Here is a 72,089-nt window from a genome sequence, read left to right as displayed (position 1 = left end):
GACAGCAGGGTGAGGAGGCTAGGTAGGTGAAGACAGTAAGTAGGAGACAGCAGGGTGAGGAGGCTAGGTAGGTGAAGGCAGTGAGTAGGAGACAGCAGGGTGAGGAGGCTAGGTAGGTGAAGACAGTGAGTAGGAGACAGCAGGGTGAGGAGGCTAGGTAGGTGAAGGCAGTGAGTAGGAGACAGCAGGGTGAGGAGGCTAGGTAGGTGAAGACAGTGAGTAGGAGACAGCAGGGTGAGGAGGCTAGGTAGGTGAAGGCAGTGAGTAGGAGACAGCAGGGTGAGGAGGCTAGGTAGGTGAAGACAGTGAGTAGGAGACAGCAGGGTGAGGAGGCTAGGTAGGTAAAGACAGTGAGTAGGAGACAGCAGGGTGAGGAGGCTAGGTAGGTAAAGACAGTAAGTAGGAGACAGCAGGGTGAGGAGGCTAGGTAGGTGAAGACAGTGAGTAGGAGACAGCAGGGTGAGGAGGCTAGGTAGGTCAAGGCAGTGAGTAGGAGACAGCAGGGTGAGGAGGCTAGGTAGGTGAAGACAGTAAGTAGGAGACAGCAGGAGTGAGGAGGCTAGGTAGGTGAAGGCAGTGAGTAGGAGACAGCAGGGTGAGGAGGCTAGGTAGGTCAAGACAGTGAGTAGGAGACAGCAGGGTGAGGAGGCTAGGTAGGTAAAGACAGTGAGTAGGAGACAGCAGGGTGAGGAGGCTAGGTAGGTAAAGACAGTAAGTAGGAGACAGCAGGGTGAGGAGGCTAGGTAGGTGAAGACAGTGAGTAGGAGACAGCAGGGTGAGGAGGCTAGGTAGGTGAAGACAGTGTGTAGGAGACAGCAGGGTGAGGAGGCTAGGTAGGTCAAGGCAGTGAGTAGGAGACAGCAGGGTGAGGAGGCTAGGTAGGTGAAGGCAGTGAGTAGGAGACAGCAGGGTGAGGAGGCTAGGTAGGTAAAGGCAGTAAGTAGGAGACAGCAGGGTGAGGAGGCTAGGTAGGTGAAGACAGTAAGTAGGAGACAGCAGGGTGAGGAGGCTAGGTAGGTGAAGACAGTAAGTAGGAGACAGCAGGGTGAGGAGGCTAGGTAGGTGAAGGCAGTAAGTAGGAGACAGCAGGGTGAGGAGGGTAGGTAGGTGAAGACAGTAAGTAGGAGACAGCAGGGTGAGGAGGCTAGGTAGGTGAAGGCAGTAGTAGGAGACAGCAGGGTGAGGAGGCTAGATAGGTGAAGGACAGTAAGTAGGAGACAGCAGGGTGAGGAGGCTAGGTAGGTGAAGGCAGTAAGTAGGAGACAGCAGGGTGAGGAGGACAGGTAGGTGAAGGCAGTAAGTAGGAGTCAGCAGGGTGAAGAGGACAGGTAGGTGAAGGCAGTGGGTAGGAGACAGCAGGGTGAGGAGGACAGGTAGGTGAAGGCAGTAAGTAGGAGTCAGCAGGGTGAGGAGGACAGGTAGGTGAAGGCAGTAAGTAGGAGTCAGCAGGGTGAGGAGGACAGGTAGGTGAAGGCAGTAAGTAGGAGTCAGCAGGGTGAGGAGGACAGGTAGGTGAAGGCAGTAAGTAGGAGTCAGCAGGGTGAGGAGGACAGGTAGGTGAAGGCAGTAAGTAGGAGACAGCAGGGTGAGGAGGACAGGTAGGTGAAGACAGTGAGTAGGAGACAGCAGGGTGAGGAGGCTAGGTAGGTGAAGGCAGTAAGTAGGAGTCAGCAGGGTGAGGAGGACAGGTAGGTGAAGGCAGTAAGTAGGAGACAGCAGGGTGAGGAGGACAGGTAGGTGAAGGCAGTAAGTAGGAGTCAGCAGGGTGAGGAGGACAGGTAGGTGAAGGCAGTAAGTAGGAGTCAGCAGGGTGAGGAGGACAGGTAGGTGAAGGCAGTAAGTAGGAGACAGCAGGGTGAGGAGGGTAGGTAGGTGAAGGCAGTAAGTAGGAGACAGCAGGGTGAGGAGGGTAGGTAGGTGAAGGCAGTAAGTAGGAGACAGCAGGGTGAGGAGGGTAGGTAGGTGAAGAAGTGTAGTAGGAGACAGCAGGGTGAGGAGGCTAGGTAGGTGAAGGCAGTGAGTAGGAGACAGCAGGGTGAGGAGGCTAGGTAGGTGAAGGCAGTGAGTAGGAGACAGCAGGGTGAGGAGGCTAGGTAGGTGAAGGCAGTAAGTAGGAGACAGCAGGGTGAGGAGGCTAGGTAGGTGAAGGCAGTGAGTAGGAGACAGCAGGGTGAGGAGGCTAGGTAGGTGAAGGCAGTGAGTAGGAGACAGCAGGGTGAGGAGGCTAGGTAGGTGAAGACAGTAAGTAGGAGACAGCAGGGTGAGGAGGCTAGGTAGGTGAAGGCAGTGAGTAGGAGACAGCAGGGTGAGGAGGCTAGGTAGGTGAAGGCAGTGAGTAGGAGACAGCAGGGTGAGGAGGCTAGGTAGGTGAAGGCAGTGAGTAGGAGACAGCAGGGTGAGGAGGCTAGGTAGGTGAAGGCAGTGAGTAGGAGACAGCAGGGTGAGGAGGCTAGGTAGGTGAAGGCAGTGAGTAGGAGACAGCAGGGTGAGGAGGCTAGGTAGGTGAAGGCAGTGAGTAGGAGACAGCAGGGTGAGGAGGCTAGGTAGGTGAAGGCAGTGAGTAGGAGACAGCAGGGTGAGGAGGCTAGGTAGGTGAAGGCAGTGAGTAGGAGACAGCAGGGTGAGGAGGCTAGGTAGGTGAAGGCAGTGAGTAGGAGACAGCAGGGTGAGGAGGCTAGGTAGGTGAAGGCAGTGAGGTAGGAGACAGCAGGGTGAGGAGGCTTAGGTAGGTGAAGGCAGTGAGTAGGAGACAGCAGGGTGAGGAGGCTAGGTAGGTGAAGGCAGTGAGTAGGAGACAGCAGGGTGAGGAGGCTAGGTAGGTGAAGGCAGTGAGTAGGAGACAGCAGGGTGAGGAGGCTAGGTAGGTGGAGGCAGTGAGTAGGAGACAGCAGGGTGAGGAGGCTAGGTAGGTGAAGGCAGTGAGTAGGAGACAGCAGGGTGTGAGGAGGCTAGGTAGGTGAAGGCAGTGAGTAGGAGACAGCAGGGTGAGGAGGCTAGACAGGTGAAGACAGTAAGTAGGAGACAGCAGGGTGAGGAGGCTAGGTAGGTGAAGGCAGTAAGTAGGAGACAGCAGGGTGAGGAGGCTAGGTAGGTGAAGGCAGTAAGTAGGAGACAGCAGGGTGAGGAGGCTAGGTAGGTGAAGGCAGTGAGTAGGAGACAAGCAGGGTGAGGAGGCTAGGTAGGTGAAGGCAGTGAGTAGGAGACAGCAGGGTGAGGAGGCTAGGTAGGTGAAGGCAGTAAGTAGGAGACAGCAGGGTGAGGAGGCTAGGTAGGTGAAGGCAGTGAGTAGGAGACACAGCAGGGTGAGGAGGCTAGGTAGGTGAAGGCAGTGAGTAGGAGACAGCAGGGTGAGGAGGCTAGGTAGGTGAAGGCAGTGAGTAGGAGACAGCAGGGTGAGGAGGCTAGGTAGGTGAAGGCAGTGAGTAGGAGACAGCAGGGTGAGGAGGCTAGGTAGGTGTGAAGGCAGTGAGTAGGAGACAGCAGGGTTGAGGAGGCTAGGTAGGTGAAGGCAGTGAGTAGGAGACAGCAGGGTGAGGAGGTAGGTAGGTGAAGGCAGTGAGTAGGAGAGACAGCAGGGTGAGGAGGCTAGGTAGGTGAAGGCAGTGAGTAGGAGACAGCAGGGTGAGGAGGCTAGGTAGGTGAAGGCAGTGAGTAGGAGACAGCAGGGTGAGGAGGCTAGGTAGGTGAAGGCAGTGAGTAGGAGACAGCAGGGTGAGGAGGCTAGGTAGGTGGAGGCAGTGAGTAGGAGACAGCAAGGCGAGAAGGCTAGGTAGGTGAAGGCAGTAAGTAGGAGACAGCAGGGTGAGGAGGCTAGGTAGGTGAAGGCAGTAAGTAGGAGACAGCAGGGTGAGAAGGCTAGGTAGGTGGAGGCAGTGAGTAAGAGACAGCAAGGGTGAGAAGGCTAGGTAGGTGGAGGCAGTGAGTAAGAGACAGCAGGGTGAGGAGGCTAGGTAGGTGGAGGCAGTGTATAGGAGACAGCAGGGTGAGGAGGCTAGGTAGGTGGAGGCAGTAAGTAGGAGACAGCAGGGTGAGGAGGCTAGGTAGGTGAAGGCAGTGAGTAGGAGACAGCAGGGTGAGGAGGCTAGGTAGGTGAAGGCAGTGAGTAAGAGACAGCAAGGTGAGAAGGCTAGGTAGGTGGAGGCAGTGAGTAAGAGACAGCAGGGTGAGGAGGCTAGGTAGGTGGAGGCAGTGAGTAGGAGACAGCAAGGCGAGAGGCTAGGTAGGTGGAGGCAGTGAGTAAGAGACAGCAGGTGAGGAGGCAGGTAGTGAAGGCAGTGAGACAGACAGCAAGGTGAGAAGGCTAGGTAGGTGGAGGCAGTGAGTAAGGAGACAGCAAGGTGAGAAGGCCAGGTAGGTGGAGGCAGTGAGTAAGAGACAGCAGGGTGAGAAGGCCAGGTAGGTGGAGGCAGTGAGTAAGAGAGACAGCAAGGCGAGAAGGCCAGGTAGGTGGAGGCAGTGAGTAAGAGACAGCAAGGTGAGAAGGCCAGGTAGGTGGAGGCAGTGAGTAAGAGACAGCAAGGTGAGAAGGCCAGGTAGGTGGAGGCAGTGAGTAAGAGACAGCAAGGTGAGAAGGCCAGGTAGGTGGAGGCAGTGAGTAGGAGACAGCAAGGCGAGAGGAAGGCTAGGTAGGTGGAGGCAGTGAGTAAGAGACAGCAAGGCGAGAAGGCAGGTAGGTGGAGGCAGTGAGTAGGAGACAGCAAGGTGAGAAGGCCAGGTAGGTGGAGGCAGTGAGTAAGAGACAGCAAGGTGAGAAGGCCAGGTAGGTGGAGGCAGTGAGTAAGAGACAGCAAGGTGAGAGGCAGGTAGGTGGGCAGTGAGTAAGAGACAGCAAGGGAGAAGGCTAGGTAGGTGAAGGCAGTGAGTAGGAGACAGCAGGGTGAGGAGGCTAGGTAGGTCAAGGCAGTGAGTAGGAGACAACAGGGTAAGGAGGCTAGGTAGGTGGAGGCAGTGAGTAAGAGACAGCAAGGTGAGAAGGCCAGGTAGGTGGAGGCAGTGAGTAAGAGACAGCAAGGTGAGAAGGCAGGTAGATGGAGGCAGTGAGTAAGAGACAGCAAGGCGAGAAGGCCAGGTAGATGGAGGCAGTGAGTAAGAGACAGCAAGGTGAGAAGGCTAGGTAGGTGGAAGGCAGTGAGTAGGAGACAGCAAGGCGAGAAGGCCAGGTAGGTGGAGGCAGTGAGTAAGAGACAGCAAGGGTGAGGAGGCTAGGTAGGTGGAGGCAGTGAGTAGGAGACAGCAAGGTGAGAAGGCCAGGTAGGTGGAGGCAGTGAGTAGGAGACAGCAAGGCGAGAAGGCCAGGTAGGTGGAGGCAGTGAGTAAGAGACAGCAAGGCGAGAGGCTAGGTAGGTGGAGGCAGTGAGGAAGAGACAGCAAGGTGAGAAGGCCAGGTAGGTGGAGGCAGTGAGTAAGAGACAGCAAGGTGAGAAGGCCAGGTAGGTGGAGGCAGTGAGTAAGAGACAGCAAGGCGAGAAGGCTAGGTAGGTGGAGGCAGTGAGTAAGAGACAGCAAGGCGAGAAGGCTAGGTAGATGGAGGCAGTGAGGAAGAGACAGCAAGGTGAGAAGGCCAGGTAGATGGAGGCAGTGAGTAAGAGACAGCAAGGCGAGAAGGCCAGGTAGGTGGAGGCAGTGAGTAAGAGACAGCAAGGCGAGGAGGCTAGGTAGGTGGAGGCAGTGAGGAAGAGACAGCAAGGTGAGAAGGCAGGTAGATGGAGCAGTGAGAAGAGACAGCAAGGTGAGAAGGCAGGTAGAGGAGGCAGTGAGTAGAGACAGCAAGGCGAGAAGGCCAGGTAGGTGGAGGCAGTGAGTAAGAACAGCAGGAGGAGGCTAGTAAGTGAGGAGTGAGAGAGACAGCAAGGCGAGAAGGCCAGGTAGGTGGAGGCAGTGAGTAAGAGACAGCAGGGTGAGGAGGCAGGTAGGTGGAGGCAGTAGTAGGAGACAGCAAGGCGAGAAGGCCAGGTAGGTGGAGGCAGTGAGTAAGAGACAGCAAGGTGAGAAGGCCAGGTAGATGGAGGCAGTAAGTAGGAGACAGCAAGGTGAGAAGGCCAGGTAGGTGGAGGCAGTGAGTAAGAGACAGCAAGGCGAGAAGGCCAGGTAGATGGAGGCAGTGAGGAAGAGACAGCAAGGCGAGAAGGCCAGGTAGGTGGAGGCAGTGAGTAAGAGACAGCAAGGCGAGAAGGCTAGGTAGGTGGAGGCAGTGAGTAAGAGACAGCAAGGCGAGAAGGCCAGGTAGGTGGAGGCAGTGAGTAAGAGACAGCAAGGTGAGGAGGCTAGGTAGGTGGAGGCAGTGAGGAGAGACAGCAAGGCGAGAAGGCCAGGTAGGTGGAGGCAGTGAGTAAGAGACAGCAGGGTGAGGAGGCAGGTAGGTGGAGGCAGTAAGTAGGAGACAGCAAGGCGAGAAGGCCAGGTAGGTGGAGGCAGTGAGTAAGAGACAGCAGGGTGAGGAGGCTAGGTAGGTGGAGGCAGTAAGTAGGAGACAGCAAGGCGAGAAGGCCAGGTAGGTGGAGGCAGTGAGTAAGAGACAGCAGGGTGAGGAGGCTAGGTAGGTGGAGGCAGTAAGTAGGAGACAGCAAGGCGAGAAGGCCAGGTAGGTGGAGGTAGTGAGTAGAGACGCAGGGTGAGAGGGGTAAGTAGGAGACAGCAAGGTGAGAAGGCCAGGTAGGTGGAGGCAGTGAGTAGGAGACAGCAAGGTGAGAAGGCCAGGTAGGTGGAGGCAGTGAGTAAGAGACAGCAAGGTGAGAAGGCCAGGTAGGTGGAGGCAGTGAGTAAGAGACAGCAAGGCGAGAAGGCTAGGTAGATGGAGGCAGTGAGGAAGAGACAGCAAGGCGAGAAGGCCAGGTAGATGGAGGCAGTGAGGAAGAGACAGCAAGGTGAGAAGGCCAGGTAGATGGAGGCAGTAAGTAGGAGACAGCAAGGTGAGAAGGCCAGGTAGATGGAGGCAGTGAGTAAGAGACAGCAAGGTGAGAAGGCCAGGTAGATGGAGGCAGTGAGTAAGAGACAGCAAGGCGAGAAGGCCAGGTAGATGGAGGCAGTGAGTAAGAGACAGCAAGGCGAGAAGGCTAGGTAGATGGAGGCAGTGAGGAAGAGACAGCAAGGCGAGAAGGCCAGGTAGATGGAGGCAGTGAGTAAGAGACAGCAAGGCGAGAAGGCTAGGTAGATGGAGGCAGTGAGGAAGAGACAGCAAGGCGAGAAGGCCAGGTAGATGGAGGCAGTGAGGAAGAGACAGCAAGGTGAGAAGGCCAGGTAGATGGAGGCAGTGAGTAAGAGACAGCAAGGTGAGAAGGCCAGGTAGATGGAGGCAGTGAGGAAGAGACAGCAAGGTGAGAAGGCCAGGTAGATGGAGGCAGTGAGTAAGAGACAGCAAGGCGAGAAGGCCAGGTAGATGGAGGCAGTGAGGAAGAGACAGCAAGGCGAGAAGGCTAGGTAGATGGAGGCAGTGAGGAAGAGACAGCAAGGCGAGAAGGCCAGGTAGGTGGAGGCAGTGAGTAAGAAACAGCAAGGCAAGGAGGCTAGGTAGGTGAAGGCAGTGAGGATGAGACAGCAAGGCGAGAAGGCCAGGTAGGTGGAGGCAGTGAGTAAGAGACAGCAGGGTGAGGAGGCTAGGTAGGTGGAGGCAGTAAGTAGGAGACAGCAAGGCGAGAAGGCCAGGTAGGTGGAGGCAGTGAGTAAGAGACAGCAGGGTGAGGAGGCAGTAAGTAGGAGACAGCAAGGTGAGAAGGCCAGGTAGGTGGAGGCAGTGAGTAAGAGACAGCAAGGTGAGAAGGCCAGGTAGGTGGAGGCAGTAAGTAGGAGACAGCAAGGTGAGAAGGCCAGGTAGGTGGAGGCAGTGAGTAAGAGACAGCAAGGCGAGAAGGCTAGGTAGATGGAGGCAGTGAGGAAGAGACAGCAAGGCGAGAAGGCTAGGTAGATGGAGGCAGTGAGGAAGAGACAGCAAGGTGAGAAGGCCAGGTAGATGGAGGCAGTGAGGAAGAGACAGCAAGGTGAGAAGGCCAGGTAGATGGAGGCAGTGAGTAAGAGACAGCAAGGCGAGAAGGCCAGGTAGGTGGAGGCAGTGAGTAAGAAACAGCAAGGCAAGGAGGCTAGGTAGGTGGAGGCAATGAGTAGTAGACAGCAAAGTGAGAATTTTGTTTAACAAAGATATTACATGTGCTAGAAATTATCATTGGACAATTTGACGGGCTTCACTAACAAGGAATTTCGGTCAATGTCATTCATATCAACAAACTTGGTAGCCCTTTATCTCTACATGCTACGGATCCAAATTCATGTCTGTATTGCTTCCAGAATTTGGCAAGGGTTAAAAGATTTTTTTAATTTTTATTTTTGGCCTGAGACATTGAATGTAGGTCAGAGTTAAGCATATTAACAAAATTGATAGCATTTTGTAGACCAGTCGTTGACCCTCTGGTAACGCAATACCTGGCCGTGCACGCGAGACCATTATACATGTACTTACATGGCCCTATGACGGTGACGATCTATTCTAGGCGTTATTTAGGATGAGATTGGAGTTGCCGTGTAAAGACGGTCCATCCAGGCGGTATTTAGGATGACATTGGAGTTGCCGGGCAGTGACGACGCATTCTAGGCGGTTTTTAGGATGACATTGGAGTTGCCGTGTAAAGACGGTCATCCAGGCGGTATTTAGGATGGCATTGGAGTTGCTGGGCAGTGACGATCCACTAGGCGGTATTTAGCATGATATTGGAGTTGCCGGGCAGTGACGACGCATCTAGGCGGTTTTTAGGATGGCATTGGAGTTGCTGGGCAGTGACGATCCATATAGGCGGTATTTAGGATGACATGCAAAATTCCGGGCAGTGACGATCCCTTCCAGGCGGCGTTTAGTAACCGGAACAGGAAATAAATAACCGGTGTACAGTAGATTTGTAAAATTCAGCAAAATGAAGTGCATGCTTTAATTAATTACCTATACAAAAGTATATATTTTTAATCTACACAACATTTGCAATTGTTTTGCAGTGTTCAATTTTGGACATGTATGATTTTTTTGGGGTTTTTTTTCAAGCCTGTAAAAACCACTGTAACCAACTTTGCAACCCCGTCCCCACTAAGTTTTCCGCAGGCCGAAAACTGTACAATATTATGTGGCAGAGATTATAAGACTCTTTCATAAGTAAATATGAATGCCGAGGGTTTTGCAACATTTTGTGATCCCGAAGGTAGAATATGCTATCCGTCATATCCACTTATGAAAGAGTATTTTTCTTTCATACATCGACGTTTTATCGCAACTTTAAAATTACAATATCCCGCCATTTTGAAATAAATTCGAAGAAAACGACGACTGCAAGTCAATTTTCCATACATGAAAAATTACGTGATATTTTCAACACAAGTTCCGTTGTTTGCATCTTTTACAGTGAGGATTAGACTCCTCCCTCAAATGTTGTAACATTCTGTTACGACAGCCAATGAAAAGACTCTATGTGGTGTAGCGCAAACAATGTTGACTTCAAAGGGATCTACTGATTTGACTTGGTCCACGTAACATACACTGTTGTAGCTGTATATATAAGGCCAGAAATATTTATGTTTAGATATATGGCTCCTATTTATAAAGAAAATTATTAAACATTAGTGTCTCTTTATTTATCAATGAATAATTGGAGATTTGACGAAGAAAAACGATATAAACAGCTCAGATTGGCCTAGAGTAAAGCTATTAATAGGAGTATCCTTTTAGGTACAGAAAAAAATAGGGTCGGGTAACCCTAACCAGACGTTATTTTTTTTATTTTTTTTTTTTTATTTGCCTAATTTAGATGTTACATCCGGAAGCAGACATCCCACATCTAATTGTTAGTTGTATGAATTGTAATAGTAATTTTTAAAAGTATGCTTGAAAATATGTAGATTTCTATTCAAACCTATGATAAGTTGTGCTAAAAACACTCTATTGTAGTTCAAGAAAGCATAATTTGACGTTTGGAATATACATGTACATGTATAAAGTAACGACTCTCTAGCTCATGTGATTTCAAATAAAATAGTATTGTAAAGTTGAGATATCAAATTCCAAATTTCCACTCATTTTAACCTGTGACTATAGCTGTGTACCTGTAGGTCATGACTGTATACATGCATGTAATGCTGTTACTCCGCCCTCAGTTAGATTATCGCTGTTACTAAACTCCGCTCACGGTTTGATTCCCGAGCCGATAAACGCGCACACGACTGGTTGAAACTATTCACGTGATTTGGGGTTTGAACGATCCGAAAGTCAAATCCGGACGCTTGAACGCGTTTTACCAGAAGTTTGTGGGGGGGGGGGAGTTGAAATTTTACCGAGAAAATAGTAATTTTGATGACGCAGTGACGTCACTTGGCTTTATTGCACGAGTAGCCATGCAAAACAGCCTCAGGCGACATGAGTGTATTGCCCTAGACCAGCCGGTATTGCAACCGTTGGTATGAAAGAATATAAGACTCTTTCATAAGTGGGTATGAAGGATAGGGATATTCTACCAGAGGGTCACAAAATGTAGTAAAACCCGAGGCTTGCCGAGGGTTTTGCAATATTTTGTGATCCCGAGGGTAGAATATCCCTATCCTTCATATCCACTTATGAAAGAGTATTTTTCTTTCATACCTCGACGTTTTATATCAATTTTACAACTATAATATCCCGCCATTTTGAAATAAATTCGAAGAAATCTACGACTGCATAAAGTCAATTTCCATACATGAAAAATTACATGTACATGATATTTTTCAACACAAATTCCGTTGCATGCATCTTTTAGAGTAAAACCAGTCAATTTTGTGGGAAATAAAGTTAAAATTTTACCGAGAAAATAGAGATTTTGTTGACGCCGTGACGTTACGAGGCTTAAGCCATGCAATACAGCCTCAGGCGACATGAGTATATTGCCCTAGACCAGCCAGTATTACACGTAAAAGAAAACTGAATTGAGGCCCGTCAGATTCAGATTCAGATTCTTTTAATTCCTTGTTTTTTACAACATCGGAGAGTTGACATAAACATATACAATATAACAATGCAGACCGTGCTGGACAAACATATAACTACATTTTGCATGGCAAAACATGTACATTGTATGATTGGTTATGTATATATACTATTTCATAAAACATAAGATCAATGATTTATAATGCACATTTCAAAAAATTGAAATATTAATTAACTTAAATTAGAAATTAAATTATCTCGTAGCTTTAAAGCCAAATCTATATATTTTCCTAACCTGTTTAATTCCCCTATATTCTGGGTTGATAATAAAAGTACCAACTTAAACACACTAGGACGTTTATTATAATATGATTTAATATATTTTTTTCTTAATTCAGAGTAACAATTACATATAAGTATAAAGTGATATTCATCTTCAATGTCATTAGCATTACATACCTCACACAATCTTTGAATTCTCTGACGATTCCTATACCTCCCTTGTTCAATATTTAAATCATGTGAACTAAGTCTTATACGTGCAATATTCTTCTTATGTGAATTATTAATTGATTTTGTTAAGTAAAATTGAAGAGTGAATTTATCTACAATATGTCTATAAAGAAACCCCTTTGATATCGTTTGTACATTTGAAATTAGTTCTTGTCTATAAACATCGTAAAATCTATTCTCAATAATTTTATAAATAACTTTATCATCTACTGTCGTATTATTCCAGAGATATGTTAATCCTAATTTATTTAATTCCCCTCGTATATTTAAAATCCAACTGTCATCAGAGCGTATTCTGTCTTCGTAGCAAGCTCTTAATACACAGTTATTTGAGTTACGAATTTTAAGCCAGTATTTAATTATACGTAATTTTCTTAATGTTGACAATGGCAATCTTCCGAGTTCACAATATACTAAATTATTACAAGTGCTCTTTTTTACCCCTAGTATTTTTTTACAAAAATTTAAATGAACCTTTTCTATTTCTAAGGCTTTATGAAAACCCAAAACTTCCGCACTATAACTCAATATACTATTTACATATGTGTCAAATACAGAACATTGTGTACTTACATTAAATTGATGATTTTTGAACTTATTATTGATTGCATAATAAGCCTTATTGCCGTCAAGGGTCTGTTCTCTCTCCCACATTTTGCATAGCATTTCTTTGTGTACTTAAATAAAGTACACTTATTTTTAATATAAGTCAGATTTGTTTGCCTTTGTCTACGAGCTCAGGTAACTCCATCTATGTGAATTCATCCATTGGAAATCCAATATAGACAATGGCAGTTGCCTGTACTTTAGGCGTTTGTTAGAAAGGGTCCTGCTAAAACGACCGTATATAGCAGGGATTCCCAGGCCAGTTCAAAACAGCCAGTGCCTTCCAGAACTTTCAGTGAAATTGGAGGTTTTTAAAATGTCGACCTCTCTAGAGACCACAGTAACCATCTTGGATATATCGGGAAAATACTAAATCATTATGCATATATATATATCTTCAATAGCATCAGCGGTTACATGTCGATTTCATGAGCAATAAAAAACCGAAACACACATTTTATATTCATCAACAAAGAAATACGTGCATTATTTCTTCCCAATCAGTTTTTGAGGCAAAAAATTAATTGATTTTGCATATTTATCTGGTTACAACAATATAGGCTTTATTTTACAGTTCACGATTTATGTAAAATCAAATTCTCGGATATATTAGAAAGGAAAACTTACGGAGATATTTTTAAAATAAACATGTGCAATTATAAATATTATCAAACTTAGTAGGCATTTATGTCACCGTGCTACATGCCTAATATTTGGTTGCAAGGCCTTCTAGAACTTCACAAAAAAACATGTGAAGCGTTCACTTTTTGGCCCCTCTCATCTTGAATATAGGTCAAGGTCAATCATATTAACAAATTAAGTAAGCATTTATGTCAGCATTCCTTCTAGAAGTCATTTGAAAATTTTAGGATTTTGGCCCATATAACCTTGAATGATTTTATTAGAAGTTTTCCCGTGTTAACAGGTTCGCATTTTATTATAAGTTTTCTCGTGTTAAACAATTTTTAGGTTATCAGACCAACGTGAGCCGTCCGCCGTCGGTAAACTTTTCACATGTTAAAATGTTAAAATGATATGTTCCTGGCCAAGTGTTATTATTTTTCGGGTTGTTCCCAAATCGAAGATGGCCACCATGACACCATATGTAATTAATTTTCTATACCACTGTTACCAGGGTTATCAGATGACCTTGAAGGCCCTTGGGCCTCTTGTATTAAAATTTAAGCCCCATGTTGACTTCAGCCATCACTCTACCAGTACGTTCCACGTACTCTTAGGGTGTGATTTGGATCCCTCAGCATGTTTTATCGTTATAATGTAAACAAGATAATAAGGAGTACACATGTACTTGTACTGTGAGCTGCATTAATAAGCTGTTACATGTAATCTACGCGCACTTTAACAAAGTCACTTTTGCTTCCATGAGTTTAAACGTAATTCCTAGTACTAAAAAACCCAGTGATGATAGGTTTAAAGGCCAACTACCTTCCCGAAACGGCTTTTAATTTTTAAAACGTGAGTATTTTTGAAAAATATAAGCTTGTAGTTAATACTTAGCTATAATCATCATCAGAACAGTTTAACAAAACAAATTAAATGATAATTTCCATAACGCAATTCCGTACACGCACATATCCCCGACCTTCGAAAACTTCGGAGCTCTCTAGACGTATGGTTTCTGCTATCCAGTTCGCCGCCTTGTGTGATTTGTGACAATAATGCGCAACAACTCGAAAACCCTTCAGACTTCTTTGGGTTTATTTAATGATATTTTGTTTGAAATAACTAGATCCCCATTAGTACCCCTTACACACATGACATCATCAACAACCGGTAACCAATCAACACACGTAAATCATTTGACCAACCAATCAAAGCGAACAGATTATTTATAACCAGGACCAAGTTGTTCCAATGGTGATTAGGCTAATCACACTTCAATGTCAATTTTCAAATCAAGATAAAATATTTCTAGTTATCCAAATTTTACAAAATTTTAAAAGAATCTTAAGATCTCTATTCTTTACTTACTAGTTTAGTTTAGTGACGATATACAGTAATCACAAATTTCGCTGTAAATGAGAAATGAAAATTTCACTAATTATGTAATTACGTTTATTATGCTTTGAACAACCGGACCCAGATGGAATCCCAACAACATGACAGGCAAGGCCATCTATTATATTGGAAACAATGAAAACATATCAAAAAGGAATATCTGAAGTGAGAGTTGTCAATGGTTTGCATTTCCAGACACTTTCCAAGTTGTCTCCCTTTCAGTATACCCCTAATCTTCATGAAGATTATGGAGTGGCTCCCGTATAAAAACCGCCGACCTACGGCCTGTGGAATGTCGCTCTCCTCGCTACCTATCTATCGAAAGAACAAACAAACCAGTGATATATATCTGTATAAAGATGGTAATATCTGTGAATTCATGTAGAAATCAAAAGGACGGGAAAATTAGAAATTAGATTAAAATTTGATTAAAACTCCTTACGCTGCACGTGTTACCTATCTAAGAGGTCTTGGCCTTATATGCACGATCTGGCATATCAGGCTCTCCTATCTGTTTATATGGAATACAAAATGCACATTTAAGATAAAAGTTACCCGTCTTTCTCGCCAAAACGTGTCAGTAAAATCAAAATCAATTTTCGACCTTCATTAATCTAATCTAAGTTTTGTGATATTGATATAAATTATACACTACATTTCCGTTAGACAAATGTCAAATATTGCTTATCCGTGCGTTAATTTTAAAGTACAACACAACATCTTGTATACCCGAATAACATATAGTCGAAATAGGTACAGTAAATTAGAGTAAACTAAATTCAGCCGTAACCCTTGTGTTAAAGGCGTTCACCAAGGTTCTGCGATGATGGTCCCTCGTTTTAAGCGTTCACTGCATATCATGATTTTGATGCAATGCGCGCATCGGATGACCAATCTATTGTTTTTCACTACATCGAATGAAAATAGTCATTGTAGAAGTTGGTCCTCATCAATGTGCTCTATAAAATGGATTTTAGCTTAAGTCAGGAACAGTCAATTCCTATAAAGTTGGTCCTATTCCGCTATCACAAACGATATAATACGTTATCCCTACTTATGAAGCATGTATTGAGACGTTGTCACAACGATGCCAAGTCGTTAAAGCAATTTCTGTTTAATTATTTTATTTTTAACTGAACGATAAGTTATTTCAATAAAGATACGCATGTTTACCAACGTCGATAATGTCAACGTCAGATATTAAGTTGAACTTAGTCTGAGGTGATTACATGCGTTCACAGGGACTTGAGAAATGGATATATCAATGAAAATGATATATATCAATAACAATGATATACATCTGTGAAATGATATATGAAAATTGGAATAGATCAAATTATATGCTAATATAACTAATTATTAGACACTTGTGTAGATATGTAGCATTTATGTGTAAATATGTTAAATATAACTAATTCTCATATCCATGTGTAGATATGTAAAATATGTCTAATTCCCATTTCCCTGTGTAGATATGTCAAATATAACTAACTCCCATATCCATGTGTAAATATGTAAAATATAACTAATTCTCATATCCATGTGTAGATATATAAAATAGAAATAATTACCATATACCTGTGTAAATATGTAAAATATAACTAATTCCCATAACTAATTCCCATATCCATGTGTAGATATGTAAAATATAACTAATTCCCATATACCTGTGAAGATATGTAAAATACATATAACAATATTCACGTCCCTGTGGTATCCCATCTCGATCATTCAACTGTTAGTTCCCTGTAGACCTATTAGCCCAAATGAGATGTTTTGGCTACCCTCTGTCTCCGTATAAGATATAAGGACTCTCACAGGAAGGACAGACTTTTATCTCCTTCTTATCAAACCCGATCTCACACTCCTAACTTTCCTAGTTCGTATTAAAGCATTAAAGCCTCACGTCCTTCCCAAAACGGCTTTTAATTTATAAAATGGAACGTAAAACGAGATTGGTAATTTTGTAAAGTCGCCTTAGTTAAAACTCACCGTGAATACTACGCTTATCATCACTTTCTCTAAACAATTTAATTACTACAAATTAAATTTTAATTTTCATAACGTGGGTCGTTTTATGTTTCCCGCCGCCGTCCTAATTACTGCGGGTTAGTTGACTGTCACTGTACCAGATGGCAGAAGCGAAATGAATCTCTACTGCAACATAGATTGAACAGAGAATATCGCATTTATTTGATGGTCTATTCTCATCTCAGGCCATCGATATCAATCTTCCTTTGATGTTATTGTTTTTAAGGAGCTATTATTTTTTTGTCTCGGGTCGATAGTATGTCTTTGAATACGGTATGACTTTGTCCGCTGGGAAAGTTTTGACGATAAAAAGATATTTATGAAAACAATAACTTTATAAACAAGTCGCAGTCTGTAAACATTATTGTGTTTGGTAGAATATGTGGTCAAAAAAGTCCACAGATCGCGCGATAAGCTCGTGGTGGTGGAACGTTAGGCTGGTCTCGTGCAGGATTGTTAGCTATCTGCACATGATGTCGCATCCTCGATATTCCAGGGGTTCGATCACTTACGATCTCTGAACATTGTTATGTTTGGAGAATATGTGGTCAAAAGAAAGTCCACAGATCGCGCGATAAGCTCGTGGTCTCGTGCAGGATTGTTAGCTATCTACACATGATTGTCGTAATTTATGGTCAAATAAAAAAGATTTTCCTGCTGAACAAAAACACGCGGACACGCTATTTAATACACACTATTAACAAAACTATAATAAATCATTGTTTTAAATCTGAAACGAAGAGCTTACCTTTAGAGAAATAGCTTTTTATTTTCAAAATTTAGCTGTTAAACAGATTGATGATTTTATAGATTCCAAAAAGATCTAAGCTTAACGTAAACAATATGCTTATCATAGTTTTTTTTATTGCATACAACTATATAACAAGCATATATATAGGGAGCAGTATAATAAATATCACCAATATGACGTGTACAAGCATAAAATGACAGAGGACAAAATTTCAGTATTTCAATACTTCTAACAATTTTAAATATAATTATTTTTACAAGTGTTAGCTTCCCAAAAAGCTTAGTGGGCTACACCGAAGCTTAACCATTTGGTTGAATAGAATATGAAAATAAAACGATGATATGATAATACAGCTTAGCAATTTCAAATGTTGGAAATGAAACCACGATCCGCAGGGGACCAATAATGTTACAAGACACGCGTTCTTTGTAGTAAAACATAGTTAAATAAGTCATATTCTTGTCGTTGGTCGAAATATTGAAAACTTTGTATTATGTACCAGTGATCACGTGATTGTGTGTTTACTTACAAATATAGTGATTTCTCATTCTTCATGTATATATAATTTGGCCTTTTGACGGACATCTTATTTTCTTTGTGTCATGTTTATCTATTCTGAAACCAAAATAAGGTAAATAAAAATTTATATTTCTACAAATTTAGCCGGGAGCAGCCGATCTTCGCTGATCCTAGATTAGACGGTTAAACCGATTGAGTTAGTCAATTCGCACTATACTATTTATAGATAAAACATGGAAATGACAGCTTTATAACTCATTTCAGACCATTATTTAATATCAAAACAGTACATATGTGCAAGGCAAAAGATATGCATGCAATATAAATAACATTTTGGAGTCTAAATATATTTTCTAATAAAGCATTTTTTCCGAAGAAATGGCAAGCAAACTATCACTATATTTGGAAGTAAACACACAATCACGTGATCACTAGTTACCCATGATACATTTCTATATTTCGGCCAATGGCATGAATGAGGTAAGAGCACGTGATTTGTCTTACTACGTTTTTACTACAACAACAGATGCATGGAATTCAATGTGGTTCCCGTCTTTGGAGGTAAAACCCCATCTCGGGAGGATTTTTAGCCTAAAAGTTGAACCAATATTTTATTTTGTACATGGCCATTAAGTCCGAAATAAAAATCCGTTATGCCTTTATATAAGTGTAGCGGGGGATGTAAATATTTTTGTATATATATGGACAGGGCAAGCTAACAAGTTAAACTGGTTTCCCGATGTGTATTGTGTACCTGTCCTGTGACCTTTTTTATACTTTGGTAGTGTTTCCGTCGTGCAATTATTCCTCGTGAGTTTTAGTCCTAGATGTGTGTCTGTGTTTCCTATGTCGTGATTTATTAGGTAAATATAGATAGGTTGAATAATTTAGGAACGGGTAGGGATGGGACAGTTTTTATGCAATTATATATGACAATGGGGGCTGGTCATACATATAGTATTTGTACGGTAGTATTGTCGACTAGGCCTATGCTGTTGTCTGTGTTCTTTGAGTCGTAGATATTTCATGTTGCAATTGTAATATTTGTTCTTCCTCTCAGCAGACAGACAAGCCAAACTATACTACCCACCAAACCTGGGTTGCTTTATACACAGGGGCGAGTCGTGAGTAGTCATATGTCATTTCAAACTGGGCCCAACGCTTCGGTGACAAATAGACGCAAACATATATTTCTGAAATTCAATCTGTTTCCCAACTTTGGAAATGAAACCACGATCTGCGCAGGATTTTTCCCATAATGGTACAAGACACGCTTGTTTTGTAGTAAAAATGTAGTAAAACAAGTCACGTGCTAATACCTCATTCATGCCATTGGCCGCAAAATATGGAATTGTATTATGGGTGACTAGTGATCACGTGATCACGTAAGCATTTTAGATTCATGTATATGGAAATGACGTCACACTCAACAACGTTTCGAAGAATACAGGATTGATTTCTCGTGTTCCTTTACCGTTTTAAGTTCCGATAACTATCCGGGCCAAGTCGACGGCCGTTTTACCACTATAACGTATTAGGAGAAGGAAGACGAAGACGTTTAGGAGGGGGGGGGGGGGGAGGAGGAGGAAGGGGAGGGGTCCGTTCCTGGATTCTTATTTCATCGTTTTACGACGCATCAAGTATAATCTTAACGCCCTGACTGCAAGGCACATTGATTCGGCATTAAATTGCGGCCCGTTTGTATCTGTAATGTGATTTTCCCCAAAAATTAAATAAATAGAACAAATTTTAAATGCGCCATATACGATCAATCGCCTCTGATGATCATGTACTAGATCTGCAGGTAAAAATCCAAACGTCATACTACTGTCAGTACTCAGTGTTGTTTACATAAACTGTTAATATGATGATAGCGATTGCTGGGACGGGTTCCGAAGCAACGTACATTTGAAAGTATATCGTATTTCCTGACCAATCAGAATTCTGTTAATCAATATTACACGTGTTTCTTCTTCATGTAAATCGTGTCGAACAATATCAATAACAGGTACTTGATGGGTAATAAGGGCGGAGATACCCGGATGGTATGACGGAAAGACCCGGATGATAAGGCTCCCAGCTGTAAGAAACACGCTCGTACAACAGTAATGCCACCTGTCTACTACACAGTGTAGCGAGCCAATACACTATATATAAACTCACTATCTAACCAAACACCGGAGCTACTGGAATGGAGACACAGTTACACACCGTTTTCATATTTACAGAATGTGCATTTGTTTTCATGTGACATAATTATATCAAAATGTGCTGTTTTCTTTCCCGTATAACGGAGAGGTAAATGGCGATAGATTGATATACCTATTAACAAACATTACCTGGGGGTTCAATATCCGGATTCAATATGAAAGGGAACACGGTGAATATCCTTGTACTAGGAAAAGAGGGCGTTGGAAAAACTGGTAAGTGGATTTTTATCTTATATCAACGTTAGTTTGATACACTGGTATTGATATAATACTTATTACAAACCTAAAAAAAATGACTGTAAAACTGGAATAGAATGGAATGCAAAAATAAAATGTTAGCGCATTAAACTCCCTAAAGGAAAGTGCGACATGCACTTTTAACCAAATACATACACAATGTGTGTTTGATACACAATGTGTGCTTGTTTGATATGGTGTTTACTTCACACTTGGAAATTATGTTCCAAAGGAAAGATAAAATCCAAATAGGTTTAACGAAATCGTCTGATACAAGCTGTGAAACTCTAAAAGGGTGACTCGATCGACCGAATTCCGGATTATCGATACTGACTACGATTACGGATTACAGAAATATGTGTTGAAATCCGGATTGATAGAAAGCAGATGTTTTACTTGTGTCGTACTGATTGTTGTACGTGGTCGTGTGTTTAAATCTGACACCAGTCGGGTCCTGTTTTTTAACCACACAGTTCTATAACACTGAGGTTGTATCTTCTACTTGGTTACCAATCTAGTTTTCTGCATTATAGAATAAGTGGACCACACATTTGTGTCACTTTTTCAATCATTTCCTTCTAAAGGAAAATGGCATTCGAGTGGTTTATTACATGTTACCAGCTACAGTGCACTTTTTGTGTCCATGGACATCTTTGTTATCCTCCATTGAGATAGGCGACCATAAGCACTCAAGCTGGGAGCAGACGTCGATTTCTTGTTAACTCAGTTTTGTACGCCATTTTCGTGTTGAACGATTTTAAGTGTACCAATTCTGTATTTTGAACCTTTGTGAATATTTTTCATAGTTATATGCCGACCTTGACACTTGACCTTAGCACTCGACAGCAAAGATAATGATTATGGAAGCACTTTAGGAATACTTAAAACCACACGGTGATTCACGTAATGTGCTATTTACATGTTATTATATCGCATGTTCACACAAACATTTGTTTTGCCTCAGATATCCCTGTCGTTTTGTTGTGTTCCAAACATGATTAACAAACACACTATATTTGAAAAGCGAGAAAAAAAACACAATTTTTTTTTCTAATTTAATATTATTTGATTATTTCACAAATTTCCACAAAAAAGAGATAAATATATAGAGAAAAATGTCAATAGAGCCAAACGCCTGTGGTCTGTGAAATACATTTGATGTATCTCACCTTTGTGTTGTATACCGATTGGTTTGGCTTTGAGATTTAGAGGACTAGCTATTCGTTAACATGTGATATTGTTATTTTACATATGTACATACTCATATACTTCAATATAAAACCAAGTTTGGTGCAAAGCAACCACAAATAACATTTGTTAGTCGAGACTTAGAGAGATATACGTCCGAGGGTGAGATATACAGGAGAAAAGGATAAAAGATAAAAAGTCTTAGCAATTTTTGACAACTTGTTTCTTTGAAGTAAAAATGATGTGATATATTTTCCGTTCTAATAAGTATATATTCCATGTAAAACGTTTAATCTATCTTGATCTTCCCGCTAAAACGACATCATTTGGTGCTGAATATACCACAGGTTACACATTAATGTTCAAAAGAGATGATCAATAGGCGAGATGTTTTGCAACTGAAGTGGGTAATGGCTTACAACACCTGTAACTACCAACTACTGATAACCCCCATCCCTGATACTCCAAGGGTTCCGATCACTTACAACGACATTGTTAGTGATCGGAACCCCTGGAGTATCGAGGATGCCGATTATCATGGATACCAAGTTACTGACATTTTGATAGATGCCAGCATGTTATGTAATGGTGATGTCCCTAAAGTTTATATTGAATTCCTAGCCTTGGTGGATAATACAGCCGTTCTGCATATATTAACACTAATAGCATCGCTTTGATGTATTGCTGCAAACAGGTATGAAGTTCGTGTGCTTGAGTGCCGTGTTGTGATGGCCTTTAAGTCACGATATTGTTTTATTTATATATTTCTGTGTCTTCCTCAAACTTGTTAAGCAGAAACACGATGCAGAATTAATTTGACGACAGTTGACGGACAGTTTAGAGAAATTATATGTCAGAATGAGGGACGTTCTGCGACATTGTTATTGTCTACCATATACGATGTATTTCCTTCCTTGATTCCATTCTTCCTTTTTATCTTCCTTCCTTCCTTGTTTCTATTCTTCCTTCTTATCTTACTTCCTTTCTTGTTTCCATTCTTCCTTTTTATCTTCCTTCCTTGTTTCTATTCTTCCTTCTTATCTTACTTCCTTTCTTGTTTCCATTCTTCCTTTTTATCTTCCTTCCTTCCTTGTTTCTATTCTTCCTTCTTATCTTACTTCCTTTCTTGTTTCCATTCTTCCTTTTTATCTTCCTTCCTTCCTTGTTTCTATTCTTCCTTCTTATCTTACTTCCTTTCTTGTTTCCATTCTTCCTTTTTATCTTCCTTCCTTCCTTGTTTCTATTCTTCCTTCTTATCTTACTTCCTTTCTTGTTTCCATTCTTCCTTTTTATCTTCCTTCCTTCCTTGTTTCTATTCTTCCTTTTTATCTTACTTCCTTTCTTGTTTCCATTCTTCCTTTTTATCTTCCTTCCTTCCTTGTTTCTATTCTTCCTTCTTATCTTACTTCCTTTCTTGTTTCCATTCTTCCTTTTTATCTTCCTTCCTTGTTTCTATTCTTCCTTCTTATCTTACTTCATTTCTTGTTTCCATTCTTCCTTCTTATCTTACTTCCTTTCTTGTTTCCATTCTTCCTTTTTATCTTACTTCCTTTCTTGTTTCCATTCTTCCTTTTTATCTTCCTTCCTTCCTTGTTTCTATTCTTCCTTTTATCTTACTTCCTTTCTTGTTTCCATTCTTCCTTTCTATCTTCCTTCCTTCCTTGTTTCCATTCTTCTTTTTTATCTTACTTCCTTTCTTGTTTCCATTCTTCCTTTTTATCTTACTTCCTTCCTAACTTCCCTCCTTCCTTCCTCTTCTACCTTCATAACGACACAATCGGCCATTTTAATTAAGTAATTGCAAACAACACAAAAATATCTGCCAATTCTAGGTTTTTTTCGGGTAAAACCCAAATTCGCAAAGTAAAAGTCAATAAAGAATTGATGCTAATTAGATATGAAATATGAAAATAGAACGAGAGAACTAGTGATAGGAGCAGTTCTTGAAATAATTTACCTATCAAATGTCACAGGCGACTGATGTGTATACATACACGTCATCAGATGTTTCGTTGTGCTGTTTCTTTTCTTGGTTTCATAAGTCATATCATTCATGCTTATGTCCGCTAAAACTGATTTCATAAACATTATAATATTGACAATTCCTTTAGATAGAGAAGCGGATTGCCAGACTTTGTTTGAGGAATGGGGCCAAACAACAAACGTTTTGTTTCTAGTGCATACATCTAACCACAGTACATACATGGAATCTTCCGGAAAGGACAAATTACATTTATCATTTTGTATAAGGACTATTATATTTAATAATGCATAAACATTTATCGAACATTTGAATGTACGACATTCGTGTTTGATGATATTCGAGATGTTCTGTTTTGAAATTTCGAATCATGATTTGGTAATGCTGTGGCTGCCATATCTGAAGTGATGTTACATAGAAGGGCAACCATATTTCATCGAGAGTGGACAGAATGGACTGATCGTCCGTGTAACATATAGAGTGAGAGATTAAAATAATGTTCAAGAATTGAACCAAAACTTCACCAGTGAATGGAAATAGTTTCACAAGTCATTATCTCCTTAAACCATAAAAACACGAGATTCAGTCGTTTACAGTCTGAAATGAAAAGATAGAGTAGTTTTAAAAGCTCTAGATGTTTTAAATCTCAAGAGGTCCATATTATTACCAAAAACCTTCATTCGTTTGAAACTGACAATACAAACTTTAAAACTGACAAATCTCTCTGGTATATTGGGATCCTTAATGACTCGATCCATAAACAGTGTAACTGTTTATGTACCATAGACTAGGAACCAGACCTCCGAAGGCGAACAGATGTACAGTATGTATAGTCCACGCCGAAACACGTGTTTCACATAACATGTACACCAGAAACAAACACACAACTTTAAAATAACAATTTCTTACTAAGACAATTTGGCAAAACGTATTCAGAATCAATTAAACATCCGCCCAAAACAGTCGTTATAATGGCATTCATAACTTGTTTTATGTTATTAGTTATAACGTAAACAAACATATCGCCAACAGTACACGCACTTGAATGGTATACTGTATGCAATTAAGGATGGGGTTCATATTATGAACTTTAATGTCATATCATTTTGTTTAACATAAATGCTTCGCTGTCTAGTTTGTGCATGTTTTCTATATTGATAAAGGAGAAGATATCATCAAAATGTTTGGAATTAATGAGGAAACTTCATGATGCTCAACCATCGTGTATATGTATGTTTAAGTAATACATAAATAATATCAAATTATTTATTTTGCTTTCGGTGCATGCACAATCATTACTTCATTTCATATTTGTCAGCGGTGGAGCATCTTTAATTTTTTTTATTCAGTTTCTTAAACAAACAAAGTGAAACCCACATTTAAGTCAAAATGTTGAGGAGAAAACTAGACGCAAGTCGGCATATCCCCGGATAAATTTAGACAAAATAAAATGTTTTTTGGGTTGCGTGTTCGATGTCTCTGGTGTTTAGTCAGATAGCACTGAAAAAGCCACAACTACAAATAGTCACAACACGAACATACCACAGTCTCCCAAAACACACACGTATTTTACAGACACTGTATACCCGGGAATCTATCCTTAATGACCTTGACTGTTAATATGACGTTAATCTAATCAAACCACTACCTGATCAACCACTACCTGATCAACCACTCAGTGATCAAACCACTACCACTCAACCATCAACCACTACCTGATCAACCACTACCTGATCAACCACTACCTGATCAACCACTAACTGATCTGATCAAACCACTCACCTGATCAACCACTACCTGATCAACCACTCATGATCAACCACTACCTGATCAACCACTACCTGATCAACCACTCAGTGATCAAACCACTCAGTGATCAACCACTACCTGATCAACCACTACCTGATCAACCACTACCTGATCAACCACTACCTGATCAACCACTCACTGATCAACCACTACCTGATCAACCACTCAGTGATCAACCACTACCTGATCAACCACTACCTGATCAACCACTAACTGATCAACCACTACCTGATCAACCACTAAGTGATCAACCACTACCTGATCAACCACTACCTGATCAACCACTAACTGATCAACCACTACCTGATCAACCACTACCTGATCAACCACTACCTGATCAACCACTAACTGATCAACCACTACCTGATCAACCACTCAGTGATCAACCACTAACTGATCAACCACTCAGTGATCAAACCACTACCTGATCAACCACTACCTGATCAACCACTACCTGATCAACCACTACCTGATCAAACCACTACCTGATCAACCACTACCTGATCAACCACTAACTGATCAACCACTACCTGATCAACCACTACCTGATCAACCACTACCTGATCAACCACTACCTGATCAACCACTAACTGATCAAACCACTACCTGATCAACCACTAACTGATCAACCACTAACTGATCAACCACTACCTGATCAACCACTACCTGATCAACCACTACCTGATCAACCACTAACTGATCAACCACTACCTGATCAACCACTCAGTGATCAAACCACTCAGTGATCAACCACTCAGTGATCAACCACTACCTGATCAACCACTCAGTGATCAACCACTAACTGATCAACCACTACCTGATCAACCACTCACTGATCAACCACTCAGTGATCAACCACTCAGTGATCAAACCACTCACCTGATCAACCACTACCTGATCAACCACAACTCAGATTGATCAAACCACTACCTGATCAACCACTACCTGATCAACCACTCAGTGATCAAACCACTCACCTGATCAACCACTAACTGATCAACCACTACCTGATCAACCCACTCAACTGATCCAACCACTACCTGATAACAACAAACCACTAACTACCTGATCAACCACTACCTGATCAACCACTAACTGATCAAACCACTACCTGATCAACCACTACCTGATCAAACCACTACCTGATCAACCACTAGTGATCAACCACTACCTGATCAAACCACTCCTGAGTCAAACCACTCAATCACACTAACGATCAAACCACTACTGATGATCAACCACTAACTGATCAACCACTACCTGATCAACCACTACAGTGATCAACCACTAACTGATCAACCACTCAGTGATCAACCACTACCTGATCAACCACTACTGATCAACCACTGATCAACCACTACCTGATCAACCACTCAGTCATCAACCACTACAGTGATCAACCACTACATGAACCACTATCTACCTGATCAACCACTACCTGATCAACCACTACCTGATCAACCACTACCTGATCAACCACTACCTGATCAACCACTCAGATCAACACTACCAACCACTACCTGATCAACCACTCAGTGATCAACCACTAGACTGATCAACCACTACCTGATCAACCACTCCTGATCAACCACTCAGTGATCAACCACTCAAATCTGATCAACACTACTGATCAACCACTAAGTGATCAACCACTACCTGATCAACCACTAACTGATCAACCACTACCTGATCAACCACTAAGTGATCAACCACTCAGTGATCAACCACTCAGTGATCAACCACTCAGATCAACCACTAAACTGATCAACCACTACCTGATCAACCACTACCTGATCAACCACTGATCAACCACTACCTGATCAACCACTCAGTGATCAACCACTACAACTGATCAACCACTACTGATCACCATAATACCTGATCAACCACTCAGGATCAACCACTAACTGATCAACCACTCAGTGATCAACCACTACCTGATCAACCACTCAGTGATCAAACCACTCAGTGATCAACCACTACCTGATCAACCACTCACTGATCAAACCACTCAGAATCAAACCACTACAACCACTAACTGATCAACCACTAACTGATCAACCACTACCTGATCAACCACTACATGATCAACCACTACCTGATCAACCACTCTGATCAACCACTACCTGATCAACCACTACCTGATCAACCACTACCTGATCAACCACTAGATGATCAACCACTCAGTGATCAACCACTACTGATCAACCACTAACTGATCAACCACTAACTGATCAACCACTACCTGATCAACCACAAACTTATCAACCACTCAGTGATCAACCACTCAGTGATCAAACCACTCAGTGATCAACCACTAACTGATCAACCACTAACTGATCAACCACTACCTGATCAACCACAAACTGATCAATCACTCAGTGATCAACCACTGACTAAATAGAGGTACAATACACAGTGCAATGTGTCTGTCGGTGTTTTACTGAGGTAGGTAACACTATAAGGTAGATTTAAGCTATCACAAGAGGACACGTTCAGATCCCCCATACTTACCACCCTTAGACCTGGCAGTAGATTGACAAACTATGGGGCGGACACCACAAATACCATAGTCTCCCACGGGAGTCTGTCCTTATTAGAGTTATCTGTACAGAAAATCATAACCTTAATTTTACAAAGCCAACTTGTTTTATTTGGTGGCAGCGGTGGGATACAAACCAATGAAGCGATTACCCACCCAATAGGACTGCGCTCGACGTTGCGACACACAACCACATAAGCTAGCTAGTGGACTGAGCGGCTGAAATATTCATACCAATAAATAGCAATATCATACATCTTCAAAGGACATCTTGGTCTGGACACCAAGTCCGTGATGTAATTCTGACATAAAAATCTATCGGAAAGTTGATTACACGAGTTCTATAGATTCCTGAGGACCAAATGGTATGGGGAAGGGATATAGGGCTAACAGGGCGCTTGATTTTCGCGTTTTGGGCGGTAATTCGTGAAATTTCATATTGAGTAACTGTCAGTTAACTTGGTATATAAATTTACTATATTTGCGTAAATAGTTTCATTGCGGCATCCAAAACAGATATAATCGAATGAATCTATGTAAAAAAATTCGTTTGAAACTACGCCTGTATTTGGTGGTTAAATCCAGATTTATATTTACGCTACTTGAGGTATCTTTAAGTTTGTGAAACAAAGCATTTGATTTTGTACCATAAAAATAAATTTAATTATGACATCCTATGCCTGTTTACATAGCAGTACATATCTAGTACAAACACAGTACAAAACAAACCTACGTTAACCTGAACATCAGCCCTGCAGGTAGGGCGTTAGAATTGTACCTGCTGCCCCTATTGCATGATCGTAAAAGGCGACTAAATTAGGATCTTATCTTTTCTCTTCTTCCTAACTGACTTTATCTTTCCTAATGCCTCCCTTGGCACCGCCTCACTTTGGCCTTGAGTTGAGGTTCGCCCCTGTGAGGAAGGCTCTGGGTTCTGTCCCCTGGTCGAGACACACCAAAGTCTATAAAAGTGGTAGTTTCTGCTCCTGCTTAGCGTTCAGCATACGGGAGTGGGACGACTGGTTCGCCCGTTGTCAGTATAATGTGACCGGGTGGGGTGTGTTGCTTGGTGTCTTCGGCGGCATGCTTCAGTGATATAGCACTATAAAAAGGGCAACAGTTCCACTATACAAGAAGACACAACACGAACATACCGCAGTCTCCCAGTACACTCACCTCGCACAACATACACGCAACACACCGCATACATGGGGGCCGTCCTTACATGACCATAGCTGTTAATAGGACGTTAATAAATCAAACAAACAAACAAACCTGAACATCACAGAAGGCAAGCTCTATTACCGGGAAATTGTCTTGAACACCATGATCTGCCGAGAAGCCTTACAGTCCCGATAGAGAACTGGTATCGCGTAAAATATACAGTTATAAATCATAAGGAACGCATATTTTACCATTACGTCCCAACTGTCAGTGAAGAGGATAAAAATGTTCCTAAATGTCGAGCCGATCAACAACACCTTCCTTGGAACTTCTGACAAACTCGTTGTTGTGTTTGTTTTGTGATTTTTTATTTATTGCTATGGGATAACTTGTTAGATGGTAATTTTCTGAACGCTGGGACCTCATTAAATAAAGGTACAACATCTCACGTGGATTCAAACTCGTAGACAACGAAGAGAAGTTACAACCTTCTTCACCGTGGCGAACGCTCATCTCAAGGCTGCCAATGTGTAGAAAGAGAGACCAGATTGGGTGAAGATCAATGGGAAAAAATTGGATTTCGAGCCAGATTGGGTGAAGATAAATGGAAATAATTTGATTTCGAGCTGAAGTCATGTCTGTGTGTGGTGAGTGAGTTTTGGGGAACTGTGGTACGTGGTGAGTGTATGGGAGTTTTGAGAGACTGCAGTATACTATTGTTGTATCTCCTTGTGATAGTTTAACTCTAACGTAGCGCTGTACCATATTGGAAAAGTCATCCTGAAATGACCTTTGTTGTTAGTGTCCGTTATCAACCAAACAGCTCCTATCCAGGAACAAACTGCATCAATTTAAGTTAAATTTCTAGCCATGGATACTTAATTCTTTATATATACAATCCCATTATTTTTCTTTGTTAGTAATTCCTTTGAAAGTGTTGAAAAACGTGATCAGTCAGACAGGTTATATATTTTATATAAGGACATTCATGTAGCCATGATTAACGATAACTAGGTTGATGTTTGAACCGTTTTGCTGTCCTTTACCATATTTTATCTGCGGTGTATGGCCAGTTAATTTGCATTTGAAGCATAACTAATTGACACAAAATATTGAGATGTTTTTGTAAGACTACGAATTTAAAACATATTATACACTGATTATATATTTCATAATTTAAATCTACTGTGCATGAAACAATACCAGTTTTTACTCTAAATATTATAATTTCCTAAATGAAAAATTGTATTTTTTGTTAGAACTACCAAACCGACCACACACAAGATGTTTATCACTGGAGGACGCCTACATACCATACGGATACAGATAGTGCTTTTTTCACACTCATTTGTGTTTCAAAATGTCAATTAAATCTGAGTTACTAGATAGAAGAATAAAAAGAGGAAATGGGATGAACTATAAGTTGATATAATAGTTTTACCTTACTTCTTATACAGTCAATAAGTACTAAACAGAAATTTCGGCTAGTCAACTTACAGATTTAACCTCACCTGTTGAACATTTTCAGAATCACTGTCTTTCGTTCACACCATTAATATATGAAAATACAAAAAATCTAATGGGCCGGCGTTGATGTGTATTTGTTTAGTGGGGTGACGTTACGTCCTCCAGGGTATGTAGACGTATGATTAAGATTCGGTAATTGGTAAAATTAGAAAAAAAATATCTAGTTTATCTGAGTGTATCAACGTCGTATTTCAGATGTAAAAATGATAGTTTACACTGGAATGGAAAATACCTATGTCGCCTTTAGTTTTATTCCTTCGGCTGTTTAAAGGGGGCGTTTCTGTGACGGCTATCGTCCAGGAGTATGATCTTTGTTGGCTAGTCACATTTCACAACATTGACAACTGTGTCTGAGACACCTTGTGATATTGTCGATTGAATAGTTTTACCTTGCTTCTTACTCCCCTTTCCCAAAAAACCCAAAGAAAAACAAGAACAGCAAACTCCGATTTCTATGGATTTTTATATATTTTGGCCTTCCTCAAATGCACAATTTCACAAAAAAAATCATTTGGAATCAATCTTGCACGAACTTAACTTATCAGAGTGAATAAAAAAATCATGTGCAAAACTAGATATGATATGCACGTTGATAGGTACAATTATATATGGTGTACTTGCTATCTGCCAACAAGTGCAAATTAGTTTGGAACACAAGGTCACGGTCTATTTGTAGTACCATATACCCCCACCCCCTCCCTTCCTTCCTGGCATGTCTGTGTGTCGTCACTCAGCATTGACAGGTGTGTCAGTCTGACGTATCAGGTCAAGGTCACGAAAGTAAACAACAGAAGATAAGGAAAACAAAAGCCTTTTTTCAATACCCCAATCAGGGGCTTTACCATGTGTATGGCCAGCAGCCAGATGGCTCCTTCATCAAGCTATTTACCGGTACATTGGTATCATTAATATGTTAAACAAAAAAACTTTTCTCTGACGATTTTTGTCGGTGTACACGAAACGGTGAATTGAAACGTTAACGGAGAGCTGCACAACTGCTTCTTGTTAAATGTTGATCCTATCGCCGAGAATAATTAATATTTGGCCATAAGTTTGACTTATATTCTCGTATTTTCAATTATATGAATTATTTCTGTCATATTTTATCAGTTAGATGGATAGATACTTTCATAAATGAGTTGAAGCAGGTGATGTTTTGAACGTTCAAAACTGCAATGTCGAGAGCGATAACGGCAATGCTACATGTGCTTACGTCAGCCGCTTTGTTGATCAGTTCCACATACTCGCTGTACACAATACGGAATACATAAAGAACACGAACGTCCTGGTTGTTTTAGAAGGATGAAACACAAATGTATCGAGCATCCATCCAGCCAAATTTCGATATGGAATTTAAGTCTTTATATATCGGGTGTGTGTTTTGTCGTTTTAGGCTCCTTTGTTATAAGCCTTTAATGACATTTGTTGCACTTTCTTTTCCATAATCCTTGCATTACAATTCTTAACCTACTTAGAAGCAATATACTTTTAACCAACTCATTTCGTGGAGTTTTATTCTCGGGTAGTCTAATGAGCGCATGCGAACTGCGCGAAGTTTAATCGCATGCGCAGAGGAGATGGTCAAGGGTTCATTGAGTCATTGTTTATATGACCCAAGTAATAAAGACATGTTAGATCCAATTTCTTTGTTAGTGTATGAACTTTAACATCTCCATCGTTCGTTTTCTAGTGTATGAACTTTAACATCTCCATCGTTCGTTTTCTAGTGTATGAACTTTAACATCTCCATCGTTCGTTTTCTCAAATATCATCTATCTAATGAATCTGAAGATGTAATATTAAGTAAACGACATGTAGGTTACCGGTGTGTATAGCTCATGTATGTTATTAAAGAAACTTACTGCATACAAAAACATGCCTTTTCTATAAATACATTTTCTGGCCTTATTTCCTTCAGTTTCTATAAACTCGGAAACATCCTGCCGTGCCGGATCCGAGGGTTAAATCTGATGCCTGGCTATATCGCCGTTAATTGACACCTATAGTGTACTTGGCATGTCTATCCATTCACATATTTTGTTCGCTAATTAACGACGTACCGTTTTAATTGCACACACGCTTGGTGGTGGTATTGATAACGAGGTTTCCCGCCAGATGTCACTACCACGCCGCCAAGGTTGTTTTAACACGGGGAATGAGAAAATTAATTATTAATTAGAAATTAATAAATACGCTCGTCACGTATAAACAGTCATACCCAAATAATTCAATCTTTCTTGTTACCAACCTTTTCATTGACTTCAAATTTACTTTATCAGCTCATCAAGGAAAATGACATTGCCTTTTAAATCATCGCTTCTGATGACTGGTACATGGGCGTAATGATTTTATATAGAAAACAAAAAGTTATATGGCGTTTTATTCCCACAACATTACAATTCTATTAAAGTTAATCGTAAATAAATAGATAAATACGTGTTTTTGAATGAAATAAAAATGACATGGCTTTCCATGGAGTATGAATGTTACCGTGAAGTTAAAAATATTGGAATAGAGAGAATGATTCAATCCTGTTATTCCTGCCAAGTACATAACACTTCAGGTTAATAACACAGATTGAGTACAAGTCATGACAACCTTATTTAATATCAATAAGGCCGAGGGTAAACAAACAACACAATAACACGGGAAACAGGACTATCCAAGTCACGACTTACCGAACACCATGTATATGGATGGGAGCCAGACATAGCCACATGGTTCAGTTAAATAGACATAGCAACATCATTATGACAAGTAGTTCGAGGTAATACCTCACCTCACAGACGAGCTTTATGTTAGAGAGTAAGTGATCACGATTCTCGACCCTTTCAATCATCCTATTTCAGAAGTTACATTCACTATGGCTAATGTTTGTTACATCGCTTCTCTCCATCCTCGGTAGAGAGGTATAGGCAATGTTACCTGAAAAAACGAAATTCGCCAGAAAATGTAATGTATATGAGGTCAATTTCATGCGATGAAAATTAGGTCAACTTTTGATTATTTTAGGTCACTTTGGAATGGAAATTATCCAATTATTTTATAACAGATCATTTGAAGCTTATTTTTTCCGTAGATTGATTTATTTGATATTTTCAGGTATTTAATAAGAGTTTCACCAAAATGTACTTTAAGGCATTTTAAATGTTTTAATAATTTTCGCTCATGGTCTATATTCCAAGGGTTGTTTTGACTTTCGTTCACCTTCGATACTCGGGGACTTTTGTTGATGTTAATTCACTTTCGACACTCGGGGACGCTTGTTGATGTTAATTCACTTTCGACACTCGGAGACGCTTGTTGATGTTAATTCACTTTTGATATTCGGGGACGCTTGTTGATGTTAATTCAATTTTGATATTCGGGGACGCTTGTTGATGTTAATTCACTTTTGATATTCGGGGACGCTTGTTGATGTCAATTCACTTTTGATATTCGGGGACATTTGTTGATGTTAATTCACTTTCGACACTCGGAGACGCTTGTTGATGCTAATTCACTTTCGACACTCGGAGACGCTTGTTGATGTTAATTCACTTTCGACACTCGGAGACGCTTGTTGATGTTAATTCACTTTCGACACTCGGGGACGCTTGTTGATGTTAATTCACTTTCGATACTCGGGGACGCTTGTTGATGTTAATTCACTTTCGACACTCGGGGACGTTTGTGGATGTTAATTCACTTTCGACACTCGGGGACGCTTGTTGATGTTAATTCACTTTCGACACTCGGGGACGTTTGTTGATGTTAATTCACTTTCGACACTCGGAGACGCTTGTTGATGTTAATTCACTTTCGACACTCGGAGACGCTTGTTGATGTTAATTCACTTTCGACACCCCCGGACGCTTGTTGATGTTAATTCACTTTTGATATTCGGGGACGCTTGTTGATGTTAATTCATTTTCGACACTCGGGGACGCTAGTTGATGTTAATTAACTTTTGATATTCGGGGACGCTTGTTGATGTTAATTCACTTTCGACACTCGGAGACGCTTGTTGATGTTAATTCACCTTATATATTCGGGGACGCTTGTTGATGCTAATTCACTTTCGACACTCGGAGACGCTTGTTGATGTTAATTCACTTTCGACACTCGGAGACGCTTGTTGATGTTAATTCACTTTCGACACTCGGGGACGCTTTTTTGTAGTTAATTCACTTTCGACACTCGGAGACGCTTGTTGATGTTAATTCAGTTTCTACACTATGAGACGCTTGTTGATGTTAATTCACTTTCGACACTCGGAGACGCTTGTTGATGTTAATTCACTTTCGACACTCGGGGACGCTTGTTGATGTTAATTCACTTTCGACACTCGGGGACGTTTGTGGATGTTAATTAATTTTCGATACTAGGGGACGTTTGTGGATGTTAATTCACTTTCGACACTCGGGGACGCTTGTTGATGTTAATTCACTTTCGACACTCGGGGACGCTTGTTGATGTTAATTCACTTTCGACACTCGGGGACGCTTGTTGATGTTAATTCACTTTCGACACTCGGGGACGCTTGTTGATGTTAATTCACTTTCGACACTCGGAGACGCTTGTTGATGTTAATTCACTTTCGATACTCGGGGACGCTTGTTGATGTTAATTCACTTTCGACACTCGGAGACGCTTGTTGATGTTAATTCACTTTCGACACTCGGGGACGCTTGTTGATGTTAATTCACTTTCGACACTCGGGGACGTTTGTGGATGTTAATTCACTTTCGACACTCGGGGACGCTTGTTGATGTTAATTCACTTTCGACACTCGGGGACGTTTGTGGATGTTAATTAATTTTCGATACTAGGGGACGTTTGTGGATGTTAATTCACTTTCGACACCCCCGGACGCTTGTTGATGTTAATTCACTTTCAACACTCGAGGACGTTTGTTGATGTTAATTCACTTTCGACACTCGGAGACGCTTGTTGATGTTAATTCACTTTCGACACTCGGAGACGCTTGTTGATGTTAATTCACTTTCGACACCCCCGGACGCTTGTTGATGTTAATTCACTTTTGATATTCGGGGACGCTTGTTGATGTTAATTCATTTTCGACACTCGGGGACGCTAGTTGATGTTAATTCACTTTTGATATTCGGGGACGCTTGTTGATGTTAATTCACTTTCGACACTCAGAGACGCTTGTTGATGTTAATTATCTTTCGACACTCGGAGACGCTTGTTGATGTTAATTCACCTTATATATTCGGGGACGCTTGTTGATGTTAATTCACTTTCGACACTCGGGGACGCTTGTTGATGTTAATTCACTTTTGATATTCGGGGACGCTTGTTGATGTTAATTCACTTTCGACACTCGGGGACGCTTGTTGATGTTAATTCACTTTCGACACTCGGGGACGCTTGTTGATGTTAATTCACTTTCGACACTCGGAGACGCTTGTTGATGTTAATTCACTTTCGACACTCGGGGACGCTTGTTGATGTTAATTCACTTTCGACACTCGGAGACGCTTGTTGATGTTAATTCACTTTCGACACCCCCGGACGCTTGTTGATGTTAATTCACTTTCGACACTCGGAGACGCTTGTTAATTCACTTTGGATACTTCATCTTTTGTTTCCATTCTCAAGCCCCCTCCTTTGTGTACGTTTAACTTCCATTCATTTTCCTTACTCCATTTTCATTCATTACCACAGGATATCTGTCCCTTTTGTATGAACTTAGACATATCAATGTTTATATTTCATTTCAGGCATTATATTTATTTTATTTCGACTTCTTATGGACACAATTAGGGGTTTCCGTCAAATTTTCAATGGTTACAATCACTTTGCAAACTTTTGATAATTTGGTGCTAACCTCGATTACTTATTTTGGGAAGTCTATGATAAATTTGTGGTATTTGTCAATATAATGTAGATATAATATATATTGGGTTTTTTCACTGCTGCTGCACTGAAGTTGACCGATGACGCCCAGCAGAGCTATCCCGTTAAACATCAAATATGACACATGTCGAGACCATCACTAATTAGCGAGTTCTAGACAGCTTTAGGTGCAACGGAGTGATGTTATATCAATGATGACTATTATATATATATATATTTGTAGTTCGTTCGTTCACGACGTCGGTATGTGAAGATTTGATACAACACTAGGTAACCTTTACTAACTGAATCGGTACCCGACGCCCTAGTCCGATAAGCATGATTTCAATATTATCTCGTTATTTCTGATACTTTTTTATTCTTCATTCAATATTATTGACAAACCATAAGGTATCATCCAATCCATAATTTGTGTCTGACGAGTAGGTCTGGTAGCCAGTCCTGTTACCCAATCCACAATTGGTGTCTGACGAGTAGGTCTGGTAGCCAGTCCTGTTACCCAGCCCACAATTGGTGTCTGACGAGTAGGTCTGGTAGCCAGTCCTGTTACCCAGTCCACAATTGGTGTCTGACGAGTAGGTCTGGTAGCCAGTCCTGTTACCCAGCCCACAATTGGTGTCTGACGAGTAGGTCTGGTAGCCAGTCCTGTTACCCAGTCCACAATTGGTGTCTGACGAGTAGGTCTGGTAGTCAGTCCTGTTACCCAGTCCACAATTGGTGTCTGACGAGTAGGTCTGGTAGCCAGTCCTGTTACCCAGTCCACAATTGGTGTCTGACGAGTAGGTCTGGTAGCCAGTCCTGTTACCCAGTCCACAATTGGTGTCTGACGAGTAGGTCTGGTAGCCAGTCCTGTTACCCAGTCCACAATTGGTGTCTGACGAGTAGGTTTGGTAGCCAGTCCCGTTACCCAGTCCACAATTGGTGTCTGACGAGTAGGTCTGGTAGCCAGTTCTGTTACCCAGTCCACAATTGGTGTCTGACGAGTAGGTCTGGTAGCCAGTCCTGTTACCCAGTCCACAATTGGTGTCTGACGAGTAGGTCTGGTAGCCAGTCCTGTTACCCAGCCCACAATTGGTGTCTGACGAGTAGGTCTGGTAGCCAGTCCTGTTACCCAGTCCACAATTGGTGTCTGACGAGTAGGTCTGGTAAGCCAGTCCTGTTACCCAGTCCACAATTGGTGTCTGACGAGTAGGTCTGGTAGCCAGTCCTGTTACCCAGTCCACAATTGGTGTCTGACGAGTAGGTCTGGTAGCCAGTCCTGTTACCCAGTCCACAATTGGTGTCTGACGAGTAGGTCTGGTAGCCAGTCCTGTTACCCAGTCCACAATTGGTGTCTGACGAGTAGGTCTGGTAGCCAGTCCCGTTACCCAGTCCACAATTGGTGTCTGACGAGTAGGTCTGGTAGCCAGTTCTGTTACCCAGTCCACAATTGGTGTCTGACGAGTAGGTCTGGTAGCCAGTCCTGTTACCCAGTCCACAATTGGTGTCTGACGAGTAGGTCTGGTAGCCAGTCCTGTTACCCAGTCCACAATTGGTGTCTGTCGAGTAGGTCTGGTAGCCAGTCCTGTTACCCAGCCCACAATTGGTGTCTGACGAGTAGGTCTGGTAGCCAGTCCTGTTACCAAGCCCACAATTGGTGTCTGACGAGTAGGTCTGGTAGCCAGTCCTGTTACCCAGCCCACAATTGGTGTCTGACGAGTAGGTCTGGTAGCCAGTCCTGTTACCCAGCCCACAATTGGTGTCTGACGAGTAGGTCTGGTAGCCAGTCCTGTTACCAAACCCACAATTGGTGTCTGACGAGTAGGTCTGGTAGCTAGTCCTGTTACCCAGCCCACAATTGGTGTCTGACGAGTAGGTCTGGTAGCCAGTCCTGTTACCCAGCCCACAATTGGTGTCTGACGAGTAGGTCTGGTAGCCAGTCCTGTTACCCAGCCCACAATTTGTGTCTGACGAGTATTTCTGGTAGTCAGTCCTTCTTCCCAGCCCACAATTGGTGTCTGACGAGTAGGTCTGGTAGTCAGTCCTGTTACCCAGCCCACAATTGGTGTCTGACGAGTAGGTCTGGTACCCGTGCTTTCCAACATCACATTCATTTGATCACGACAAAAATCAGTGTATAATTTAATCACGAATCAGTCAGTGATCAAATGCTTCGAATTTTAATCTACTAGATCTTAATTATTTACTTCTAGATTTAGAGATTACATATTATATTAGATATGAAGACAGCTGGTTTCAGATAATTCCATCGTCATTTTGAATGATTTGTTGATACGGTACACTACAACTAGTCGACGCTACAATAATGATTTAATATTAAGAAATAACTTCTTTTTACTCTAGTTTTGTTTTAAACAGCAATGCTTGCATGTATGTCTGTCAAAAACCATTAAATATGTTGAGTTTTGAAATGGAGTGATAAAGCGTTTTGGAATTCGACTGCTGACTACTGCTGACCCAGTTTTCTGACACAGTCTAGTAGGGTTTGAGGAACTGAATATTTGCAGACTGCTGATCAGTATTAAGTACACGATCAATCAAGTTTCAGATCACTTTACCTCCACTTTATGATATATAGTGGTATATAGAGAATACCGTAACTGTTTTGGTCCATGATGAAACAACTGAAACGTCTGCTGTCGACTTTCCAAAAGACATATGGAACTTGATGTCAACACAAAGTATTCGTCTTTAGAAAGAGAGTACGACACTTAAAGGGACAATTCAGTCTAAGAGAACATTAAAATTTGTACATATATCGGACAAACCCGGTTTTAATGGAAATAAGATCAGTCGGTTTTACTGTGATATGCCAGAAAAGCCTACGGTGGTGAAATGCGTGTGAAATGATCAAACTCGCTCGCTGTCCGCCATTACACATTGTGGTCGAACACTTGTATGCCGAACCCTGTCCCTTGCTCGTAGAGTAAAGCAACTTTTGTCTAGAACTGCTCAAATCGCTCTGACAGTAGTGTGTTTACCTTTTTCGGTGAATTGTCTTGCCGAAAAATCATTTTTTCACCTCCTCGGTATTTATGTAGCACATTTGTTTAAGGTGCGTGTCTTAGGCTCGGGTATGGGTACAGCGTATATATTGTACCTGCTGAATCGTATTGATCAACGATTTGTAATTACAACGGTATCAATTAAAATACTAAACAATGACGTGGAATTTGTCAATATTTTGTGTTATGTGTTTCATAAGAAATATAGAACAATACATTTAGGCCTTTTGCTTCTTGGTTATGTAAGAAATTAGTCTGAGTGAATTGTCCCTTTAAGCTAAACTTAGACATTCAAGATGAAATGTATAACTCTGTTTTTGAGTGGCTAAGAAAAGTAAACAATCAACTGAAAAATATGCGTTTAGATCTGAAAAAAATCATGATACCGAACGAAAGAAATCTCTATAACAAGCAAAGATGACGTGACTGTTAAGTTGGCACCGTGTTCTAAGTAGACTTAGATGTGATGGGTCAGAGAGGCCTCCGGCCTATAATATGAAGACCTCTACGAGAGGTAACAGGTAACATGTAATTATTTCGCATAAAGATACATGCTAAGCGTTCCTTATAGCATGGCTTGTTAAATAAACAAACTATAGTAATTGAAAAACATGTACTACAGGACATTACCAGACTATCGATAAAATCTACTTCTTTCCACGTGCATCAACATGGCCAATCCATATCGACATCGGCACGTGCGCTGAGGCACGGTGTGCCATGTGGTGATATATAAGTACGTTACGTGTAAATCCAATCTTAGTGGAATTTTAAATTGTAGTTAAAGATATTATAAGGTCACATATTCATCCTAGACAGGAAGGGTTCCCCTTCTATCTCTGTAGTTAATATTGGCTTAAAGTACATGGTTAGCTAGTATGATCTAGGTTCAACTATTTTCATTTCAAAGAACATTACCAATTTCGATTAATCGGTGAAGGTATATGTGCCGTATTTTTCATACTTACGAATCAAGATAAGCTAATTGGTATTCATCACCAGAAATTACCAACTTTTTTAGAATCAAAATACTTCAATGAATAGGTTTTAATTTTAAAAGTACAGATAGGAGCTGCAGTACTGCCAAACATCATTAAATTTACATCTATAGTGAAGTGAAATGAGTACATACAATCAGACATGAAGCCAAGGTGTGGTCTACAATTTCAATTCACAATTTTACAGTGTTATTAGTAATTGTAAAGTCACTTTTGCTGGTATGATTTCATCTAAACATATTTTACATCGCATAAATTCTGTGTGGTAACATATAAGGCATCATACATGTTTGTCTGTCCATTTTTAAAAATGATTTTCACAGCTTAATTTGTCAAACCTTATAATTTTCAATAGATTGTTGAAGAAAAACTAACATTTCAAAATGTTTATCCAGTTATGGTACTTGAACTTTGAATAAGAAAGTGCTTCTCTTTATATTAAATCCAAGAATAGGTAATTGTTTAGATTCAGTATTAGGATAATAGTTCTTATATCTCAACCACCTCTGTACATAAGACTCCCTGAAATCCCAGCCCTTAGTTCTAATCATACCCATGGGTTTAGATGTATTGCTCTAGAGATTTGTGTTAATCGCAAGCTTTTGTAGAGTAAAATGCAATAAAAGTAATTAAATGCTAATTAACTATCTTATATTAATTATTGGTTTTAAATTGATCGTTAGTGTTGATGGATAAATTGAGCATTCACACAAGAAACAAGAAAGAAAAAGAGGACCATTGGGCTTGTATCGCTCATTTGTCCCTGGCTAAGAACACAAGGTGCTAACTTGATGGCTTTAGATTTGAACTTAACCTATTATTTCTACAGAAGGATTTTAAAGAGTTTGCTATATATCCCCTAGTATTGGTCCATTCAGTGACCAGTCCCATCATTTATTCGTAATTGGTTCCTCTTCACCCAAGGAAGCTTTAGACCATGTTAGAACTAAATCCCTTCATTCATACATACAGAAGAAGAAGGATTTTAAAGAATTTGCACTATTTCCCCTATTCAGGGCCCACCCCTTGGGAGACCATCCCCATCGTTCATACAAAATTGGTTCCGCTTTACCCCAGGAAGCTTGAGACCAAATTTGGTCAAAATCCATTGAGCAATTAATGACTAGTAGGAATTTTTGTGAATAGTTGACGGACGCCGTGCCATGGCATAGTCTCACCTGCCCTTCGGGCCAGGTGAGCTAAAAAAGAAAGAAATATGTCTGCAAAGAATGAAAAATAAAACAAATACACGGGTACTCTAAACCTAGATGTTTCCATGTGTGACTTTGTTTTCTCTTAGGCCACTTCCATTCTGTTCACGATGTGTCAATGTTCTCAACAGGTTAGATGTTATACTATAATACGTCATAACGTGTGTATAGATTGTAGAGATTTAAAACAAAAACAAACATCCTCTTTTTATGGTGACCCTCTCTGGAGAATCCAATTCCCCGTGGTTTAGTACATAATGCACCTTTCCTGCCTGGGACACCAGAAATGCACTGAAATAGAACTGTATATCTGCACTCGTCGTTATTAAATCCGTTTCATATTAAGGTTTCAGCTGCCAGCATATCAGAATGGTCTATGTTCATTATATTTTATATTTGGTAATCAACCAGGTAATCAGATGATTTATAACTACTTAGGTTTAGCTTTGATAAGTATGTGTCTATTTCAATCTTATATACGCGGTAATGTTTTTGCAAGTTTCATTTTTATAAGATTTTTTAAGTATTAAAATTTCGTTCTACAGAGTGGAAAAGCGGGAAAGACCAAATTTCTTATATACCTTTAAAATGACTTCATAATGGTAATAGTTTCCGCGCGACGAATATTTCACATAGAAAGATAATAAGCTCGTTTTAGGGAAAATGAACACTTGTATTATTACAACAGAATATCTGTTTAGCCCCTACCCCCACAAACGAAGTTACGGTTGGGTATACTGGAATCGGGTTGTCCGTATGTCTGTCTGTAAACTCAACTTTGTCCGGCGAACTCCTCCTAAAGTACTTGACAGATTTTGATAAAATTTGGTACACAGAACCCTGAAGGGGAGTTGAGTAAACCAGACGGGGTTCCGCTATGTCCCTTATCAATAGAACTATTTCTAAATTGTGCTGCGGGGGTATTAGTCTGGCGACAATTCTAGTATCATCTGAAACAGTTCATAGTTTCCTATAAGATTATTAATGCAGACATCTAGAGATTTCATCCAAAGATTTAAGCACAAAGTTTTCAATTCCAAAAAGCTGTAGACTCTCGTATACATATGATAAAGTGTTCAGATCTGATCCATGGCCTTCAGGCCTATCAAAATACAATTGAGGTTCAGGTCTATTAGGAGACTGGTAATGTACCGAAACTGACAGGTTTATACTTAGGCCAGATAAATATAACTCGGTCTAACTTTCTTGAAATAGGACCGCAGACATACCGAAACGACAAGTAGACCCCAATCTTCTGTTAAATCGAATACGCCGTAGTCGTCAGTACAGATCTCTATCAGCCGTACATCAGACCAGACATTCATGGTTGTATCATGGAAATGGATGTTACCTGCCCAATGATCCATGGTAAAACGAAGAGAGGCTTCGAGCGAGTGAAAACTTTGATCATCACATTCCGTATATACTGGTGGGGATGATATAGTGATTTAAACGAATGAAGCGATTGAATATCGACTATCCAGTGCTTCATCGCCTTTCGTTTCAAGTGATGGAGTAGGGGTGGTTAAGTGAAATAATAGTCTTGGAAAATCTGAGAGAAGTGATAGAAGGAAGGGACATATCGACTGTCGAACACTTCATACTATTTACAGTCGTGGAATAGAGTCTTCTTTATATTATCTGGCTTTCTGATTGGCCGATTCTTTTTTTATACCAATATGATTTTTTTAAATCCGATAATGGCGTGAAAACCCGACGTTATCGTGACGTCACAAAAGAAACATTGGCGTTGCGTATTGAATTGGAAAACTAAGCTCTTTGAAAATCAACGGAATCGTGCGTGTAAACGTATTGTTTTAACAAGTAGTCTGGAAAATTAATTTATATGCATTGTACATTGATGTCACTATTTTTTAATTCCATCGGGTTATGAAACAAATTTTGTTTGCAAACTTTGTGAGAACAAAATTTCTTTCATACCCCGATGAAATTTTAAAAAAATGGCATCAATGCTTAAACGTAAGAACAGTAGGAATGAGGGAAAGGGGAGATTCAGATGAAGTGTATGGTTAACGTTCTACAAACAACTGGTAAAATCAGGACAGGAAGAAAAACCAATGATTAATGCTTTCTTAAAAAAAAATTAGACTAACACACAGAGAGTACTCGAGAGTAAGAGAGGAGAGAAGGCAGTACTATTGTCCGGCCACTTTTGTGAAAAAGGGCTGATGGAACTGAAGTATGTATAGACAGCAAGAGAGACAATTAAGGGGTGTTTGGTACAAGAATTTGAAGTTTATGCTATTTACTTAGGGAATCTTCAACATGAGTACCGTCTTTTTCTGACACGTTATAGTAACGGTTAACAGATGAATCTAAACATTCACTGTAAGACGCCAAAAATAACATCTACTTAGTCTGTAACTGACATCTCGGGTTATTTACGTATACGATGGAGGGTCAGTCCGCCCAGTGGTCAGTCTCTGATGTAGAAACAGCTGACCGCTATAGTGTAATGGCAGCTGTAAAAAATAACACACATAGAGAAAACTTAACTGCATTTTAGAGACAATACCAAACACAACACAATGTTTACTTTTCCGAAATAAAACGACAAGATAGAGATTAGCGTTAGAGTAATATTTTGGACTGAAGAAGGCCTATAGTGGATGAATATATATTTCATAGAGATGATTTTTCTAATTTTACTTTTAATTTATTTTGGCCTTTTATTTCGGATTATTAATATATTAGCTTTATACTGTTTTACCTGATTATGAGAGGTCACATTGTTTACAAGTTCAAGATCTTTATTACTTTGAGCTTATTAACTCATCAGGTTTACAGGAATAAGAATTGTTTACAAGTTCGAGATCTTTATTACTTTGAGCTTATTAACTCATCAGGTTTACAGGAATAAGAATTGTTTACAAGTTCGAGATCTTTATTACTTTGAGCTTATTAACTCGTCAGGTTAACAGGAATAAGAATTGTTTACAAGTTCGAGATCTTAATTACTTTGAGCTTATTAACTCATCAGGTTTACAGGAATAAGAATTGTTTACAAGTTCGAGATCTTTATTACTTTGAGCTTATTAACTCGTCAGGTTTACAGGAATAAGAATTGTTTACAGGTTCGAGATCTTTATTACTTTGAGCTTATTAACTCATCAGGTTTACAGGAATAAGAATTGTTTACAAGAATAACTTGTTATACATTTGAAGACGTTCATTATTTGGATCGTTCAATAGACATTAGACTGGCCACCATACCCTGAGTTGTTGATAAGACTTTCTCAGAAGTTCTTTACTAGATTATCCCCCCCTAGTTTGAAATTTAGGAAACTCTAGAATTAGGCATGTAGTTGACGCAAAAATGTTCAAGCCAAATTTTAGGGATTTTTTTTAATATTCTAGAGACTGGTGGCCAGTCTAAATAGACATAGAAGGTTCTAAACACACCGGACATGCTGCTGCGCCATGCAGTCTGACAGTCATATAGCCTTACTGGTGAGCCGAGGACTCATGATCATTTTGCATAAAATGTTTGATAATACTGACGACAGAACTCAGCTAGGATGGTGATCGGAGGAGTCAGTGGACGGTATGAGTTCTACAATAGCCTTTGTGTGAGCTCAGCTAGGATGGTGATCGGAGGAGTCAGTGGACGATATGAGTTCTACAATAGCCTTTGTGTGAGCTCAGCTAGGATGGTGATCGGAGGAGTCAGTGGACGGTATGAGTTCTACAATAGCCTTTGTGTGAGCTCAGCTAGGATGGTGATCGGAGGAGTCAGTGGACGATATGAGTTCTACAATAGCCTTTGTGTGAGCTCAGCTAGGATGGTGATCGGAGGAGTCAGTGGACGGTATGAGTTCTACAATAGCCTTTGTGTGAACTCAGCTAGGATGGTGATCGGAGGAGTCAGTGGACGATATGAGTTCTACAATAGCCTTTGTGTGAGCTCAGCTAGGATGGTGATCGGAGGAGTCAGTGGACGATATGAGTTCTACAATAGCCTTTGTGTGAGCTCAGCTAGGATGGTGATCGGAGGAGTCAGTGGACGATATGAGTTCTACAATAGCCTTTGTGTGAGCTCAGCTAGGATGGTGATCGGAGGAGTCAGTGGACGGTATGAGTTCTACAATAGCCTTTGTGTGAGCTCAGCTAGGATGGTGATCGGAGGAGTCAGTGGACGATATGAGTTCTACAATAGCCTTTGTGTGAGCTCAGCTAGGATGGTGATCGGAGGAGTCAGTGGACGATATGAGTTCTACAATAGCCTTTGTGTGAGCTCAGCTAGGATGGTGATCGGAGGAGTCAGTGGACGGTATGAGTTCTACAATAGCCTTTGTGTGAACTCAGCTAAGATGGTGATCGGAGGAGTCAGTGGACGATATGAGTTCTACAATAGCCTTTGTGTGAGCTCAGCTAGGATGGTGATCGGAGGAGTCAGTGGACGATATGAGTTCTACAATAGCCTTTGTGTGAGCTCAGCAAGGATGGTGATCGGGGGAGTCAGTGGACGGTATGAGTTCTACAATAGCCTTTGTGTGAGCTCAGCTAGGATGGTGATCGAAGGAGACAGTGGACGGTATGAGTTCTACAATAGCCTTTGTGTGAACTCAGCTAGGGTGGTGATCGGAGGGGTCAGTGGACGATATGAGTTCTACAATAGCCTTTGTGTGAGCTCAGTTAGGATGGTGATCGGAGGAGTCAGTGGACGGTATGAGTTCTACAATAGCCTTTGTGTGAGCTCAGCTAGGATGGTGATCGGAGGAGTCAGTGGACGGTATGAGTTCTACAATAGCCTTTGTGTGAGCTCAGCTAGGATGGTGATCGGAGGAGTCAGTGGACGGTATGAGTTCTACAATAGCCTTTGTGTGAGCTCAGCTACGATGGTGATCGGAGGAGTCATTGGACGGTATGAGTTCTACAATAGCCTTTGTGTGAGCTCAGCTAGGATGGTGATCGGAGGAGTCAGTGGACGATATGAGTTCTACAATAGCCTTTGTGTGAGCTCAGCTAGGATGGTGATCGGAGGAGTCAGTGGACGGTATGAGTTCTACAATAGCCTTTGTGTGAACTCAGCTAGGGTGGTGATCGGAGGGGTCAGTGGACGATATGAGTCCTACAATAGCCTTTGTGTGAGCTCAGCTAGGATGGTGATCGGAGGAGTCAGTGGACGGTATGAGTTCTACAATAGCCTTTGTGTGAACTCAGCTAGGATGGTGATCGGAGGGGTCAGTGGACGGTATGAGTTCTACAATAGCCTTTGTGTGAGCTCAGCTAGGATGGTGATCGGAGGAGTCAGTGGACGGTATGAGTTATACAATAGCCTTTGTTTGAACATTCATACCATCCTAGCTTATGTTATCATTCGGATTAATGATTAATCAACTTACCTTTATATATGGAACACAACAAAATGAAATGGTGCTTTTTAACTGCCGTGATCGGATTTTTATTCTCTTTTTATCACCAAATCATACTGTGTTCTGATAATTAACAAATGATATTGGACATCGGCATGTTCCAGTTCGCTATAAACTGTAATGGAATCCCCGCCTAGCATCACAAAAATAAGTTTTATCTCTATGTGGAGGTTTTTATCAGAGACTTCTGGTGCATTAGAAAAGATGATAATTTGCAGGAGCTACTTACTTTATGTATGTTAATTTCACCGCCACATAAAATGTTCAAATATACTGTAATTAAGACATGATTCAATAAGTACACATGAAGCGCGAGATTAGATAATGGGCTTTGATAAAAACAACAAAACTCTAAATTAACATTTCAATTTTAGAGCCAACACGTTTTAATTTTGAACATCAAGGAAAATATAAAACAAGAGTATTTACACAATGTCAAACATATTTCTATAGCAGAAACCAACAAGCTTAGTTCCTATTTTCAAAGTCTTACAATGAGGATTATATGCAGACAATAAAATTGAGAGTTGATAGTAGTTGTCACGGACAACTGATGACGAGACCTTTTAAGACTATGAAGTCATTTTAAGATGTTACAATGTTGATATTTCCCATATCAAAACCTCATAAATGTTCTCTAAACCTCACTCCTCTGAAGTCGTTACCTAAGACGTGGTCTACTTTCACTGCCAAGTGAATCGATTGACCGAGACTGGGGGTTATGTAATGCATGTGTTAGGGGTGGTATAATGGGTGATGTTCAGCTCTAAAATAAGAAAGTTAGTTATATCAACGATCATGAGGGATATGTTGCAGATGAACCATTTTGTTACTATCATGTAAATATATTTTTCAGTGATTTTATTCTACTACTATCATGTAAATATATTTTTCAGTGATTTTATTCTACTAGTTTTCACATTATTTCTCTAAATGTTGTTTGGGCTAATTGAATCCTCAATAAGAACGTTTCCAATATTTCAGACGTAGCTACGATACCTGCTCGGTATGTATCACTGAACATCCACCGTTTACGCTGAATGTATGCTAGTACCCTTCATTGACTGTAAAGAGTTTCTTTCAAAGTACTCCAATATCTAAATTAGCTTGAAAACAAGTAACTTATATACACGTCCTGGGGATCAAGATTGAATCGCTTCACAACTTGAAATGGGGGTGTTGATACCGAAATCTTTGAAGCGGTTTTACATGATGATTCGGGGATTTAACATATAAAACATGAAGGAGTTAGAATGTAAACACTGTAATCTTGGGGAAAGATCAGCTCATTAGCAACGAGTACTATATAAATTATCGCTTTATAAAACAGTATGTTTACGCGGAAACATCCACAAAGATGTTATGGGGGGGGGGTAATATGATTCTTTCTGACCGCCTCTGTCCTGGCATTATGATACATCATATATGCAATTGTGATTATAAATAGAATCTTACATGGGTCGTTTTATACTTCTTCAAAACTACTGAAGGTCTAATGCCAATGAAATGTATGATCTCAACCCTCTAGGGGGCTGTGGAAGGTGCCAAAGGGGGGGGGGAGAGGAGGTTTTGGTAAAGTGACAAACACCTTAAATCGTCTTCCTAACTCAAAGATGTGGTGGAAAGAAGTACTTTTTCGTGTATTAAGGGTTTTCTTTTTAAAAATTCTGGATTTCATGACCCTGGAATCTCACATTTTCTCCTAATGAAATTATAGGGCAAAGCATTATTTGGTGATTTTCATTGGAAATGAGTCAAACTTGGTAAGAAGGAACAAATTGACCATGACTGACACCCAGGGCTTCGAGGGTCAAAAGTGGTCATCCTAGCTACAATTACAATGATTTTCATTTACTCTATATAAAACATCCATTTTTCTTAATTATTTATTATCATGTGCTGACATTCGTTCTCACTGACCAGACTGGAGGATGTAGGACCAAAACAAAGCGCTTTTGTACATGATTACGACACTCTGAGAACTGAGCTGACTGGTCTATGGGCCTCTTATTTGAATATACATTATATATTACTGGTCCGATAACACGACACTCAGCATGAATGTGTTCAAGTGGGTGGTTCTAGTCTATCTCCTCACCTATCTTCTCCGTGTTGTTATTTAAAACAAACGTGTCTTATTCTATCATTGCTTCCCAAATTTCATTCTGATCTACTCTTCTGATGTGTTCTAGTTCTGAATTTTTCTTAGATAAAAACATGTATCAGTTTTCGGCAGTTTTCAACCTATTTCCTTACTTTGACACAGAATGATGGTTTCTTGAGTACAAAGTAACACACAAGCACAATCTGAATCTGTAAACCTATCAATATGAGTCTCCGCCTGTTTGAATAAGACAGGATTACTAAATATCTTAATGCCCGACCCTTTATTGCTAACCAAGGTAGTCACCTTACCGTAATCAACTCAACACAAACATTTTATTTATCTACCATTTTAGTTGTATTTAAATTCATATGGCAGGTATTTTCGATAAGGTACACAATGGCTTAAGATTTTCAACTGACATTAATTTTGCATTAATACAGGATTAGAAGTGGTGTGATGGGTATGAACAAATGCTGATGTTTGATAATTTTAAGTTCAAATGGGCCAAAATTGCCACGTTTTAGGTTTCGGCGCAAGTGAAAAACTATTGGAATACTTGTTATCTCAAACAACTTTCTTTACATTGATATAGGATCATAATCGTTGTGATGGGTATGGACAATCATTTTATTGAAGAAAATGCTGGAGTTTCAAGTGGCCAAATGGGCTTAAAATGTCAACTTAAGGTTATCCGTAATAACTGACTTTGGATTCTACATTAATATAGGATAATAAGTGTTGTGATGGGTACAAACGAAAATGCTGAAACTTGATAAATTTCTCACGCCCAATGGGTCACAATTACCATGTTAAGGTTTTTTTGCATAAATTTCTCTATACATATTTGTTTGTAAGTGTTTTTTATGGGCAAATATTTTTAGAATGAAAATATAAAATTTGGTGAATTTAAAGATACTCAAGGGGCCTATTTGTTTTTAAGCTTTTCACTATAACTGACTTTGATTTTTGCTTTTGCTATTGATATAGACAATCATTTAAGGGCAAAACACAGGATTTTGAGAATTTTAAGCGGCACAATAAGCAAAAATGTACTCGCATGATTAAGCTCTTTGGTCGATAAAGTCTTTTAGAGGTGAGCTTTGTTGTTCTCAGTCAAACACATGTTTCAAGGATTGCACATTAGGGTTACAACTTCATATCATTTCCATTTTCGTGGTGATTCCTAAAAAAATAGTTAACATTGATCACAAATTTTTACTTCAACCCATGTTTGATTCAATAATCTTTGATTGATATTCAAGCGTTGTTAAAATGCAGAGGTACTGCGATACAATTCTGAACCAAAATACAAAACATCTGTTTTAGCTTGATTAATTGCCGATAAGATATGTCATGATAGAGTTATAATGATTGTAGTTATCTCATAGTGATCTGCTTTCCTCTAAAACAGTTATGGTAAATATGTAGTATACTGGAAGGTGTAACTTGTATCTTCGTGAATAAGGACAAAAATGATGTTTATGTTGTTGTTGTTGTTGTTTATAACAGATTATTATGAAGAAGTAATTTTGTTGGTGATAACATGTCGTCTATAGTTACTAAGTACTAACTGTTGATCAGTGACCGCCTTTTCGTTCTAAATACTTCCTGTATATCTGTTACACGTGTTTAGAGTAACATCTCGTGATACCGCTGTGAAGCCTTTCTTCCACCTGTACTGTTTATAAACATATTCCTAAATCTGTCGGTAACACAATTATCATCATACATATGCCACCCATGATAACAGCAATCTTACCCTAACTATAGTAATGAGAAAGCTCTTATGTGTAAACTGAATCGTTTGTGTGATCCTATTTTAACGTTTTTTTTAATATTAAAAAATATGACTACGTTTTCAAAGATGATTTGCCCTAGATGTGTACATAAATTGTCAGAGGCTATTTAGTTTACTCCTTTTTGCGTCCCAATATTTTGTGACCACGTTAGTGTTTTGGAAAATCGCGAACATAAGATCTACGAAAATGACCCGAATCAAGTTAAGACCATTGGAAATAACACCATTAATGTTAACTTAAAAATTAACGCACAAAAATACAGATTAAATATTTTGTATCTAATACATACTTTGATAAGAGACAGCATTAAACATCTACATATAATACCGACTATTAATTATTCAGCTAGCTACACCTTCACCTTGATATTAAGTTGTTACGGATTATTGCCTGGTTAGATAAGAATATATCGGTCTATTGGCCTCCTACTTATCCCATATCACATGGTGCTAAAGGTCAACTGAAGGGTAAAATTTGACTTGATTTCTCCGATACCACCCATATTGCCACGAGAAGCGTGGTCTATAAATAACAGCTGTACAGAGCCCGACTTCTAATGTGATAAAAAGTTTGTAACCTTTATCTCTAACTTATCTTTGGCAGAGAGTGTTCTATTTCCATATGTGATAGGAAACCAGAAATAATAATTTCTAGATCATTGAGGCAATGACGATAACCCAAATAACTGAAGCTGTCAGTGATAAAGCAGGAGACGTTCTTTCTCCTGGAACTCATGGTTTTGTTTGCTTCCCTGGTGATGATAAAACTGAAAATTTGCCCCTGTATGTCCCTGTATGTCCCTGTATGCCCCTGTATGTCCCTGTATGCCCCTGTATGCCCCTGTATGTCCCTGTATGTTCCTGTATGTCCCTGTTTGTCCCTGTATGCCCCTGTATGTCCCTGTATGCCCCTGTATGCCCCTGTATGCCCCTGTATGTCCCTGTATGTCCCTGTATGTCAGCATGAAGTATCAGAGGTTTGATATGTTCCTTCTGTCTATGTTGGTATTTTTGTTACGTGTGATTTCTTTGTTTGGTAGCATTGGTGGTACGCTTTCTGACCGGAAGGTTTCTAACGGAGTATGCACAATGTGATGAAATGGCGTATGAAAGGAGCATTACGCTGGACGAAAAACAGGTATCTCTAAAGGTCATAGACGTCGGCGGCAAGGTCAGTGTAAACATAAACATCAAATGTTTTATCATTTGTCAATTATTTTAGTTGTAATCAAAGTATTTCGTACTGCTTAACCATATATTTATCCATTTTAACACGTTCTTCTTGTCTCCAGAACAGATGTTAATTTTGCTCGTTAGTTGTGTTCTGACCGTTTTGAAGCAATCAATTGTCGAAAATATTTTTTACACAAAAACATTCATACCTCGTACATAGAAAATGATAAAAATGAAAGCAACAGAATAAAATAGAACAAAAAAGATAGAATAAAAATATGTATGTGTACAGTTCATGTAAAGATTTACATCGTCTGATTTCGGAGCACCTTAATGCATGTCCCTCTAAAGTCAATATGATACTTGGAAGGACGCCGTAACATAAACGGACAACTAACTCGACTAGTAAACACGGCATTGCAATGGAGACATTCTGTGAATATATAATTTTTTGTGAACCAAAATACAAAACATTTTTAGCTTGATTACTTGTCGATAAGAAAACTCGTGCTATGATAGAGTTATAATGATTGCAATTATGGCATAGTGATCTGATCTCCTCAGTAAAAAGTATGGTGAACACGCAGGATATTGAACGTGTACCTTTGATCTTCGTGATTAATGACAAGAATATTTCTGTGGTTGTTCATTAAAACAGAGCATTGACAAAAAGTCGAGTTCAAAGGAGAGCCTTCAGAAGATAGATGGCGCTGTAGTGGTGTACTCGATCACCGACCGACACAGCTTTGACGTGGCCGAATCCGTTGTTGATTGGCTGAGAAGAGAACGTAGTTCATGCATTCCACTAGTGTTGCTAGGCAACAAATCTGATCTTGACCATTCTCGGTAAGTAAGACTTCCAAAGAATCATAACCTTATTTTTTTGTTTTCGTTTCTGGTAAAACCTACATTATATAATTATGATTGTGTAATGAAAACTGTTTATCTCGAAGACAATAGTCAGGGCTACTTTATTTGATCAATGCCACATTATAACTACCTCTACTTATATATCTCATTTTTCATTATCCAGTTCATTATGACTTGTTTTTATTTTTTGTGTTCATCGACTTATACAGTTACAATTTGTTTGCGTAAGAAGTAGTGTTTCTTATCTTCAGTGCGGTCACTAGCCAAAACTCAGAAGATATTGAATGGCGAAATACAGGATACATGATTTCCGAGTGTTCTGCGTCATCGGATTCCGAAGGGGTGACCAAGATCTTCCACATGCTTGTTCGAAAGGTAAATATTGGTATACCATATATGTTTGTCTAAACACAGGCCCGTGTAACCCTCGTGCAAACCTTATGTTATATAAATACAAAAGACTGGAAATGGTTACAGGCGATATAACCAAAATACTGGGTTTATCGTGTGTTTACATAAGGACTTACTGATCTATCTCAGTCGAAAATTATAGAAATAGTTATTAATAAAAATAAACAAGAACGCATCATTGTAAATAATTACCCCGTGGAACAGAGGATATTAGCAGGTCTCTGAAGCGATAAGACAAACCATGCACCATAATACAGTAGAGCCAGTTATGTTTGCGAATTTGAAATCGTATGAGCGTTTTATTAAAAATCATGTCACCATTATGTTCTGATTTCTTCAACACTGTGACAAAGTGGTTTCGGACATAATGCCATCTCCATAATTTAGCCTGATTTACCGTAACATCGTTTGAGGTTATATACGGTTACTTTAGAGTGAGAGTGAAAGAAGCATACATCCAGTCAATCGGAGACATACAACACAGGGATACGATGAACTGCTGCTTTATGTAGTAGTTATAGTATAGTTAAAGTTTTGCCACATATACTCCCATTACTCTAATGATAATCGTGATCTGCATTATGATTCAATAAATGCAGTCTAGACTTGGTGTAGTAATACCTATATCGACAGTCCTTTAGTTATTAAATAAAACACGGTCTAAATATACATATACGGCAATGTCCAGTAATCAGTTAGTCTCCTCTTTATGATGTGACTCGTAACTCATCATTATGTTTAATGTTTTATGCCCTGGTTATTTTCTGTTTATGTTTAGATCCTGGAGAAGCGTGATACTCACCTCAAGGTCCAGCGGAAGTTGTCTTTATCGCACGCGCCACTGGGCTCCCCGAAACTGATCAGAGCCCACCTTCGGAGGAGGTTCAGTGTATTCACACGAGAAAGGACGTCTACTATGTGAATCTCTTAATAGGTTCTTCTTATCTCAAACATATTTGACAATTTTCTGTCGAAATTCTATGGTGTTATGGCAAAAGGTCACAAGAATAAATTGTCTGTGAAAGACAAAATGGCAGGATAAAGATCTGTGTAACTTGAAAGAATGAAACCATATAATGGAGACATGCACAACAATCTACATGACTGGTAAACTGTGATACTCACTGAATTGTAGGTTTTGTATCAACGTGTTGGTTGGTCTTGTAAGACTCAAATGTGGGATATGTATTGCGTTAGATCGTCCAGTGTCATCATCGCATGGACTCAGTAGACAGTGCTTATATGGTCAAGGCCTACAGCGGTGAAGACAATGCTAGGCGCGGACATCTGAACTCCGTAATAGGAGTGGGCAACACGTGTACAGTCCGAACAGCGTCACATTAGGATAAATCATGTTGTGTTTGAAATAGTCAAATTAGGAATTTAATGTTTCGTTTCATGGATTTGACGATGAGTCGATTGGCATATTAGCTGAGCTGACAATTTAGTTTTGAATATTTCTTTTATAATTTTATAAAGGACGTGACTGATTTGTGTAATCAGATGATGTCATTGATAATGAGTAATCATGTACGCGAGAGTGTGTGATGGAGACGAAAGGCTTTATAAAAACAAACGTTGGTACATTGATTAATGGTACAAAGTATACTTTTCCATGGATTAATGGTATAAAGTATACGTTTCTATTTATTAATACTACAAAGTGTACTTTTCCGTTGATTAATACTACAAAGTGTACTTTTCCGTTCTTTCCGTTGATTAATACTACAAAGTGTACTTTTCCGTTGATTAATGCTACAAAGTGTACTTTTCCATTTATTAATGCTACAAAGTATACGTTTCCATTTATTAATGCTCCAAAGTATACGTTTCCACTTATTAATGCTACAAAGTATACGTTTCCATTTATTAATGCTACAAAGTGTACTTTTCCGTTGATTAATAGTACAAAGTATACTTTTCCATGGATTAATGGTATAAAGTGTACTTTTCCATTGATTAATAGTACAAAGTATACTTTTCCATGGATTAATGGTATAAAGTGTACTTTTCCATTGATTAATAGTACAAAGTATACTTTTCCATGGATTAATGGTATAAAGTGTACTTTTCCATTGATTAATGGTACAAAGTATACTTTTCCATGGATTAATGATACAAATTGTACTTTTCCGTTGATTAATGCTACAAAGTGTACTTTTCCGTTGATTAATGGTATAAAGTGTACTTTTCCATTGATTAATGGTACAAAGTATACTTTTCCATTGATTAATGATACAAATTGTACTTTTCCGTTGATTAATGCTACAAAGTGTACTTTTCCGTTGATTAATGGTATAAAGTGTACTTTTCCATTGATTAATGGTATAAAGTATACGTTTCCATTTATTAATACTACAAAGTGTACTTTTCCATGGATTAATGGTATAAAGTATACGTTTCCATTTATTAATACTACAAAGTGTACTTTTCCGTTGATTAATACTACAAAGTGTACTTTTCCGTTCTTTCCGTTGATTAATACTACAAAGTGTACTTTTCCGTTGATTAATACTACAAAGTGTACTTTTCCGTTGATTAATGATACAAAGTGTACTTTTCCATTGATTAATGGTATAAAGTGTACTTTTCCATTGATTAATGGTATAAAGTGTACTTTTCTGTTGATTAATGATACAAATTGTACTTTTCCATTGATTAATACTACAAAGTGTAGTACTTTTCCGTTGATTAATACTACAAAGTGTACTTTTCCGTTGATTAATGATACAAAGTGTACTTTTCCATTGATTAATGATACAAATTGTACTTTTCCATTGATTAATGGTATAAAGTGTACTTTTCCATTGATTAATGGTATAAAGTGTACTTTTCCATTGATTAATACTACAAAGTGTACTTTTCCGTTGATTAATACTACAAAGTGTACTTTTCCGTTGATTAATACTACAAAGTGTACTTTTCCGTTCATTAATACTACAAAGTGTACTTTTCCATTGATTAATGGTATAAAGTGTACTTTTCCATTGATTAATGATACAAAGTTTACTTTTCCATTGATTAATGATACAAATTGTACTTTTCCATTGATTAATGGTATAAAGTGTACTTTTCCATTGATTAATGGTATAAAGTGTACTTTTCCATTGATTAATGGTATAAAGTGTACTTTTCTGTTGATTAATGATACAAATTGTACTTTTCCATTGATTAATGGTATAAAGTATACTTTTCCATTGATTAATGGTATAAAGTGTACTTTTCCATTGATTAATGATACAAAGTGTACTTTTCATTAACTATGTTTCTCTAATGTCCTTTTAATGGTAAGTGGTATTATTGTGGAATTTACCCAGTTACATTAACTACCGGAGATACAGCACTGTGATTTACGTTAATCAATACAAACAGATATTTTTGTAGATTCTGTAAATAATACTATTTTTTTGTATACTCGGATAAAATGCTTTTGATATTGAAATAGAAAGATGTATGTTTATTCCAAATTTAGCGATGTTATGTACAACATGGGCGAGAATACTCTATGAACTTATTAGTAAAAAAGTCGAAAACGATGCTTTTATATCAGGTACCGTTACAATTAGTCATATACGATGAATTGACTCGACATATTTTGAAATATATAACAGATGCGATACAAAGTTATGGTGCAGTTTAAACCGCATTGATTATAAGCGCATATTCATAGGCCCATTAGATTATCCAACTTTATATTGACTAAGATATTTTTTGTTTTGTATGTCTTACCTAAATTGGTATGTAAGTGTTACACACATTTTACACACAAGTCTTTTCATGAAAAGTATCTTTGAAAAGAATTTCTGGGATTTCTATTTTATTCTACTGTATTTGATTATTGGTTCAAATTGGTAGACTTAAAGAATGTAGAGTATTAGGACAAATGATTTTCTTTTAGTAGTTTATGAATAAAACCATGATTTCATTTATGCATAATAAAGTAAATTTTAACTTCAAATCCAGTCTCAGAACTGTGAATCTCAATCACTGAATTTTAGAACTACAAACAAAATCTCATTAATATTTATTTTATCCACATTTGATAGTGATATATATTTGTTCACATATACAATGCGTAAATATGTTTCGTGGCAAAATAACCTTATGCGATCATGCAGGGTGTCCGATGAATTATGTTACACTTTCAGAGATCTATATTTTGCTAATTCAAGACGTAAAGCACTAGGCCTAGGATTCCATATGCAAAAAACCCGAATCATCAATTTCACATTATGAATAAAAACAGCTTCAAGAAAAACAAATTCTATGTATTCTTAGCAACGATTTTCACAATAGACATATTTTTTTTTTGATAAAAACGACGTCATCATAAATATTTGAGTAACCTTTAAGCACTTTAGTATAGAAGATTTATTCGTATTTTTTTTATGTCTAATTGATGAAATGAACAACGTTGGTGTTGCTCGTGTATGTGAAAAGTAATAATATTTTGAAAGTGTAACATGATGTATGTGACATCCTCTACTTTCGCAGATAACTTAAATGCGATGACACAAGACACGATATTCAAGATAATGTTTATGCTATAGAAGTCCTTGACTGGTATTTCGTCATTGGGCATTTCAGAGTTATCTCTTCTTGAGGAGGGTATTGATTGTTACGTCGCTATAATTTAATTTCTTATGTTACACGCATTTGTATTGCTTAGATCTTTTGAGGTCATTTTTCCATAGACCGAAAACATTGTACGTCAAGTATTATAACGTCATGCATACAGAAAGTTTTCGCGGTATATTTCAAAAGCGACAGTCATTAGCCACAACTCAATTTGTTTTATTGTAAAAGTAAATAAAATCACGGAAATATTTAACGGAGTTATATATATCAAATTATAAGCCTTGTTCTCAATATCTTTTGGGTTTATGAGGTCATAGACAGAGAACGAATGGATACTCATTTTAATAAACCCGAAAAATGGCCTTCCGTTTTTAGGTCACCTGAGACGAAGTCTCAAGTGACCTATTCTAATCGCCTTTTGTCCGTCGTCGTGCGTCGTATGTCCGTAAACATTTTGACTTCTTCTCCAAAACTGCCGAAGCAATTTCAATTAAATTTTCACAAACCTTCTAAGGCATAAGGCCAATCAAAATTGTGAATTATATGGTCCCCACCCCTGTGGGAGGGGCCAAAAGGGGTAAAATTGAGTAAAATTTCAAAAATCTTCTTCTCTACTCACAGATGTGGTAGAATCAAATATTCTTCATGGATAGAAAGGTCTTAAGGTCCTTTACAAAAATTGTGAATTATATGACCCTGGAGTATCTAGTTTCCCCCTGGGGAGGGGGTTAAGTTTACTATAGTTTATATAGGGAAAACACATTTTTGCGCATTATTTGGTCATTTGTTATAGGAAATGAGTCAAATGTTGTCAGAATTATCAGTATGAGATGGCCATTTAAATCCTATTAACAAATTTTCTATGACTGACCCCCAGGGGCCTTAGGGGCGGGGTCAAAAGGGGTCAAATAGGCTAAAACTTCAAAAATCTTCTTCTGAAATTCTGGAAATGGTAGAATCAAATACTTTTCATAAATAGAAAGGTCTTAAGGTCCTTTACAAAAATTGTGAATTATATGACCCTGGGGTCTCACGTTTCCCCCTTGGGAGGGGGTCAAGTTTACTATAGTTTATATAGGGAAAACACATTTATGAGCATGTTTTGCTCAATTTTCATTGGAAACGAGTCAAACTTGGTTAGAATTATTAGCCTGAGATAGCATTTTAATATCATATCCACATTGGTCCTGGTCGACCCCCTGGGGGCAGAGGGGCGGGGCTAAAAAAGGGTCAAATAGGCTAAAACTTCAAAAATCTTCTTCTGAAATTCTGGAAATGGTAGAATCAAATACTTTTCATAAATAGAAAGGTCTTAAGATCCTTTACAAAAATTGTGAATTATATGACCCTGGGGTCTCACGTTTCCCCCTGAGGAGGGGGTCAAGTTTACTAAAGTTTATATAGGGAAAACACTTTTATGAGCATTTTTTGCTCAATTTTCATTGGAAACGAGTCAAACTTGGTTAGAATTATTAGCCTGAGATAGCATTTTAATATCATATCCATTTTGGTCCAGGCCGACCCCCTGGGGGCAGAGCGATTGGGCTAAAAAAGGAGTCAAATAGGCTAAAACTTTAAAAATATTCTTTTAAAATTCTGGAAATGGTATAATCAAATACACTTTATAGATGAAAAGGTCTTAAAGTTTGTTTATAAAAATTGTAAATTATATGACCCTGGGGTCTCCTGTTTCCCCTTGGGGAGGTGGTCAAGTTTACTATAGTTTATATAGGAAAAACACATTAATGATCATTTTTTCTTCAATTTTCGTAGGAAATGAGTCAAACTTGGTTAGAATTATTAGTCTGAGATAGCATTTTAATATCATATCCACATTGGTCCTGGCCGACCCCCTGGGGGCAGAGCGATTGGGCTAAAAAAGGAGTCAAATAGGCTAAAACTTCAAAAATCTTCTAAAATTCTGGATATAGTAGAATCAAATAATTATAGATGGAAAGGTCTTAAGGTGTTTTATAAAAAATGTGAATTATATGACCTTGAGGTCTCACGTTACCCCCTCGGGAGGGGTCAAGTTTACTTTAGTTTATATAGGAAAAACATATTTGTGAACATTATTTGCCCAATTTTCGTAGGAAATTAGTCAAACTTTATTAGAATTATTAGCCTAAGATATAGCATTTAAACATTCAAACGTCCTCGATGACCCCCTGGGGGACCAGAGGGTCAGGACCAAACAGGGTCAAAATGATTAAAATTTCAAAAAATACCTCTAAGTTCACAGGTTTGATGGAAGCAAATATTCTTCATAGTCTAAAAAGTCAAATTTATAAATCACTGACCAACTTCAAGGCCCAGCATATAGTGTTTATATGTCTTTAATTTGTTTCATTATTTGTTTCATTATATATTCTAACTCAGGTGACCGTTAAGGCCCATGGGCCTCTTGGTTTTTTTTGTTTTTGTGTGGGTTTTTTTGGGTGGGGGGCTTGTTGTTGTTTATTTTATGATTTCATAAACCCGAAAAATGTTGAAAACAAACACATCACATTGTAATCAACAGCCACTCACAAGAGCCGGTAACTCTTCTGTATAATGGCATTATTACTGAGGTTGTACATTGCACGTACCTGTATAAAACACTTGTTTGTATATAACGAAGCGTTGTTTGAGTTATCTCCCTTTAATTGACAAGGCATCTTATCATTATTTCAAATGTTGAATGATAATTGATGAAAATATGTTCTGGTGCAAATAAAAAAGACTACATTTTCATCAGTATTGTTTTGTTGTTTTTTTAACGAAAATATTGAACAATAGTAAATGGTTTGATATCACACATGCTCCTAAAACCAAACACCTGGTGGATGAGGCATGGAATTATAGAATCGATGTTAAAATAATTGTTTATACAAACGAATGCAAAGTGGAATAAATATGTCTAAAATAGCACGATTTGCTCATTGGATTATCATTTAGATGCAATCTCATTATGAGCTTGTGTTGGCCGACGTTAGAGCAGTACAGTCATGTTTTAAAAGTCACTTTTAAGTAATATAATCATTTTCCATTTCAAAATATTCAAGGCATCCGAATTCGACAGCGACATCTAGCGGAGTCTGTCCTGCTGTGTTTTCAATGGTTTTGCTAGCTCCAGCATTAAGAAGTTCTTTCACAACTTTTTTGTGTTCCTTTCCAGCATTGGCAGCGGAACCTAAAGTTTTCCTGCCAGTGTGTATAATGTCCATCATATCTAGGTTCATTGTAAGTTCACTGGAGTATAAAGACGGCAGTGGAATGTTCTGTTTCAGGTATAAGATTCCGTATGAAGCTGCCAGATGTAGAGGAGTATTTCCATACAGATCAACCATATCGACCGCTGAATCCTCAGCGATTATTTGATGTAATGTCTCCATGTTTCCGCTCGCAGCGACACAATGAATAGGATAACTTTTAGAGTGGTCTGGGAGCGAGACAGGACTACCGTGTGACAGAAGAAGACGTGCTGAAGCGAAGTTACCTCTTTGGCAAGCTTCGTGAATTGGCAGGTTGCCTTTCTTGTTTTTGTTGCTTACGGAATGTCCACGCTTAAGGAAGAAATTCAACATGTTTTTTCTACCAAACCTTGCAGCAATGTGCAGTACATTGTCTCCTTCGAATCCCAATATGTTTGGGTCCGCTCCGACTGACAACAATGCTTGCAGTGACGCGTTCTGGCCATACTCTATTGCTACTAAAAGTGGAGTATTACCCAAGAAAGCAAAATTAATGTCGGCTCCTTCCTCTTGAACTCTAAGAATTTTCTCCACGTGTCCATTTATGACGGCTTGCTGAAGTTCTAAAAGTCTGATCGGATTCCTTTGGCAATGATCCAATCCAAAAGTCAGGAACCGTTTCAACGAAGGACAAACAGGCAACATAGGAACACTGTGAATGACGTTTTGGCCAAGAATACGTCTGATTTTACGTCTGCATATCTTTTGTAGTAAATCAGGAAATCGATCTAGGCAATACTTGGTGATCATTTCAAGATCGTTGTGAGGACCATGCTGTTGAACATGGGAATCCAGTAGCTTTTGTAGTCTGCTCTTGTTAACTTTAGAGTGGTCTAAATTCCATAAGAGAAGATGGAGAAGAAGCTTACGCTCAGTTGAGGTGGCTTTTGGACACGTATTTGGCGTTGTTAAACCATTCAGTATCATTGATATCGGTCCGCTGTCGCTTTCAATCTCAGGAAATATATCTTGAACGTTGAATCCATAAGATATAAAACAAGTTGCAAATTTGAAATTTTGTCGCCCAGGAGATATTGCTGTATCAAAGGCCGTCATTTTATCATTGTTTTTTAATGTCATGTCACATCCGCGCTCCGCTAAGATACACGCAGAAAGTAATTGATCTTGAAAAACACACAAGTGCAGAGCAGAACAACCAGACCTGTCCTGTAGGTTAGTATCACAGTTGTACTTTAGGAGAAGACGTAGCAGGTCTGTCTTTTCACATGGATGACGTGTACACATCGATGACGGGATGCACGCCATTAAAGGTGACCGGAAGTCAAGTGCTTGTATATTGACGTCACATCCGCTTTCCAGTAAAACTTTTGCGACATTAAAAGAGCCATTGGAGCATGCCCGGAGTAGAGGCGTTTCCCCACGCTTGTCACTACTGTTTATATTTGCTCCAACTCTTATTAACGCACGTGCTGCTTCAACAGAATCGTACCAAGCCGTGGCCCCTAATGGCGTCACACCATCTAGGTCCGCTGCATTTACACTAACATCCAACGACAACAGGTGATTCACAATATCAATATTGCCAAATTTGGCGGCGCAGAATAACGGGGTTTTGTCATAATGATTCTTCGCGCTCGAATCAAATTTTGAACTAGACAAAAGTAGTTGAACTATATCATCATTGACGGTGTTCTGATCCAAAGCGAGGCTGAAGGCGGTGTCCCGACAATGAATCTGGTTCACGTCGACTCCATAGTCGACCAGTCGGCCGACAGCTTTGATGTCGCCATCCCGAATGTGCGAGTGGAGCGTCTTTACGTCCATAACCAGATCCCTACAAAACCAAGATAACGAGAGTCAAACATAACAATACCGTTTTCGTGATGAAGATGAAAGACAGATATGTTGAAAACTATAGTAAACGCATTTCGTCAACATCAATCTCATTAACAACGAATGCCAGCGATATTTTTTCGTGCACATAACCAATTGAATCGCCCAAGACATTTCCATTTCCTATTATTGATCAGCAATTATTGTAATCATTCAGTTATTGAAGTAGGATATATAGTGCTAGCCGGTGAGATGGTTACCTTAAATTATCATTGCCATCAACCAATTTACCTGTGGTCATTATTTTTAGAACACGTGGCTAGTTCTGGCGGGTAAATAAAACTATTTCGGTTGGGTGAAACTTTGAATGACAATAGCTCAAAAACGAGCACATGGACATATGTTTTTTCGTCCATTTTCTTTTATGGTATGAACTCCTATTTCCTAAAATCTATATATATCTGACTTCTCAGAGTAGTACATCCGTAACTAAAATTTGTCCTCCATACATGAAAATGAAACATGAAATTTGTTTGATCATTTTAGTAAAACAACGGTGTATGTGAGGGTACTCATTTGACACGTAGTTGTGTCAGGTATTCCTATGTTAATTCTACTGCAATACAATACAGATATTTACAAATGTTAAGTATAATTCAGTCATAAAATACAATTGTAAATTACCACTAATGTATCGCTGTGTCTACACTACATGTTTCTTAAGTTTCCTAAACCAGACATATATGTGACCAAAATAGACTCCATTTTGATCCAAAATTAAATATGAAAAATTAAATTGAATAATGTACCAATAATTCTGTTCTGCATAAGGATCACATATGGTAACGACAACAGAACAAACACAAGTACTGTCATCACAAAATGTTTTTCATGAAAAATAAACAAAGCTACAATTTGCATGACAGCATGTGAGTAAGAGTTAAACTGTACCTATAACCTTCTATGTTTAGAGACAAAACGTGAAGGGATGACTGTGGAGTCGATAAATACCCATAATACAAGGATATGGACGTTTTGTCGTTTAGAAGATGTAACTTGAATCATATCAATATAATTCAAACCAATTGAAAGAGGAATGAATTGAGTATAGGACAAGCCTTTGGCATTGGCATCGTTACCCTGCATTACGAGACATCTCCACCAGATGAGCCATTACTTTTACCTCACATAGATAGTATGATGTATTATTTAGAATAGAGTCGGAACAGATGTTCTTTATTGGAATTACCTTCACCATCCAATCAGAGCGGACGTTACTGGTCTACCATCCAATCACAGATAACGTTACTGACCTCATTCGTGTTTGAAATAGAATGAAGATGCACAAATTTAGGTCTTGAATGAAGAGTGTTACTTTATTATTTATGAACAGAGGAAGACAACAGTGCCAGTATAGTGTTTTAACACGGAACGCTCATGTATATTTGTTTCCTTAGAAAAAAACCAGTACAGTGTTTTAAAACAGAATGCTCGTGTATAGTTGTGTCTTTAGAAAAAAAATAAACATTTCATTTTACAGCAATTTTAACACCTATGAATGACCAATTTCTAATGTCCGTATTGCTATATAACTTTTTAAAGCTTTAAAAAAAGTATTTATAAGACAATCTACAAATAGGTAACACATTTGAATAAAATGCAGTGATGTAGGGATTTTAATAAAATATAAAAGATATTGACAAGAATTTTTCTATATATCTTTTTTTCTGCATTTATATCTGTCCGCAATATTGCAGTCATTCCTGTTACTGTTCTTTAATTGGCCATAACAGAAAGGTTCCCCTCCCTTAGAACTGTTATATGCTAGTACTGAGTAGTGTATGCACTTCCTCTCTAGAAAATAAGCTTTAGATGAAGATGAAAGTGCTTTGAAAGGAGAATTTTGATTTGATAATGTCAGATAAGGAAAGAATCACTTTTATATGTCAGTCCTGTTACTATGGGCATCTCATAAGTTTATGTACCTAAACTATAAAATTAACCATTATCAATTTCAGAGTTGGTTATATTTTCAAGAAATATAACTTAATTTGATATGACATGTGAAGGTTATATTTCAATGAGTGAAAACTTTAAGATTCAGTCATTCCTGTTACTGTCATTCCTGTTACCATTGAAAAGGTAACAGGAATTACACAATGTGGTATCAGGAATGATAATTCATATGTAAAAGTTCCATACCTTTCTTGTTTATAAAATGATCTTATTGATCATTATACAATTTTGACTTTTAACGTCTTTATTTCAAATTTGAAGTGCATAGTAATGTATTAGAAGTTGTTTGGGTCACCTTTTCATCCATGGTAACAGGAGTGACAAGAAGTCGGTAAAAGGAATGATTATTTCTATAAAGTTAACTTTCATTGGTCTAGTTTGATATCATCTTGTTCAAATAATATTCTTAAATTGAAATAAGTAATAAACATAACCAAATGAAAGCAACAAAAATATTTGTACAACTGTATGACAATGAAAGTATTCAGAATTGAAACCAGGTAACAGGAATGACATTTGGTAACTGAAATGACAAAGTAGCAACAAAAATAGTCTAACTGATATAAAAAGATGAAAATTGTATATTATGATTGAACCTTATTCAAATAATTTCCATTTTATTGAAATTCTATGAAGAGCAATGTTAAATGTGTGTTTTATTTTGAATATGACCATCAAATTTGAAATAGTAACAGGAATGACTTGTGTAGCTGTGTCATTCCTGTTACTTTGTTTATTGTAAATTTCATATTATGTTATTAAGTTATGTTGACATTTCATGGGAAACAGTATAAAGATTATATATTGTGTTAACAGAATAATTTCTCTCGTCATTTAAAAAGCAGTTACAGGAATGATATTTTCACTGACCTTGCATAACAAAATTTATGATATAGTCAAAATTAATTTTTCAAAACGGTGATGCAGACCTTTTTTTAATTAAATTCAATGTTTTCCTGCTAATGTGACAAAAGCAATTGATTTGCTTCAAGTTTTAAATTTCCATTTAGCTATGCTTAAAAGTGGCAATTTCTGTAGAACGACCCATATATTAATCACATATAAATTATATTTTCATCGGCGGCAATGTAGTTTAAAAATGTACATTGTCACTTCTATTAATCTGTTTTAACTTTGACCTCGTTTACGAGCTCAATATTTGACAATGTATTCTACTGTGACTACAAAGTACAAAGCACACAAACGATTAACACATTAAAAATATGTGAGTACAATTTATAGTTAACATGTTATTACTCTCAATGGATGGCACTCTCTGACCAGTATCAGCTAGGGATACATCCCTGGTTGTTTTGTAAGAGTGTTCTATAAATATGAAATGATTATGATAGCAAATGATAATTACTATGAAAAATATCAACAAACATCGATAAACAAAAATACCCACGATAAGGGTGATACACGAATATTAAAGCAACAGATAAAATGTCCAAAAAAATGGAGAGCATGTAAGGGTAGATCGTGAAGCATGTTGATAACACAAACCTTTAGTAAACAAAGTTGTATGTTGAAAACAATTTTAACAGTAGAAGCATAAACATCTGTAAACAACTTTCCTGGCGTTTAACTTAAGTCACAATGAAAGGAAGTGAACAATATCCGTCGTTACACTGTGTGTAAAAATACAGTGAACTTCACAGGACATAGTTACATACAACAGGCGTTTAAATATATATAATTAAATGAAAATAAAGACATCTTTTTGACATAAATTATGTTAGCAGACTAAAGAACAATTCACCTAGAGGCAGTCGTGTCCTCACATCCACCATCTGACCGGTTCTTCACACGGGACAACGTTCTACCCTGTTATCTAGTCGATATATACCAAGGTATACCCATGCAGCCACCCGTGACAGCGTGCCAGTTAACAGAAAAATACTTTCCTTGACTTAAATATCACAACTAGCCTTAATAATATAAAATATCTGCTTATGTATGGCTAACTTGGCATAACCATGCCTCTTGTAATGCTGATATTTGTTTCCTTCGCGTAGGTAGCACGGCCATAGCCATGTAACTATATATTACTATGAACCAGTTTCATTCCACTGCACACATATAATGCACTGGGTTTTTTTGTTTTGTGTTTTTTGTTTGTTTACAAGCAAAACGTCACTGTATGATATTCAAATCGTCCATTCTTAAAGATTACCTATCTCTGGCAGTCGCATTGTTATTTACATATATTAAAAGATCCTTTAAGAATACTTTAAAAATCGAATTATCGAAATACTTGGCAGTAAATATCTATATTATATATGTGTATAGGGAGTCACTTCAGTACACGTAACCATGTCATAACTTACCTGTGTTATAACGCATCACCTGCATATAAAACTTCACCTCTCAGAGAAAAATGTTGAGCTACAAACATAAAGTCGTGTCACTCACAACCTACACTTAAAACATGCATATGTGTAACATCTGCGTAAGTGTTAAATTAACGAGTGCACATTTAGATCGCATAATGTACTCCCAGATCGGTTAACGTAGCTAAGAATAGCACGACAATACAGTGTTGACAAGAACTATATGCACACAACGACCTGAATTATTTATATAGACCCGTTACCGGGTAGATGGTTAAATAGACCACGCTCCATCACTCATGTGATATACATCATAGCTCTCACTGTTTCATTGAATATCGACTTTTTTCACCTGGCATACTGAGGAACATAAATATGAAGGGGCATTCATCCGTGAAAACACTTAAATAAAAATACTCTTTTCAAAAGGTTTTAAATTTTTAAAGTAAAATACCGAATACATTAACAAGTCAGCTATACTGTCATGCAGTTTTTGGAGAAATAGATATATATTTTACTGACAAAAGAGTACTAGTCAACTCTACTGCCATTCGTGTGGAGAAACAAACAGATGTCATTTTACTGACAAAATAGTACTAGTATATTATATGAATATAGATTGAACGGCCAACTGTGACGAAAACAGATTTTTATTGATTGAAGCCAATTATATGTTTTCAGTATATAGATATGTAAATGTACAGTTGATTAGTATACACAGATGAAGGTGTAAATAATAAACGTTGCTTTGATGTACTCATTATGCTCATGTATTCACATATATAGCACTGAGATGACCTTGTAAGATAGCTTCTGATGACGATTCAGCTACCACCAGCCTTCCTACACGTGGTAGTCAACCTCCACACATTTCTTAACAATCGAACTTAACTAGCCCTCATTACAATGATATGTAACATACATATCAACCTTAGACGTTTTAACCCGTTTGGCATTCAATATCGATATTCAATTGATCTTACTACCTTTAGAAATGTATTAACAGTAAAGATAGTAGTTGGACTCTTAGACTATATATTTTTTTATTTTCTATTCTAGATATCTGTAATTGTCCAAATCATTAGCTGTTATTCCAATAGAGCAATCTAACTGGTGAGGATGGTCATGCTGCGACGTCACTTTCAACGAATTCTTGTCGTCCTCTCCAACTTGTGAAATACTGAACGATCTCATTTGAAAAGTAAAGCAGGCGTTCCCTGAAATGTCATTATGTTTTTGAGAGAAAAATCAGGTGGATGCAAGAGCAGATGACAACATCAAAGATGGAATATTGACACATATGCATGACAATCATACCAGGGTCAGGTGGGACTGAAACCATCAAAGTGTGACTTTAGGCTAAATTGATAATGATAATGGAGCCTATCTATGTATTATGATGTGCATTATAATAATGATGTAAATCAATTTCGTTTCGCGGTACCTTTCGTGTTTACCGACTTTCCCTAATTAATTTCGAGAGTATCAAGACAATAACAATAATTCTCTGTAGTTGTATTCTTTTCGTGGCGTTTGATTTTCGTAAGTAGTAATCACGTGTAAAAGCGCAACATTTGATGTTTCACAGTTTATTACTATAATGACATTGTGTTTCAAACAATTCTGTGTGAAAGCTCAATATCATTGTGTTGTATGCTGATGATTGGCTGATCGATAAACTACCCTATGATGCTTGTGATTGTGTGTTAATTACATACGATTATGTCCCCAGATTTGCCAGTGGATCTGTATCTATGTAAAATGATTTGTTTTTACAATTGACAAGCAATTTCACGCTAAAATCAAGAGGCCCGCGGGCCTTTACAAATACATGACTGACACAGGTGGGCCAAGGTGATAGAAGATCTGAACTTTTGGTGACATAATAGAGAAAAACTCCGAATCTTTTCATGAAAGTTATATTTTCTATCTATCCTTTCATTTAATCTTTGAAGTTCAAGATTGTTTGATTCCATAATATCCGTAAATATAGAAGACTTTCGAATTTTAGTCATTTTGACGACTTTGGCCCCGCTTCTCAGGACCCTGAGTGCCAACCAGAATTTATTGTCTATGACGTTAAAATAATTTCCTGGGTTAACAGTTCTAGCTAAACTTGTCTCATTTTCTATGGAATTTGAACGAATAGTACTCATTTTAAATGTGTGCCCATATATATAAACTATAATAAATTTGACCCTCTTCCAAGGGCAAAATATAAGACTCAGCGGTCACGAAATTTACAATTTACATAAACGGTCTTAAGACCTTGCGATCAATGAAGAAAATATGATTCTATAAACTCTGAAATGAGAAATATTTTGGTCTTTGGTCAGTGTGGCTTCCTCCACAGCTCCTTGGGGTGGGATTGTATTATTTACATCGTTCATTGGCCTTATTCATTAAAAGGTTTATGAACAATTTCATTAAATTTGCTTCGGGATGAGTAGTTTTGGAGTTTTTGTCAACATGTTTTATCTAGGCTTCTACATAGTTTTAAAGATCATATTCACATTTAAAAATAGATGAGATATCTCTTCATTTTCTTTTTACGAAAGTAACTTTTCCCCATTAGAAATTCCAATTTTACGTATTTTCATTTCTGTATAGACCTAAAGAATTTGATGTACACATTTTCATGGAAATTCTTTTATTTTTAAAAAGACCAGACAATATGTTAAAACAGTTCACCTACACACCAATCCATGGTAACTGTTTTTGGTATAAAGCCCCATTATGTTTGTATTTTAGGCTCTACTTCACCTTTAACTTCCCAATAATTTTGCTCAGTTTCAATTTTCAAAACTCAACAACAGCGTTATTCATAGCCAATTTTCTAAAGTCTGAGTCAATAAAGAGGTACAGCCATGCTGTCGCTAAAAGGTAATTACCCTTTAAGTAATCGTGTATATTTTCCCTTTTCAGAAATACAGTTTCTATTTTCCCACTTCAGAAATACAGTTTGTTTTCCCACTTCAGAAATAGATTTTCTGTTTTCCGACTTCAGAAATACAGTTTCCCTGTTTCCCCACCTCATAAATACAGTTTCTGTGTTTTCCCACTTCAGAAATACAGTTTCCCTGTTTTCCAACTTCAGAAATACAGTTTCTGTGTTTTCCCACTTCAGAAATACAGTTTCTCTGTTTTCCCACTTCAGAAATACAGATTCTGTTTTCCCACTTCAGAAATTCAGTTTCTCTGTTTCCACTTCAGAAATACAGTTTCTGTTTTCCTACTTCAGAAAGACAGTCTCTGTTTTCCCACTTCAGAAATAGTTTCTCTGTTTTCCCACTTCAGAAATACAGTGTCTGTTTTACCGCTTACGAAATTCAGTTTCTCTGTTTTCCCACTTCAGAAATACAGTTTGTTTTCCCACTTCAGAATTACAGTTTCTCTTTTCCCACATCATAAATACAGTTTCCCTGTTTTCCCACTTATGAAATACAGTTTCTCTGTTTTCCCACTTCAAAAATACAGTTTCTCTGTTTCCCACTACAGAAATACAGTTCCTCTAATTTCCCACTTCAGAAATACAGTTTCGCTTTTTCAACTTCAGAAATAGTTTCCGTTTCCCCCCTTCAGAAATACAGTTTCTCTGTTTTCCAACTTCAGAAATACAGTTTCTGTTTTCCCACATCAGAAATACAGTTTCCCTGTTTTCCCACTACATAAATACAGTTTCCCTGTTTTCCCACTTATGAAATACAGTTTCTCTGTTTCCCACTACAGAAATACAGTTCCTCTAATTTCCCACTTCAGAAATACAGTTTCGCTTTTCCAACTTCAGAAATAGTTTCCGTTTTCCTACTTCAGAAATACAGTTTCTCTGTTTTCTCACTTCAGAAATACAGTTTCTCTTTTCCCACTTCAGATTTTCCCACTTCAGAAATATTTCCGACTTCAGAAATACAGTTTCTGTTTTCCCGTTTCAGAAATACAGTTTCTCTCTGTTTTCCCACTTCAGAAATACAGTTTCCCTGTTTTCCCACTTCAGAAATACAGTTTCTCTGTTACCACTTCAGAAATACAGTTACCCCACTTTAAGTAATTTGTTTTTTCTACTCAAAATATTTTCCTGTTCCCTTCAGAAATAAAATTTCTCTGTTTTCCCACTTTCAGAAATACAGTTTCTTTTTCCCACTTCAGAAACAGTTTTCCCACTAGAATAAGTTCTCTGTTTCCACTTCAGAAATACAGTTTCCTGTTTTCCCACTTCAGAAATACAGTTTCCTTTTTTTCCCACTTCAGAAATACAGTTTCTCTGTTTCCCACTTCAGAAATACATTTTGTTTCCACTTCAGAAATACAGTTTCTGTTTTCCCACTTCAGAAATACAGTTTCCCTGTTTCCCCACTTCAGAAATACAGTTTCTCTGTTTTCCCACTTCAGAAATACAGTTTCTCTGTTTTCCCACTTCAGAAATACAGTTTCTGTTTTCCCGTTTCAGAAATACAGTTTCCTGTTTTCCCACTTCAGAAATACAGTTTCCCTGTTTTCCCACTTCAGAAATACAGTTTCTGTTTTCCCACTTCAGAAATACAGTTTCCCTTTTTCCCCACTTCAGAAATACAGTTTCTCTGTTACCACTTCAGAAATACAGTTTCTTTGTTTTCCCACTTCAGAAATATAGTTTCTCTGTTTCCCACTTCAGAAATACAGTTTCTCTGTTTCCCACTTATTTCCACTTCAGAAATACAGTTTCTGTTTCCCACTTCAGAAATACAGTTTCTCTGTTTTCCCACTTCAGAAATACAGTTTCCCTGTTTTCCCACTTCAGAAATACAGTTTTCCTGTTTCCCACTTCAGAAATACAGTTCTTTTTCCACTCAGAAATACAGTTTCCTTTTTCCCACTTCAGAAATACAGTTTCTCTGTTTTCCACTTCAGAAATACAGTTTCTCTTTTCCCCACTTCAGAAATACAGTTTTCCCTGTTTTCCCACTTCAGAAATACAGTTTCTCTGTTTTCCCACTTCAGAAATACAGTTCTTCCATCAAATAGTTTTTTCCACTTCAGAAATACAGTTTCCCTGTTTTCCCACTTCAGAAATACAGTTTCTCTGTTTTTCCCACTTCAGAAATACAGTTTCTCTTTTTCCACTTCAGAAATACAGTTTCTCTGTTTTCCACTTCAGAAATACAGTTTCCCTTTTTCCCACTTCAGAAATACAGTTTCCTGTTTTCCCACTTCAGAAATACAGTTTCTCTGTTTTCCCACTTCAGAAATACAGTTTCCCTCAAAATAAGTTTCCCACTTTCAGAAATACAGTTTCCTGTTTTC

The 72,089-nt window shown here is 38.8% G+C and overlaps 2 protein-coding genes across 4 annotated transcripts; one reads left to right on the top strand and one right to left on the bottom strand.

Moving 5' to 3' along the window:
- Positions 1 to 19,290: 19,290 nt before the first annotated feature.
- Positions 19,291 to 60,166, top strand: LOC138330425 (ras-related and estrogen-regulated growth inhibitor-like). The gene is made up of 5 exons (XM_069278032.1): positions 19,291 to 19,789; positions 51,442 to 51,572; positions 52,233 to 52,420; positions 52,696 to 52,819; positions 53,634 to 60,166. The coding sequence occupies exons 1-5, from the start codon at positions 19,732 to 19,734 to the stop codon at positions 53,775 to 53,777; spliced, it is 645 nt and encodes a 214-aa protein (XP_069134133.1). The 5' UTR covers positions 19,291 to 19,731; the 3' UTR covers positions 53,778 to 60,166.
- Positions 60,161 to 67,042, bottom strand: LOC138330424 (poly [ADP-ribose] polymerase tankyrase-2-like). Of its 3 annotated transcripts, none has more exons than XM_069278029.1 (2): positions 66,807 to 67,042; positions 60,161 to 62,461 (listed from the first exon to the last, which is right to left on the bottom strand). In XM_069278029.1, exon 2 carries the CDS (start codon positions 62,449 to 62,451, stop codon positions 60,439 to 60,441), a length of 2,013 nt encoding a protein of 670 aa, XP_069134130.1. In that variant the 5' UTR covers positions 62,452 to 62,461; positions 66,807 to 67,042; the 3' UTR covers positions 60,161 to 60,438. The 3 variants fall into 3 exon arrangements, with proteins under 3 accessions (XP_069134130.1, XP_069134131.1, XP_069134132.1); XM_069278030.1 differs by lacking the exon at positions 66,807 to 67,042 and adding an exon at positions 66,239 to 66,542; XM_069278031.1 differs by lacking the exon at positions 66,807 to 67,042 and adding an exon at positions 65,983 to 66,160.
- Between the last annotated feature and the right edge of the window lie 5,047 nt (positions 67,043 to 72,089).

Source organism: Argopecten irradians, chromosome 8, assembly GCF_041381155.1.
Source record: "Argopecten irradians isolate NY chromosome 8, Ai_NY, whole genome shotgun sequence".
NCBI classification, from domain to species: domain Eukaryota; kingdom Metazoa; phylum Mollusca; class Bivalvia; order Pectinida; family Pectinidae; genus Argopecten; species Argopecten irradians.
Note: the sequence above shows the minus strand (reverse complement) of the source record. Positions and strands in the feature narration are given on the sequence as shown.

Coding starts and splice junctions, on each gene's coding strand:
- LOC138330425 (XM_069278032.1), top strand. CDS start 19,732: ATGAAAGGGAACACGGTGAATATCCTTGTACTAGGAAAAGAGGGCGTT. Junction 52,421..52,695: donor TCTGATCTTGACCATTCTCG/GTAAGTAAGACT, acceptor TCTTATCTTCAG/TGCGGTCACTAGCCAAAACT. Junction 52,820..53,633: donor TCCACATGCTTGTTCGAAAG/GTAAATATTGGT, acceptor GTTTATGTTTAG/ATCCTGGAGAAGCGTGATAC.
- LOC138330424 (XM_069278029.1), bottom strand. CDS start 62,451: ATGGACGTAAAGACGCTCCACTCGCACATTCGGGATGGCGACATCAAA.